The sequence below is a fragment of the Schistocerca serialis genome, chromosome 9, assembly GCF_023864345.2.
Source record: "Schistocerca serialis cubense isolate TAMUIC-IGC-003099 chromosome 9, iqSchSeri2.2, whole genome shotgun sequence".
Classification (NCBI taxonomy): domain Eukaryota; kingdom Metazoa; phylum Arthropoda; class Insecta; order Orthoptera; family Acrididae; genus Schistocerca; species Schistocerca serialis.
The window spans coordinates 208,623,022-208,683,969 of record NC_064646.1 but is presented as its reverse complement, the minus strand read 5'-3'; the positions used below and the strand labels follow the sequence as shown (position 1 = coordinate 208,683,969).

The window sequence follows — 60,948 nt, the reverse complement described above, 5'->3', positions numbered from 1 at the left end:
AAATTTGGCTGATAATTGTGATGGCACTTGCAAACTGGCTACTTGTAATTAAAATTCAATATACATAACATTTTTGCAGTTATACAGCACCAACACAAAATGAGTAATAATACCAATCTAATGTAGCAACTAGCAATTTTTTTCTGAGGACTGTTACATATCACGTATAAATGTCCTTCTGAAATGTTAACATCAAACAATCGATGATTTAGAATACCCATGTTCCTTCAGCTTGTGTTTCCAACGTTGATTTGAATTCTAGCGTTTGTTTGTTTGACTCAGAAGCGCATAGTATGAATATGATGCATTTACAAGCTGGAAAAGAGATGCAAATTGATTAGAGTCCATTAATAATGGTGTGAAGGACTGTAGCCAGTGTCATCAAAAATGACACAGAACAAATATTACTACTCTGTTCCATTATGGTCTGAAGTTATGTTACTAGAGAACTATATTTATTTTCAGTAATATGTTGTTACATAAAACCACTTTAATTAATACTGAGAGATATCTTTAAGAACATGGAGATATATAGATTGATAAATATGCTATTTGGCAAATAATTTGTACTCTATCATCTAAATTTTCATTGGACATATATATCTATGATAAGTTGAATTACCATAACATACCATATCATATATATGAAAATTTTCAAAATATCACAATGTTCAACAACAAAAAACATAAATGAAAATAACATTGAAGAAAATAATGAAATATCTCCATCTCAACTTCATCAGTCTAAAGTAAATTAAGAAGTAATAGTAAGAACTGTGCCAAGTGCCACCATAATTTATCGGTAGGAATTACAACATAATTGGTCTGGAACAAACTGATAAAATAATCTTAGTCCATGACTCAATGGCTGGATCAGATAAGAAATAGTAGCTCATTAGGACATGGACACGTTTTCCCTTCTTTTTGATTCATTCTAGCATATTTACTCACGACATGTATAGTACACTTAGTGGTGAACGCTAAGTCCTACGTTTTCAATTCATTTTTGTGTTTCACAATGAGAACAATATGAGTAATCATATCTTAATGTGTTGATGCATGACAGTATATTCATATTTTATACTCATTTTTGTGAATTACTATTTACATAACTAAAATGTTTGTGTAAGAAATAATCTACGTTTACAACGAATATGAAAATCATGTACCTCATTACCAATAAATAGGTATCCAATTTAGTGAGACCAATATTGAAAGATAATTTTAAAAATTTGGTTTTGTTTAGTAATGACATTTTGTATTGAGAAAAAAAAGTGAAAGATCGGCAGAAGAGCCAATTTACAAAGTGAGATATATATGTGACCATTTTCTAAATGAGAGACCATTTGTGTGAGTTGGAAAAGCAGCAACTCCCTCTAACATAAGACGGCAAGTTTTTGGTATTGTACAATAATTTCATACATTGGAAAGTTATCGATTGAAAATTCAAACAATTTCACATTAAAAAAGGACCAGTATTTGTAGTTTATTATTCTGGAATATGAACACTGTCTTTAACTTCAGAGTGTTAATTTCTTACGAGAAGACTTGCAGTGTATTTATCACGCAATAATGTATTTATTGGAATTTCAGATCATAGAGCACAGCAATCAGTTGTCCTTCTCTTACAGGTTTTATCTGGCAAATCTAGATTTCGGCTAGTGCCCAACCATTATCGGTGCTCTATTTCATCGTCTCTAAGCATGTCCCAGCATGTTAGTCTCCTGTTGTTCGACCTTCTCTCACAGTTCTTTCAAAAATGCTGCATAATGAAGGTAGGCTTGTCGCAAAGTCTACCTTCATTATACAATAGTCTAGAAACAACTGTGAGAGAAGCTCAAACCACATGTGACTAATGCACTAGAACATGCTTTGATATGATGAAATGGTGCATTAATAATTGCTAGGCATTAGCCATAATCTTAACACCTGCAAGAAAAGGATGACTGATTACTGTGGACTATCATTTGGAAGTCATATCACAGTCGTTGAATGCACTCGCACTCCTAATGGAAAGTAACCTGATTATAATTATTGGAATCTGAGCAGAGAAACCCATCTTTGCTTCTCACTGCATACTATCGAAATTACGCACTTACCTTGCAAAACTAAATATTTCAAGAACATGTCTTTGATGATCAGAAAGACTGCTGTAATCTCTCACTTCTGTGACCACAAATCAAAATGCGCCATAAGATTTTGATTTGCTTGTTACACTTAGTTTCTAATGTAATCTAAATTATGCAAATTAGTTCTGTTCATGAATTATTATATACTTTTTACTTTCTTCCTTCAAGCCTCTGTCATAGAATTAATATATCCTACACCCATGTTATATTTGTGAATTTATGTGCACATGTCATCTGTATGATATTAAATTATGTAAATAAACTGAACATGGAAGTAAATAACTTTTACAAAAATATATTTAGAAAGCGGGTCATGGAACACATCGGACAGATACAAAATTACATGGGAAAAACAATCGTACTCTCATTTCAGCTTATCTGTATCCATTCTCAAGTCAAGTCAAGACATTCCTTGCAGATAACTGACGTGAAAGCCGGCTGTGTTAACTCTAGGAAAACGTATTAATATCACCCTGATATGAGGAGCGAAGAACACCCCTGTTGTCACAGAGGTTTGCATCCAGAGCCACCCAGACAGACCACCAGTAACTCACTATGGAGCAAGCTAATCAGGAAACTCCGCAAAACTAGCTTTGTCGAAAACTGGAAGCTGTGTGCGTAATTCTACAAACCTGGGCAACGTCAAATGCTGTACTGCCATCGTTTAGTATGAAACTAGACTGCGATACTCGCTGTATCTCGCAGGAAACCGGCGTCAACCGGGGTTGTTAGTGAGCATTTTGGCACACGTAATTTACATCCTACAAAACGCATATGATGTGATACCTCACGAAGGACGATCCACATCGTCATGATCAGATTCCAAAATGAATGGGACGTAAGCCTTCGTTGCCCTTATGATGTACCTTTTATGTGTGTAGCTAATTTGTACTCGTATGTGAATGGAGAGGTAAATAAGCAAAACACCAGATATAGGCAGATGTCAACCATCACTGGATAACTCTATCGAAGTTCGTTGTCGCATTTAACAATAATGGTTTCATGTTGGAGATAGGGTTCTGGTACTGTTGTCCCCTTTTACATTATGGGAACACTAACAGCAGCCAGTTATAAACATATGTTATGTGTTGTCGTCGCTGCTGTCGTGTCATTTTCTTCTTTCAACCTGATGGCCTACAACCTCATTATGGCCCAGCTGATCCGGCAAACGTCAGTATCCAGTTTCGTCTGAGATAGCCATGCCTTTGAGGCACTCCACAGCAATGACAGCCACATTCCCAGGATTAAAATCATTTAGACTGTGTATGCGGTGAAGATTAGAAACCTCCAGCAACTCAGAGACCAGACTGTGGATATTTCTGCTCACATTTAAGTACATGTGTCGGTTAAAGTCCGTGAGAAATGAACGAGGTGGAGGACAACGAGCCTACAGCGTGTTGAACATCACATCAAGCACACTATAGACTTCCTCACTACAAAATGGTATGCTGAAATGAAACGTTTCAAGTTCTTCTTGTGTATCTCTGCCAATCTGGTGAGCGCTTAAGGTTGGCTGTTACAGCAATTCTACATTCTATTAGTTTTGTAATCTGTTATTCAGTCTGTTGCACCACCAACTAATGTGTATGGTACACCCTCCTCAGCAATGCAGAAAGCACAGGAAAGCAGGTGAAGCCGTGACAGCAGAGCAGCATTTCAACGTAGGTAGTCTGTTGGTATTGCGGTGTGTCTCACAGTGTCACAAATATGGGCAGCATGGACGCCAAATTGTGGACGCAACACAAAGGTGGAAAAACAACGACTCGGATGACCCACTTTCTCCATGCCCAGGTTACAGTGTGTTCCTACTTGGGACGTTGAAAGCAGTGCGATAACGTAATAAGCTTGGGCCATTTCTCTGTGGAGATATCTTAACCTATAACTGACCAGTATCGATTAGGGACCTATGACAATCCACCGTACGGAGCATCTAGCTTCATACGAATTCTTAAAGGACAGAAATCTCCTCCTGGGAGGCTGCAGCGCCCCATCGATACCGAGACCGACGGCAAACGTTTTGGTGCCTGCGACTGGTGAGACACTTGGTGGCTGACCTTACAGAGCCAGACATGCAGCCGGTCTCCCGTCGCTGAAAGGGTGTATAGCCTTTGATGCCCACGTCTGCTCCAGTGGGTAGACTCCACTGCTGTGGGGCTCTCCTGTCTGCAAGCCACAGCGTGACTGAGGACTCCTTCTTCACACAGGGCTACCGCATGCCACTAGCATCATGGCTGATGCATTGAGTCATCTGACACACCTCAGCAGCCTTGTGCCATACCTGGCGTCATTGCAGCGTCCACACAGCGCACGTGCTGGCATCAGACGGTACTGGCAGGGTGTACGCTGCGTACGCTGTGCTGCCACGGATAGCACAGTATATCATTGCAACATTTGTGTATTGTTGAATAACTGTTAATACTGTTTCACTATAGCCTGTGGGTCTCAGAAAGGCATCCACTCATGAAACTGCGACATCTTGACCTCGATCGGCTCTCAGTAGCCACACTGAGTAAAGTCTGAATTACAGGTGTTACAGACCCGAAGCTTTTAAGTAAATGCATAAAAACAGATTAACATGTTGTTTTCACACGTATCAGTTTTCAAATCTCTGAGAAAAGTAGTGAACTGTAAAATAGTAAGAGTTTCAAAAACTGCATGTCTTTCGAGAAACTATAAACTGTATTCAGCACAGGATACTTTTCATTTGCTTGGTTGAGGGCATGACCACGTGGGTGCACTAGTGGTCTGACTGCCCGCAGAGTATATTACAGCCTGGAAAAGATGCAAAGTCACAGTCTGATTGTATGTGCTGAAACTCTGATAACTCCGGTTGTATCTAAGTGGGAAACCAATAAACTTGAAGCTAGCTCCACCTAAATGGATGCATGATACAGGGTTACGGCTCAAACCAACCGAAACCCAAGCGGTACTGCTTGGTCTTTCCGGTCTCCTTAACCCCACATATCGGGAATCCTATCTTAAACAATAAATGGGACAAATACCAACTTCTCTTCCTCAGCAAACAATGTAGAAGTAATAATAGATCAAAATCACATTTGGACCGAGCAAATAACTGTAGCACGGAAGAAAGCATTAGCATGTCTCCATTCATTAAAAATATATAGAAAGCTTCTCCCTCTGTATCTGAAAAAGAAGTACAGACACTTCCGTTTCTAATTATTGATTTCATTGAGGCATTTTTCAGGAATGCTTAAGGCACCTGGAAGTAGTCATGATGGCCTATGTTCGTTATGTCACATTCGACTCTTTGATCATATTTCACCATAATATGCACAGCTATACTGGTTGCACGCAGATAAGCGCAGAGATTTCCATACAATTTGGCTTCACTAATGTGTTATCAACCTACACTGTCAATTTCTTCTCACCTAGATATTAACACTCTTCTCTGAAAAACGTAGCAGGACCATCAGTTCCCAACAGAATGCTTTCTTTCCTACTCCATCATTCATCCTTTTTCTCGAAGTCCGTCTCAGGGGACCCGACTCTACTGTAACCTCCCGCATTATATTAAGGAACTGAAGAACATCTTCAGCTTCAGAAGACGATTAGTGACATATCATTTAAAGCAAGAATGACTATTACCATTGTCCCTCGACGCACCCGTTACACTTTACATCCTTTTTTCCAACCACATATTCCTCATTTTCCAGTATTCCTCGGTGTTCAGTCTCCTTCAATCTTTGTTTCCTCCAAACTCGCCCTATTTCAGAACATCTATGTCCTAAACCTATAATTCTTTTATATCTGCCTCTGTTATTATTGTCATTATTATTATTGTCATTATTAGTGACACCAACAGCAGTAGCAGAAGTACTGCCAGAGTTATTACTTCATATCTGTATTGCTTAACGATACTGACACTATAGACACTTAAATCGCTTTATTATTTGTCAGATTAAAATTGCTATTTCTTATGTATATTAGAAAACTAAGTACGTGTGAAACACTGGTCCGAAGTGTGAGAGTGCCTGGTGGCTTAATAAGATCAGTTTAAATAAAGAAACAAAAATAATAGTCTACAGACCTGTGTACTCAATCACACTGTGAAGTAAAGTACTGATAATGATGAGCGCAAACTTAGATCTTGTACTGAACAAAATTTGATAGTTTGTTGTTGTATTTGTTACATCAGTTTCATTACACATGTAGTTCTTGAGTTTTAGGATGTATGCTCTGCAAAGTATGTATTTATCATAATTGTAATTTGTTAGAACTTATGCTAAAGCAATGAAACAAATTATAGATACTGTTATTACTACTACTACTGTACTACTACTATTATTATTATTATTGTTATTATTATATTAAAATTGTGTCCGACCTCCTGTTGGTCGGGGTATGTGAAAACTCGACGTGGCACGAACTCAACAAGTAGTTGGGAATCACCTGAAGAAACACTGAGCCATGCTGCCTCTATAGTCGTCCATAATTGCTCAGATGTTTCCAGCGCTGGATTATGTGCACTAACTGATCTCTCAATTGTGCCCATTGTCGAGCGATTTGGGTGGCCAAAACATTCGCTGGAACTGTCCAGATATTCTTCAAGCAGGTCGCCAACAACTGTGGCCAAGGGACATGGCGTATCGTCGTCCATAAGAATTCCGACGTTGCTCGTGAACATGAAGACCATCAATGGCTGACAGTGGTTTCCAAGTACCCCAACACAATCATTTCCGGTCAATCATCGTTTCATTTGTTCCAGAGGACCCGGTACATGCCATGTAAAAGCAGCCCACACCATTATGAAGGCACCACCAGCTTGCAGAGAGCCTTGTTAATAGCTTTGGTCCATGGGTTCACGAGATCTGCGCCACATTCAAACCCTATCATAACCTCTTACCAAATGAAATCCGGACTCATCTGACCAGGCCACTGTTTTCCAGTCGTCTAGGGCACAGTCAATATGGTTACGAGCCCAGGAGAGGCGCTGCAGGTGAAGTCGTCCTGTTGGCAAAGGCACTCACGATGCTAATCTGCCGCCATAAGCCATTGACACCAAAATTTTTCTGCACAGTCCTGCGAACCACTTTGATTTCTGTGCTGTTACACACCGTGTTGTGTTGTCTGTTAGCACTGACTACTCTACGGAAACGCCGTTGCTCTCGGTCGATAACTGAAGGCCATTGGTCACTACGTTGTCTGAGGTACGACATAATGTCTTAAAATTGGTGTTGTCAGCACACTCCTCACACTGTGGATCTCGGAATTCTGAAATATCTAACGATATCTGAAATGGATGTCCCATGTGATCTAGCTCTAACGACGAGTCTGCGTTCAAACTCTCTTAGTTCCCACAGCGTGGGCATAATCACGTCGGACACAGTTCCCATTAATCACCTGAGTACAAACGACAGCTCCGTCAATGCACTGCGCTTTTACATCACATGTACTGGATTCTACCGCCATCTGTATACATGCATATGGCTATCCCGTGACTAATGTAACCTTTTTTTTTTTTTTTTTTTTTTCAACACTCTTCGAGTCTTCTCTATTCCAGTTTCCCTCAGTCCATGTTTTACCGTACAATGCTGTGTTCGAAATGTACAGTACATTCTTAGAAATTTCTTCCTCAGATATAAAGCCTGAGTTGGATTCTAGTGGACTTCTCTTGGCCAGAGATTCCCTTTTTATCAGGACTAGTCTGCCTTTTGTGTCCTCGTTGTTCCGTCCGCCATGGGATATTTTGATGTCTGACTTTAAGTTTCTCGTTTTTACCATTTCTGCTGCTTCTCATTACTTTCGTCTCTCTCTGATTTAGTCTCAGTCCACATTCCGTCCACATTGGACTCTTAATTTAATTCAGGAGATCCTGCAATTCGTCAGTTTCAATCAAGATAGCAATGTCATCTACGAGTCTTATCACTGACATGCTTTCACCCTGAACTTTTTACTCTTGAACCAACCATTTATTCCCGTCGTCGTATAGATCGAACTATTTGGGATCTTTAATCCGAGCACTTCGTTCTTGATCATTCACTCTTATTGTCCACCCTTGGTTTTTTTACATATTGCTTATTACCCATCTTTACATAAAGTTCTGTAGTCTCAGAATTTCAAACACCTTGCTCCATTTTATATCATCGAATGCTTTTACCAGGTCGACATTGCCTATGAACGTGTCTTGATTTTTCTTTAGTAACGCTTCCATTATGGACTGCAACGTAAGGATTGCCTCTCTGGTGCCTTTACCTTTCCTAAACTCAAACATTGTCATCTGACATATTTTCAGTTTCCTTTCCCATTCTTCTCTACATTATTCTCATCAGAATACTTGATGCATGAGCTGTTAAGCTGATTGTGCGGTAATTCTCGCTCTTGTTGTCTCTTACAGTCTTCGGAATTGTGTGCTTGTTTTTCCGAAAGTCTGATGATATATCACGAGACTCATATGTTGTACACACTAAAGTGAATAGTCGTTTCGTTGCCACTTCCGCTAATACTTTAGAAATTCTGATGGAGTGTTATCTGTCCCTTTCTGCCTTATTCGATCTTAAGTCCTCCAAAGTTCTTTTGAATTGTAACACTGGATCCCCTCTATCTTCAAATGTCGTCTCCTGTTTATTTTTCTATCATCAGACAATTCTTCCCAGTCACAGAGGCCTTGAATGTACTCTTGTCATCTATCCAATCTCTCCCCTGCATTAAAATTGGTAGTCCCAGTGCACCCTTAATGTCACCACCCTTGCTTTCCGTTTCCCCGAAAGTTGTTTTGACTTTTTGATACGCTCAGTCAGTCCTTCCGACATCGCTTCCCTTACATTTCTTTTCCGTTTCTTCACGTTTTTCATATCTTCATTTCACCTTAGCTTTAATAAACTTCCTGTTGATTTCATTCGTCATCGATTTGAATTTCTGCATTCCTGCTTATCCCCGAATATTTTTGTATTTCATTCTTCCATCGATAAAATGATTGTCTTTTAGTTATGTCCACTGATTTATGTCAACTGATGTAATGTCAATTGAGCTGCCTACTGAACCGCTCTTTATGGAAGTGTCTTTAGCCTCAGAAACTTCATGTGAATCTCTTCATTCCTTAGTGTTTCCGTATCCCTCTTCTTTCGGCACTGATTCTTTCTGGCTTGTTTCTGAAACTTCAGTCTAGTCTTCATCACTAATAGACTGTGATTTGGGTCTATATCTGCTACTGGGTACGCCATACAATCTAGAATCTGATTTCGGAATCTCTGCGTGATCATGTTGTAATCTGACTGAAATTTTCTCGTATCTCCCTGCCTCTGCCAAGTACACATCTTTCTCTTGTGATTTTTGAACAGGGTATTCGCTATTACGAGCTGAAATTTACTGCTAAACTCAATTAGTTTCTCCTCTATCATTCATAGTCCCAATGCTACATTCTCCCATAACCGTTTCTTCTACTACTCCTTTACCATTTGATTTTCATCTCCCTTCCAATTCTGAATTACCCGTTCATTATCTTTATATAGTTTCTATATGTTTTCATCTTCGGCTTGCGACGTCGACCTGTATGCCTGAACTATTGCTGTCGGTATTACTTTGCCGTCGATTCTGACGGCAACAAACCGATCGTTAAACATTTCATAGTAACTCACTTTTAGCCCTTTCTTCCAATTCGTAACAAATCCCACGCCGTTATGCCATTTTCTCCTACTGTTGATATTTCTCTATACTCACCTGACCAGACATCCTTGTCTTCTTTGTGTTTCATTTCGCTGACCGACATTACATCTAGACTGAACCGTAGAATTCCCATTTTCAGATTTGCTAGTCTCCCATACCACGTTCAAACTTCTGACATGCCATGCCCCGACTCATAGAGCCTTATCCTTTTGCTGGTTTTCCAATCTTTCTCTCATGGTGACCTTGTCCTTGGCAGTCCCTCCGAGACATCCGAATGGGGGACCTTTTGCCAATGGAGAGGTCATTATTACACTGCTTCAGGTACAGACCACATGCCTTGTGGATACACATAGTGCGTCTATAATGCAGCGGTATTCATTCCCTTCTGCATCCTCATGCTGTTGATCATTGCTGATTCTTCCGCCTTTGTGTGTACTTTCCCAGCCCAAGGGCAAGGGAGTGCCCTGACCGTCTGTCCGCTCTTGTACTCTCTTTTGGCTGGCTGTTGGCAGCTTGAGGGTGACTTTTTATACCGGAATTCTTCGGACACCATATCTAATTATTTTGATTCAAAATTTAAGCAGTGCAGGGTTTGATCCCAAGACCGAAGACGTTTTGATTAGTAACCAATGATTCTACAATTAGACTCGTAAATCATAGTCAACTCTAGAACACTAAAATCTTAATTAGAATGTTAAAAACAAGGCTGATGGGAAGTTATATTTAGGTATGGGCCAGTAGTTAGCAACAAACTGTGATCCCCCACCCCTCCACCACTCCACAATATCGAACCCTGAATTCGTTTTTGGAAGCTAGGTATAACTACAAACAGTCAGGCAAATGAACTTACTGAGACAAATGCCTTCTTATCGATGGGGTAGAGATGTCCAGCGGTGAGTATCAGCGGCTTCTGTGCGCGGCTGATGAGGATCCTCATAGCACGCTTGAAACGCTCACTCGCCTCCATCCATGAGCAGCTGTATGCAGCTGCTGACAAAGCCTCCGCCTGCGGACAACGATACAAGATAAGGTCGTACGTTACCTGATTATAGGAAGCTGACAGTTGATGTCACAGTCTCATCGAATAAAGCGTGCTGGGGGAAAAAAGTGTTTCCTATTTCCATGCATATTTATTTGAGTCAGTTGTTCCACATGTTGTTCTACGTGATTCACATACGGTCTCTGAATAAGATCCTTAAGACCATAGTTGACCATCTCAGCAGCTAAACGGTAGGCGGAGCTGTAAATATTTTATGAATTTTATGGAGACTTTTATTTTTATGGTTACCTGTTTCAGTCAGTTACTGACCATCTTTAGACATTATACCATGTTACCAGGCGGTGGCTGTGAATGTAGCATGCTTTACGAACTCCACGAATGTCTCCTCTACTCTCTCTCTCCCTCTCTCTCTCTATCCCCCCTTTCTCTCTCTCTCTCTATATATATATATATTCTTCTCCCTATTGTCTACCTCCTCCCCCTCTCCTTGTCTGTCCACCTTACCCTCTCCCTCTCTCGGTCCAAATTTTTGCCATTCTCACCGCAATCGGAGCTAGGTGGTCTTACAGTAGTACTTCTTTCAGGACAACTAGCTGTATGTCTAATAATACTCTAGTGTTGCCACTAGTTTTGAGCGTATCGCAGAAACTAGCAATTCATCCACAGTGGTAAAAAGTAGCTGGTGGACGCTACGATGTCAATATGTTATCGCGAGTATTGGCTACGAGTTTATATGGGGTGTTAATCATGTGCAAAGGAGTATATAGAGGGTCTATACACGGGCGATGTACTTGAGGACAATATTATGGAAATGGAAGAGGACGCAGATGAAGATGAATTGGGAGATACGATATCGCGTGAAGAGTTTGACAGAGCACTGAAAGACCTGAGTCGAAACAAAGTCCCGGGAGTAGACAACATTCCATTCGAACTACTGACGGTCTAGGGAGAGCCAGTTCTGACAAAACTCTACCATCTGGTGAGCACGATGTATGAGACAGGGGAAATACCCTCAGACTTCAAGAAGAATATAATAATTCCAATCCCAAAGAAAGCAGGTGTTGACAGATATGAAAAATACCGAACTATCAGTTTAATAAGCCACAGCTGCAAAATACTAACGCGAATTATTTACAGACGAATGGAAAAACTGGTAGAAGCCGACCTCGGGGAAGATCAGTTTGGATTCCGTAGAAATGTTGGAACACGTGAAGCAATACTGACCTTACGACTTATCTTAGAAGAAAGATTAAGAAAAGGCATTTGTAGACTTAGAGAAAGCTTTTGACAATGTTGACTGGAACACTCTATCAAATTCTAAAGGTGGCAGGGGTAAAATACAGGGAGCTGAAGACCACAACAACAACAGTCATGTGCAGTGATCCTGGAGGTGAAACTCAGTGGTTGTCGAGGAGTATGAAATGTTTTTTCAGAATACAAAATAAATTAAGGGAAGCCATCCAGGCACAGTAAGAAGAACTGTAATTGTGCTACGGTAAAGAGTCCTCCTCATAATATCATTTTATTTCGCTGCTCTGTTGCATATGTTGAAAAGTATTGTCACGAAGGCAGAGAGTTATAATTGCTTGGAATATATCTTTGTTTGCGCCGTTTAATATGGGCATTCGTGTTGAGCAAGGAATGCGGCTCGTGTGAAAGCATAAGAGGCAGTAACAAATGCTGATAGTGTAGAACGTTTGATTATTTGTTTACTTAATAAAGGGTAATCATGTCGCAGACATTATAACAAGGTGCCGGTGTTCCGGCAGCACACGAGGCTACAAACTACTCGGTATTGAAAGTTGTAAGTGACGAGATAAGAAAGGTGAGAGACTGGAAGCAATTCAGGCTAGGGAGAAGGAAATAATCTCTGGGGTACAAGGAGAAATTGGGAATGAGATTCGAGGCTGAAGATGCGTCTGGACACACCCCGGACAGCGGGAGTGTACCAATCTGTCACCAGCGATACAGCAACCGCAGTGATGATCATGTACCATTCCATATCATAACAGGAGCCCTTTTATCGTCATCCGCGGCACCCTTAAAGCACAGCTGTACGCCGACGATATTCTGTGACCTATTTTGTGGTCCTTCACGGAGAGCTGTCCTGGGCTTACATTTGTGCTGGCACACAGCAAGATGCTCTACTGTTTGTCTTCGTGCTTCCCAAACCCTATCTTGCCCAGCCAGACCGCCGGATCTCTCGCTCATTAATAGTATTTGGAGTACTATGGCCAGGGTCCGCAAACCAGCTAGTGCTATTAGGATATATGGTGCCAATTAGACATAATTTGCTACGATGTGCCCCAGGATTACGTTCAAAAACACACAAAGTCCTATCTCTTGTGGGAATCGGAATTGGCGAGTGTGGGATCCATCGGTAAATGATGCTACTCTAAAGTGCACGTCATTTATGACGGCGGCCGAGTTTAAGTTCGTTCTCCGCATCTGACGTCACAAAACACACTCAGCCAATCAACATAGAACGACGCTGGCAGAGCTCGACTGCAGTGCACAGCACGGACGAGTATCTTCAGTTTTAGAAACGTTCAGTCATAAAGAAAGTAATTGAACAAAAGCAATGTCTTGATAGCAGACTTTCTATGAAAGAAAGTTTGGAAAAAGCTATCTTTATACTAATTGCTTCACATTCTATTAATAAATTAAAGCAAACAAGCAGTATGCCTCCTAATTCAGGCGATAGGAAGGATAGATGTTCATATCATTCTCACTAACCGCTTTTTCTCAATAAAGAATAGCGTTATTTGTTTATTTCCTGTTGTACTTCGACGAAACGTGAGTAATTCACAGTCATACCAACAGTATTTGTCGGCATTTTGCGTGATAGTTCAAAGTCCTTCGGGAGATGTATTGTATGACAAGCTGCGTTAGTGTAATGGTTTAAGTGTTTGAATGATAAGCAAAACATTCTAATTTCAAATCTTGTTTGGCGCTTAATATTTTCTTTATTTAAAAACAACATCGAAGTGTCTTACTTCATGAATTTTATTCGTTTGAATGTAATTTTTCGAAATTTCTAGTGTCAACTAAAATCGACCATATGGAAAGTATACGCTTTTGACTTTTACCTGTGCAAACTCTTCAAAATTTCGTGCAATGCTTCACTACATCTAATGCTGCACGATAACTGCGTTGAACATCGAAACAAAATTAAGTAAGTTATGGGGGGAAGGTATCCGTCAAAGAAGATGTGTAAAAATCAAATTTTGGGGGCAAATAGTTTTTGTGAAATGATGGTAAAACGAATGATAAAGTGTGTCAAAGCAGTCGAAAAACCATGTGTCTGCACAGGCGAGCAGTGCAATGATGACAAAATCGCGCACATCGCGGGATGCGGGGAGCACGTCTCTGTAGCAGCGAAAGGGTTAATGCGGCCGTGGTGGCTTTACTTCATAAACTGCGCGCTCACCCCTAAACGTAAGTTTGCGAACTATACTATGGCGCTGCTTCTCTTGGCGCGTACAACTGGCAACGCAGCAATCTACCGCGTCTGGGCGGGCATGCGCGAACCGCCAAGATAAAAGAATTGAACTATAGTTATCTAGAACTGCCTGGGAACTTCGGTCAGCTGGGAAGCGTTCTCGCATGGTTGAGGCTCTTAACGCAACCGCTGGCGTTAAGCGGAGAAGCGGGTTCGAGTCCCGATCTCGCACAAATTTTCACCTGCTCCTATTGATTCGTTTCAATGCCTAGATGTTGCTGATGTCACTGAAAACCTCAAACCAAAAGTGTCTACAATTATAATTTTTTTGAGAAGTTGCAGTTCATACCGACAGCTAAATCGTCGCAGATGTAATCGTTACACAAGTAGCCACATAAGAGAAAATATCATGTTATATTGCAGACGTCTTTCATCGATTGGGAATTTAATTTTTTGACATGAGATATTTCATAACAATTGCTGTAGCACCATTCGTGTGATAAATTTTAGATAATGTTTGTTTTACTAAGTTCATTATTCCCTAGTCGTTACAAAGCGTGATGTGTCTATAGATTGGCGAAATCTAAGAATTTACTAAGAATAAGCACACAAGTAAAAACCTAAATTAATGCATTCGACAGTAACTACTATTCTACAGAATGAAATTTTCACTCTGCAGCGGAATATGCGATGATATGAAACTTCCTGGCAGTTTAGAACTGTGAGCCATATCGAGTCTCGAACACGGGACCTTCGCTTTCGCGGGCCAGTGCTCTATCCTCTCAGCTACCAAAGCACGATCCGTCCTCACAGATGTGATTCCGCCAGTAACTAGTCTCCTACCTTCCAAACTTCACAGAAGCCCTCCTGCGAACCTTCCAGGAGTGCCTGCTCTGCAAGGTTCGCAGGAGAGTTTCTGTGAAGTTTAGGAGGTAGGAGACTACGTACTGGCGGAATTAAAGTTGTGAGAATGGATCGTGAGTCGTGCTCGGGTAGCTCAGATGGAGAGCAATTGCCATCGAAAGCAAAGGTCCCAAATTCGAGTCTCGGCTCTGGACACAGTTTTAATCTGATAGGAAGTTTCAATTACTAGTTCTGTTTGAAGACAATTTGGATAGGGTAAGAAATAGTCGTGGTCGTTGATCTGCGAATTGTGTTGCGTACCAGTTGTACTTGATCATATTCGTTGAAACGTGGTGATGAAAGCTGGCAATTCACAAATAGTTTAAGTTTAACAGTACTACTCCGCCGATAAACATGAAATGACAAACTGCTATCGTAAATCATACTGTCCCACAATTTTCTGAAAAATGCTCCAGAGTGGTGAAACGTTTGTTTGTCGGAAGGCTGACTCACACTACTAATTCCGAACGGTATCCTCATTACGTTCAGTCTTTTCGTCATCCCTATAAAGCTAGAAGTGTCGTTTCCTCCAAGCCAAGAGTCCAAAAAAAGCAATTGATGGTTTTCTGAAGACAGTAAGAAGACTTCTTGGATGTAGTATTGAAACATATTCTGCCGCATTTTGCCAGATTTTGCTACTTCGATTACAAAGGTTTTGCAGCTAAACAGTCTTCCTTTAAATTTGTGATCCTAATATCTTGAAGATATGTGTAAAGCTCCTTTGTGCTTCAATCTTGAGCTACAAACTTCATTCATTCGGTCTGCATGCAGTTCTTGTCCGAAACTGACTGACTGGATTTATATACAGCATTGTAGAGGATAACACGAAGCTTCATTCTCAAGTCACCTATAAATTTCTCTACAGTATTCCCCATTAGAGATATATCCTCTACACGTTTACTTGAAGTAAACTTCGTAATTTAGCGACTTCTTTTTCCGTGTAATTTCCTGAATCCCTTTAATCAGTTCGAGGAAGCAAGGAAATTAGCAACGTTCATTTCATTTACAATTCACACGCCTCGTCATCGTCGACCTCCTCAGCGACGGCACATTGACTCTCCAGGGCATGTCTAAATCTTTTGAATGTTTTTTTCTTTCATAATTTGGCTTGTTTCATTTTGGCACACATTTCGTGCTTTCTGTATATCTCTTTTTCACTTATACAATTCACGTTGATATTATGAAATGAAACTGGCTTTGCACACCGCTTGTGTTTTCTCTCCCTTTCGTTTACCAAAATATTTACAGCCTTTCCTTTGTCGCTGAAAGCTAACAGCATACATGTTTTCTTTGTGCTGTAAGGCTACTTTATTTTTGTTCTTGACTTTAATTAACACAACAATCATTGTTCTTTTTCCACAGTTTTTAACGATATATCAACATTATTCGAATGAATGTCAAGGAAATTAACTAATAAATAAAACATTTGTAGGTTTCCAAGAGAAATGGTTGATTTTAGTTGTATAGCACGTTCTTCACATTTCATCTTTGCAAGATTGAGCATTAGCATGATTCGACATTACTGTCCAACTCTGGAACCTGCACATAGACAGTTGCCTTTAGAAAGCATATACGAATGAGACCCACAGAAAATTGATTGAGTTTTATCCTCAAGGTTAACACTTAGTGATACAACACTGGGAACTGCAAATTATTATGGATTTTAAATGAGTTGCGTATTCGGCTGTGTGGCAACTGTGAATAATTTTGTCAGACGAACTATCAGTTGAGACTGAAATTAGCTTTCGAAACTACGATCGCGTTGTCCCGATGAGGCGTCAACGAAAGCCAGGCGCCTACCGTGTTGCACGTGGGCTGCCTATACAGCTACGGTGCTTGTGTACATTTTTTTAACGGCCTGGCGAACTGTGAATTTGGCAGTTTTCGAAACTTTTGGCAGTTAAAATTTTGACAGTGCTTCTCTTATGGTATAATCATCAAGGGTGAAAAATTTCTGTTAGGTTTCGAAATGTTGTAGCCTACCGTTCCATTGTAAGATTTAATCTTTTGGGTTAAGTTTAAAAAGAGAAAAAAGTTAAAAGAATCTGGTATTGGAAATCATTAAAAAGTAATATTTTTTAAATCTTAAATGATAAAGTACGTGACTAAATTAAGCTGGACATAAAGTACCTGCCCCCCAACCACCATGGTACAGCGGAGGTTAACTTAAAAAGTGGATTGTTTCGGGCATTAAATCCGAGGCTATAGTTTCTAAAACTATATATTTTACCTGCATACTCTGCTGTTGTATTTACGCAGTCAATGCAAGGTATGAATTATATCAACTTTTATGAAATGCAAAAGTTTCTCAGCGAAGAACTCTCATCATATATATCCAAAAATTCATTTCCTAACGTCATCTGAGGCACAAAAAGTGAGGCTTAATTCTTTCTCTACCAGTTCCCTCACAGGATGGAAGACGTTAATAAATAGTCATTTAATTAATGCCATAGTCAGAAGCAACAACAACAAAAATGATATTTCATGTCGTTTCGCTTTCCAACATGGAGAGAGGTGGGACATACAAGAATATGCATAAACATCTCAAGGATTTCAAACGACATCTGCACAAAAACGACATAACATACAGAAAACAGGCACACATCCGTGTTTAGAGTATCTTTCCGCGTTTTTAAACCGCATTATACATTATCAGCAAGAACGTCATGACCAACGGCCTTCTATCCCTAATAAGCCCGTCCGGGCGAAAGCAGCGTCACCTGGCGAGAAATGACATCTAGTCAGATACATGCACGGTGCACGTAGTATCAGTGAGCACGCTGTCCGTGTGTAGAGTGGGTAGTTGAGCGATCTATCTGAGTTTGACCAAGGACAGTTTGTGATGGCGCGGAGACTCCGCACGAGCATTTCGGAAGCTGCACGACTTGTCGGGTATTCTAGCAGCGCTGTGGCGAGTGTATTCAACGCTTGGCGAAACCAAGGTGAAAGCACGTCATGACGTCGTGGGTTTGGGTGGGCACCCCTTATTACAATCGTCGCCTGGGCAGCCTACGAAACAGAACAGGAGGTGAATTTTGACGGAACTAACATCAGACTTTAAAGCTGAGCAGAGAACGAGTGTGTCTAAACACACAGTGAACCGAAAATTCCTAACGATTGGCCTCGGCAGCCGACGACCCATGCATGTTTTTTTTTTTTTTTTTTTTTTTTTTTTTTACTTTCATTCCAATTGATCCGTAGTGAGGAGGTCCTCCAGGATGTGGAACATGTCAGAAAAACAACAATACATGACAAATATTTAAACTAAAACAAATAAGCTAATGTACCATTCCACAGGTCCCAAGTGGAATGATCGTCATTTTTTAATGAACACTAAGAGTCATTTTACAAATACTATTGCACTGAATTAAAAATAAAAAAGTTTTTTATTTATTTATAAGGTAAGAAACATGTAATACAACTACTGTAATACTTATTTACAATGAACACATTACTGCACTGAAATGGTGCAGAAGTTAGATTATACTTACACACACACACACACACACACACACACACACACACACACACAAATTTTCAGTGAACACATTACTGCACTGAAATTGTGCAGAAGATATGTTGTACTTATATACAAATCAGTTGGTTTTCCTCAGAAATTCATCAATGGAGTAGAAGGAGTTGGCCACCAATAAATCCTTTAGGCTTCTCTTAAACTGAATTTCATTGGTTGTTAAGCTTTTTATGGCTGCTGGCAAGTTATTGAAAATCTGTGTTCCTGAATAATGCACACCTTTTTGTACAAGACTAAGTGACTTTAAATCCTTGTGAAGATTATTCTTATTTCTAGTATTGATTCCATGAATTGAGCTATTGGTTTAAAAAAGTGATATATTTTTAATGACAAATTTCATTAAGGAATAAATATATTGGGAAGCTGTAGTTAGTATCCCTAGTTCCCTAAACAGGCTTCTGCAGGATGTTCTTGAGTTCACACCACATATAATTCTTACTGCACGTTTTTGTGCCCGGAAAACTTTAGCTTGGCTTGATGAATTACCCCAGAAAATAATCCCATATGACATTATGGAATGAAAGTAAGCATAGTATGCCAGCTTTTTCATTTTTATATCCCCTATGTCTGACAAAATTCGCATTGCAAACAGAGATTTGTTAAGACGCTTCAGCAGTTCTGTGGTGTGCTCCTCCCAGTTGAATTTATTATCAAGCTGTAATCCCAAGAATTTAACACCGTCCACTTCTTCTATCTTCTTGTCATCATATGTTAGACATATACTCTTGGGACACCCCTTACAAGTTCTGAACTGCATGTAGTGTGTTTTTTCAAAGTTTAGTGACAAAGAATTGGCTAGGAACCAGTGATTAATGTCTACAAATATTTTATTGGCTGATCTTTCTAAGACTACACTTGATTTGCTATTTATTGCAATGTTTGTATCATCAGCAAACAAAACAAACTTGACATCTGGTAATGTTACTGATGAAAGGTCATTGATATACACAAGAAAAAGTAAGGGCCCCAAAATGGAGCCTTGTGGGACCCCACATGTAATTAGTTCCCAGTTGGATGATGCCTGATAGCTTGATACATGCTGATGTTATTACCATGGCATCGGCAGCTACGACTGAAATAGTCACGTGACCATCGACACTGCATTTTGGCGCAGTGGTATAGCATTGCATAGTATGATGAATCCCGATATCTTCTTCAAGATGCCGATGGGAGGGCGCGAATCCGTCATATTCCAGGGGAACAGCTCCCTGACACCCATATTGCGGGACGGAGACAAGCTGGCGGATGCTCTGTTATGCTCTGGGGCCAGTTCACATAGGCATCCATGAGTCTAGGGTGTTAATGTGTGGCACCATGACGGCCAAGGAGTATCGTGCACTGCTTGCAGATCACATACACCCCTACATGACGAACGTGTGTCCCGACGGCAGTGACATTTTTCGGCAAATAATACTCCAAGCCACAAAGCCAGTAGTGTGAGGGAGTGGTTCGGGGAACACAGTGGTACGTTCCAATTGACGTGGCGCCCCCCCCCCCCCCACCCCCAAGTCGGTAGATATTAACCCGATCGAACACATCTGTGATGTGATTGAACATGGCGTCACAGCTCACCGCCCCCCTCCCCAGAATTTATGGTATTAGGTGACTTGTGTTAGTGGGGATGTGATTGCGGCTCCCTCCAGCGACTTACAAAGGCCTCATTTCCTCCATGTCACTATGAGTCGCCGCTGTTATCCGTACCAAAGGTGGACATACCGACTATTAGGTAGGTGGTTTTAGTATTCTGGCTGATCACAGTAGGTTCTCAATACGTGTCAAACGTCAAATCAAAACGTACGCGCAATTTATTGAAGACACTGACGCGAATTGGTTGCGTGGACGCCACTGTAGCTTGCTTACAAGATTTTCAAACCGATTCATTCCGTTCCCTATTCACAAACGCGGTTGCGTCGATGTGACAGTATGTGGCATAGCTGAGCAGAGGGTTAACAGTGAACCAGGCACACAGCCCAAGTTACAGTTGCAAGCTGAATTTAAAACAATTCTGCAAATGTTAAGCAGTCGTCCCTTCAGAAGGGGGCATTCATTCATAGTAATAATGTGCAGAAAATTCCCACAGGTTCTCTGATAATCTGCCGTGTCACACTTACACCCAAATGGTAGTAAAGGGTTAAGTAGTAATCGTTGTAGAATAACAATGAGTCTATATTTCTTGCATATTGCTCACTTTGTTTTGATTGAATTAACTAGAAAATTGGTTAAGGTGACCGCTTGCAACAAGCGGAAAATCCGGGTTCGATTCCCAGTCTGGAACAAAATTTCATTTGTGCTGAAGTATCCTGCAGCTGATGCGGAACCACAGTCGCAGTTTGTGAGTTCATTCTAAACTGAATGCGGCTGTTGATCGTCTACACAGTGTGTCAGACACTGCACTGTAGATCATTTGTTTGTTTGACAGAAGTTCAGACATCGAGAATTCTGGTTCTGTTCTGAAAAAGTAGGTGCAAGTCATGGCAGGTAAAACACTCATAAAACATCACAGAACCAACTCCGGCCTGAACTACACTCTTCACGCACTATGGCGTAAACGCATCGATCCAGTGAAACAACTGAAAGGAGACAAAAAGGCGATTCGTCAGACTACACCACGTCTCTCAAACCAGTTGCTGTCTGGTTTCTGTGTCGTCTGGCACTCTGAAAAAGTGCAGCGGTATGTGTCACTGTGACCAATGGCCGTCTGCCAGATAGCCGTTTCCTAATAGTCATGAATGATGTTCCGTGTGGAACGTTTGCTCAGAAACTGGATGAGACGAAACGGCATTCCTCTCGGCAGCAATCCCTCTCTGGTTTGAAACCATTTTTCACTGACTTGAGCATATTCAAACACGGCAGCTCCTTCCCGCTGCTCTGTAAATTATATGCTGCTCTGATTCCATGAAACCAGTAGGGATAGATATGTATTTTCCGCTCAAACGAAGCTGGACACTTATTGGTAGATATTAATGTGTGTCGTAGCCACCCTTCATCATTATAATAGGTTTAACCGTACTGGGGACACTGTCAGTTAAACGTCTGAACATCTGCGCAGAAATTCTTGCCAAAGAGCAGAAACCAGAGAAGGTAGGCATGTTGGTTGCTGGGCTCTGGAATGAACATAACGTTCTAACCACTAATTCCCGAAGGTTTATCACTGGGTCCAGTCCGCGAGTGTGCTAGGCTTATGTTTAAGGAATGCTATTGTCCACAATGGACGCAAGACGGAAGGAAATTCAAAACACGTTCATAGGATTTGTCGACTTGGTAAAAGCGTTCAGCAACGTAAAAAGCTGAAAAATATTTGGGATTCTGAGAAAAATAGGGATAATCTATAGGGAAAGACTGGTAATAGACAATAAATACAAGCGGAATGAGCGCACAATAAGAATGGCCAACCAAGAACGAAGTACTCCGATAAAAACAATGTGTAAGAGAGGGATGTGGTCTTTTGGCCCTACTGTTCAGTCTATACATTTTAGAAGCATTGACGAAAATGAGAGAAAGTTTCAAGAGCGAGACCAAAATTCAGTCTGAATGGATACCAATGATAAGACTCGTTGCTCACATTGTTATCCTGAGTGAAAGTGTAGAATAATTACAGAAGCCGTTGAATGTAATGAACAGTCTAATGAGTAAAGAATTGGGACTGGGAGTAAATGGAAGAAAGACGAATGTAATGAGAAGTGGCAAAAATGAGGACCGCGAGAAACAAAAGATCAGGATCAATAATCACAAAGTATATGACGCCAAAAAATTTTGCTACCCAGCCGGCAAAATAACCCATGATGGACAGAGCAGGGAGTACATCAAAAGCAGACAATCTCTGGCAAAAATAGCATTTCTGGCCACGAGAAGTCTACTAGTATCGAACATGGAAGTAATTCCTGAGAATGTACATTTGGAGCACAGCACTGTATGGTAGTGAACCATGGACTATATAAAAATCGGAACAGAAGAGAATCGAAGCATTTCGGTTGTGCTGTTACAGAAGAATATTGAAAATAAGGTGGAAAGATAGGGCAAAGAATGAAGAGTTCTCAGCAGAATCGGCGAGGAAAGGAATATATGGAAAACACTGGTAAGAAGAAGGGACAGGATGATAGGACATTTGTTAAGACTTCAGGGAATAGCTTCTATGCTACTAGAGGGAATTATAGAGGGTAAAAATTGTAGAGGAGGACATTTGTGGGAATACTTCCAGTAAATAACTGAGGACCTATGTTTGTAGAGTCTACTCTGAGATGGAAAGGTTGGCGTAGAAAAGTACACTACTGGTCATTAAAATTGCTACACCAAGAAGAAATGCAGATGAGAAACGGGTATTCATTGGACAAATATATTATACTACAACTGACATGTGATTACATTTTCACGCAATTTGGGTGCATAGATCCTGAGGAATCAGTACCCAGAACAACCACCTCTGGCCGTAATAACGTCCTTGATACGCCTGGGCATTGAGTCAAACAGAGTTTGGATGGCGTGTACAGGTACAGCTGCCCATGCAGCTTCAACACGATACCACAGTTCATCAAGAGTAGTGACTGGCGTATTGTGACAAGAAAGTTGCTCGGCCACCGTTGACCAGACGTTTTCAGTTGGTGAGAGATCTGGAGAATGTGCTGGCCAGGGCAAAAGTCGAACATTTTCTGTATCCAGAAAAGCCCGTACAGGACCTGCAACATGAGGTCGTGCAATTATCCTGCTGAAATGTTTGGTTTCGCAGGGATCGAATGAAGGGTAGAGCCTCGGGTCGTAACACATCTGAAATGTAACGTCCACTGTTCAAAGTGCCGTCAATGCGAACAAGAGGTGACCGAGACGTATAACCAATGGCACCCCACACCATCGCGCCGTGTCATACGCCAGTATGGCGATGACGAATACACGCTTCCAATGTGCGTTAACCGCGATGTCGCCAAACACGGATGCGACCATCATGATGCTGTAAACAGAACCTGGATTCATCCGAAAAAATGACGTTTTGCCATTCGTGCACCCAGGTTCGTCGATGAGTACACCATCGCAGGCGCTCCTGTCTGTTATGCAGCGCCAGGGGTAACCCCATCCATGGTCTCCGAGCTGATAGTCCATGCTACTGCAAACGTCGTCGAACTGTTCGTGCAGATGGTTGTTGTCTTGCAAACGTCCCCGTCTGTTGACTCAGGGATCGAGACGTGGCTGCACCATCCGTTACAACCATGCGGATAAAATGCCTGTCATGTCGACTGCTAGTGATACGAGGCCGTTGGGACCCAGCATGGCGTTCCGTATTACCCTCCTGAACCCATCGATTCCATATTCTGCTAACAGTCATTGGATCTCGACCAACGCGAGCAGCAATGTCGTGATACGATAAACTGCAATCGCGATAGGCTACAATCCGACCTTTATCAAAGTCGGAAACGTGATGGCACGCATTTCTCCTCCTTACACTAGGCCCCATAACAACGTTTCACCAGCTAACGGCGGTTAATTGCTGTTTGTGTATGAGACATGGGTTGGAAACTTTCCTCGTGTCAGCACGTTTTAGTTGTCGTCACCTCAGCCAACCTTGTGTGAGTCTCTGAAAAGCTGATCATTTGCAAATCGCAGTATCTTCTTCCTGTCGGTTGAATTTCGCGTCTGTAGCACGTCATCTTCGTACTGTAGCAATTTAATGGCCAGTAGTGTATTTGCGGCGGGTCTCATCAAAACAGGCAAAGGACAGATGACTAAAAAGTAAAGTGCTAAACCATTGCTTCATGGATACTGCTAGTTGATAAGGTCAATAGTCTTGCTGATACAAACAACAGCCGTTAGTGAACTCCCCTTCTACTGTACACAGTACAAAAAGTGTTGTGACTATCCTGAGAACGCAAGACGTCGGGTGGCAGTTGAGAGCCAGTCACGACTTGATGACTGGATGCCTATCTGATGCCCGAGGGCGTCAGTAAAACTTAACTGTAGAACAAAACATGTTGCTAAACAATTCGCAAACGTTTCCGTGAGGTGCCATGCTGCTTGGGGCCCCAGGTCTGCAGCAGAGTGCGCGTTATCAAGGATGCACCGACGCCAGCGCGCAGTCTGTGTCGACGCTGGAGTGACAACGGAGACCGATGTGGTGAGACTGATGTGGTGAGACCATTCCGATTTGGTGAGACTGGTGTGGTGAGACCATTCCGAATGTCAGCTATGCTGCCAGCGGCACTATTCTTGAATGGAGGCTAATGTGTATGAACAAACCGCATAGTTTATATGGTTTTTCCAAATGTGCTTGGTTAACAAGGTGTAGTGTATAGTTGTGTGCATGACACCGCCTTCAGGGGCTTAAACCAGACAAAGTACTGTCTCTTTTCTTAAGTCTGATTGTTTTGGTGTACGCTCTCAGTGTCTGGAATTCCAGGAGGAAAATGGAGAAAGTTGATCAAAGAAAGTGTTCATCTAAAACGAATAAAGCTATTTCTACAATGAACAGAAGTTTGGGTTGGAAGAAAACCAGTAAACGCTTTGATGTTCGAAAAACAATACTTACGAAGCTGTGTATCATGAACTACGGTACATCTGAGGAAGCACGAGAAATAGTTAAGATGTAGATTTGCAGTTTAGGATAACCATCTTGAAGAAGAGCGTTCAGTATTGTTTTGTTGTCGAAGTTTCTTTCTTTGATCTTACTGTAAATGTCTATTGAAGATTGGTGTGCAACTGGTAGAGAGAAGTGAAACTGAACACCATTTCAGATACTGAATTTCTGGGAGAGAGTGAGTCAGCATTTCTTCTTAAATGCCACAAAACGTAACTGTAAGAAAGGAAACCTACATGGGCGTCGTATAGCTGGGCTCTTCAGCCCACCTCAGAAAGTATTAAGAAATTTCACGGTACAGTCACATTAATGTGAGCACCACCTATGCTCGACGCCAACCACTCACAAACAGGCAGTGAAGGGTAGATTAAGCATGTCGGGGGGGGGGGGGGGGCAAGTAAAGTAATACAGTCGCTATCGTAATAGGGAAACGGGGTGATCTATCAGACGTCCAAAAGGGTACGTTCATTAGCTTTCGGGATAGAGGTGGAAGAATTTGCGAAACGGTTAAGTCTGAAAATTTGGAAATTGTTCGCGTGCCGTCGTGATTAAGGTAGGCCGTGCATTACCGAACGGAGCTTTCGAAAACCGGTTCCAAGACAACCATAATACAACACGAGCCGTAGATTACACGGGTGAACAACAGCTGGGGAGACCTGTTGGGGCGACTAGACGTGCAACTGTGGAGCAACTGACCATCCAGATGAACCAAGAGGCTACCAACAGTGTCTCCTTAACCACTGTTCAAAGAACGCTGCTGCGTACTGGCATCCGCAGAAGGTGCCTTGTTCATGTAACCATGCTAACTTCAGTTCATCGCCGACGAAGGCTGCATACGCACGCCAGTACCGCAAATGAAGTTCTACAAGTCGCGACAGTTGGCCACTTTGGATGAATGACGTTTTACGCTCCATCGGAAAGAGGGCCATTGATGTGTACGGGCTGAAATGTCTGAAAGCAAACATCCTGCGACAAGGAAGGGAGCATTATTGTCTGTAGACTGTTTTAGTGGTATTCCCTATGTGATCTGCTCATTCTGGAGGGGATATTGGATCAACACAAGTATGCAACTGTCCTTGAGAACCACGTCCACCCCAAGATACTGTTTGGTCTTACTCGTCACGATAGTAACTACCAGCTGGACAATGCAACTTGTGACACAGCTCTCAGCGTACAGGCGTCTGCTACCATACTAAATCGCAACTAAGACCGTAACTAAAGGTGTAAGTTCAGCGTGTCTAGCACTGAAACAGGTCGTTTACAAGTGGCCTGCTTCTAAACAACACACTGCCATCACTGTCACCGAAGCAGAAAAATCTTTCTCCGGAAGACACACAAATCTCGACACTGCTCTCCAATGAGCTTGACACCGCTGAAGTCGCAAAAGGCGCTGGCTTGCGGTCAGAGGAATGGATGTTAAACGGCGTCTCGCCCAGAGTTGTCTTCAAGTAAACGATTTCTGACGGGTGGTTGTGTCACTGTGATGTCAACTGTTTCTCAAATTGCGGCTGCAGGTGCAGTACGATGCACCAGAGCCACACGCCGAACACAATGGTCTCTCAGTAGTGCCACATTGCCGTACGGAGACCTCCTTGCGACCTTACGATCTCGTGAACACGGCTGCTTAAAATCATGTGCAGAGGCTACATTCATGCCAAGTCTCTCTGCAATATAGCGGTAGGAACAACCAGCTTCTCGGGTCCCTATTATACGTCATCGTTCGAACTCAATGAGGTGCTGATGATAGCGGCGTCATTGTTAACATCAACTCACCTTGCACAATCTCAAAGGTAACTAATGCTCATGACCGTTATAGTGTGTATGTAAAGTAAATCTGACACGCATTCTCATAGTGCTCATAATACATAATTTTTAAGTATTTGGTAATTTGTAAAAATGAAAAAAAAAGACTTGTGTCGTTTTGTGATCGACCCTAGTGCGTCCCGGCTTTGTTCTTCATAGACTTTCCAGAAACACTCTGAAGTCAGTGAATTAGTTACGACAAAGCGGCTATTTAAGTGCTTTCATAGCGACTTTCTGTCATTAATCTGACGGCTTCATTGGAGCTGCTAAGTCGAGTCGTGTCAGATTAACTGCGAGTACTGTTCAAAATGACTATCTCATTTAACTTAAGTCAGCCGGTGATGTTGTATTTGAGGCCTTTTGTACTATAGTACCCTGAGCGGACGAGTTCTTTAATTCCAAAGTCGTCTCTTCCCTGTATATATAGTTTCTAAATATGCCGGCCGCGGTGGCCGTGCGGTTCTGGCGCTGCAGTCCGGAACCGCGAGGCTGCTACGATCGCAGGTTCGAATCCTGCCTCGGGCATGGGTGTGTGTGATGTCCTTAGGTTAGTTAGGTTTAATTAGTTCTAAGTTCTAGGGGACTTATGACCTAAGATGTTGAGTCCCATAGTGCTCAGAGCCATTTGAGCCATTTTTCTAAATATGTTATTATCGGTTCAAAAATGGTTCAAATGGCTCTGAGCACTATGGGACTTAATATCTGAGGTCATCAGTCCCCTAGAATTTAGAACTACTTAAACCCAGCTAACCTAAGGACATCACACACATCCATGCCCGAGGCAGGATTTGAACCTGCGACCGTAGCGGTCGCGCGGTTCCAGACTGAAGCGCCTAGAACCGCTCGGCCACACCGGCCGGCTGTTTTTATCGGTGTCTCACATGTTACAGGAAGGAGATATCGTAATTCCGTCTGTTCGTTTTGTCTATTTATGGATCCCCGAAACGACGCGTATACAGAAATAGATGGATCACTTGCTGCTAAAGCCTTTATTATCCGTAAGCAACGACGAGTGAGCTGAATTAAGGACCTAGTTAGGCTGCCCAACCATTTAGTCAAGAGATCCTAAGTGATTCTTGTCTGATTCTTGTGTTCTGGCTTAGGTTCCGTGACCTCCTGACTGTCGGAATCCTACAGACGGAATTAAGTGTTCTCCGATTGAAGGTGTGTACTGTTTCGTTCTTAATTACGTAAAGAAGGCCGTGCTGATTCGGTACTAGAAAACGTATTTGCTCCAATACTTTGGTGAACTGTAAACAGTAAGATTTACCTTTCAGTTTAATATTTTGTGTTATGCTAAATTACATTTTCACCAAAGTTTCGTCTTTTTAAGTAATTGTCTGCCTGGCAGCCCTTTTTTTTAAATTCAGTAGGTTACTGCCGTGTTTTGCTTTCTGTGAAAGATAATACTAAATATGGCGGGCAGTTGCTCTTTTGCTTTTTACATTGACTGTTATTTTAAATTCTACAATCAGTGGTTTTCTGTAAATGATAATACTCAATTTCGTTGCCATTTGCTCTTTCACTGATTGAATTTGTTATTATTTAAAATTCTACAACCAGTTGGTTTCTATAAATGACAGTGCTGAATATGGTGAGGAGTTGGTCCTTTGCGGATTGGATTGATTAATCCTTTACATCCTGCCGCCATTTGCTTTCTGCAAGTGATGATACTAAATCTGGTGGGCAGTTGCTCCTGTATTTATTGCACTGATTATTCGTTTCAATTCTGCCACCATTTGTTTGCTCTGAAGTATTATTCTGGCGGTCAGTTGATGCTTGATTCATTTGGTTATTCTATTAAATTCTGCAACCAGTTGCTTCCCGTAAGTCGTAACAGTACTCTTGTTAGCGGCTGCTGTTTAATGTTTTGTTATTTAAATGCTGTCAGCAGTTGTTTTCCTTATATTGAAATTGATCTGGCTGGCAGTTTTATTAAATATGGAAGACTTTAAAGTATATTTTAGCTTTTGGTGAATTTTGCCCTCGTATCTCTTGGTAAAGTATTACTATAAATGTTGGAGGTAAGTGTTACGCTTGTGAGATTTTTTGTGTGAATAAAGTAGTTTGTTTAACTATGAATAAACTTTTTTGATTCAGAGCCTTGCCACTCAACACCAACTCCCTACCGCTTTCAGAATTTGCTACTCGCGTCTTACCGAGACACTGACCGCAGCATGCGAAACACGAAACTTATAAAAGGAAAGCACAACAGTTCATAGAGATACGTGTTCTCACAGTCTAAGCCAGTGGTCGTCAACCAGCGACCCACGGGCCGCGTGAGTTTCAAATTTTAGTGCGGCCCAGGGTTCTCATCATGTATTTTTTAGTAATATGCGTTTACCAACTAACAGCCTAACCCAAAAACGTCAACCAACTTCGAAAATAGTTAATAGTGCACTTTTCCTGCTTAGTAATAAAAATACTTACAGAGACAGTAATATTTTGAGGTGCGCATAGTTTTAATTGACATAGGTGAATTCGGTTGTGAGCTAAGTAAAACTAGCCGCTTACGACAGGGGAAAGGGATAAATTGCTTAGCAGTTTAAGACTCTTATTTCCTTTTGGAGCAAGTGCCCAATAATTTTATTCGACGAAGAAATCAGGAACAGCCAACAGTTGTGAATGGTACTTATTTATTCATTAGCTGTTTCGAATTTCCATTTCCATTTGTAACAGCTACTAACGTTTAATAGCTACTGATGAAGGATAACGGAAATGTATCCAAAACTACATCTGTATCTACATGATATTCCGCAAGCCACCTAAAGGTGTGTGGCGGAGAGTACTTTCGGTACCACTATATGATTCTTCCAACCCTGTTCCACTCGCAAATAGTGCGTGGGAAGAATGATTGTCGGTAAGCCTTTGTATTGGCTCTAATTTCTCGAGTTTTCTCCTCGTAGTCAATACGCGAGATGTACGTGGGTGGAAACAATATGTTGTCTGACTCCTGAAAAGTGCTGTCCCGAAATTTCAATACTAAATCTCTCCGTGATGCACAACGCCTCTCTTGTAATGTCTGCCAGTGGAGGTTGTTTAGCATCTCCGTAATGCTCTCTCCCCAGCTAAACGCGCCGCTCTTCGTTGGATCTTTTCTATCTCCACTATCTGTCCTATCTGATAGGGATCCCAGATAGGTGAACAATACTAAAGAATCAGCCGAACAAGCGCCTTATAAGCCACTTCTTTCGTGGATGAGTTATATTTCCGTAAGATTCTTCCTACGCATCTGAGTCTGGTGTCTGCTTTTCCCATTATCTGTTTTATATGTTTATTCCCCTTCAGGTTACTCTGGACAGTTACACCTGGATATTTCATTGCAGACACTGTCTCCAGCTGTTTGTCATCAATAGTGTAGCTATACAGTAGGGTGTTTCTTTTCCTATGTATGCGCAACACGTTACATTTAATTACGTTCAAGGTCAAGTGCCAGAGTCTGCACCATTCATCAATTCTCTGCAGGTCATTCTGCAATTTGTTACTACTTTTTGGCTTTGCTTCTTTGGTATAGACAACTGCGTGATCTGTGAACAGCCTTAAAGAGCATCCGACGCTTTCTACTAGATCATTTATATACATATCGTAAACAGCAACGGTCCTATCACACTTCTCTGTGGTACGCCGGATATTACCCTTAAATCTGTCGATTTTTTTCCATAAACATTTGGAACTGTTGGCTAAGCCTGTCTCCGTCACTGAATAAAAATATGCTGGAGGAACAATAGTAGGCGAGTTAAAGGTGATCGCCTCAGGGGCAAACCTTACTGCAGGGTGAGTTAGATTTATCGTTGCAGGGTGAGGGGAAGTGGCAGGGGGAATGTTTGCTTGTTCGTCTTCCAGCACTGACAACTCATGGATGCGTGTATCTCGTAACGATCAATTGCTATGGTATAAATTTAAAACACAATAACATTGACTGGTCAATGCACTTTATGTATTATTAGTAAAAATTTGTAGCTAGGAATATGAAATCATATTAAGTCTGTTGTAATACAGTGCGCTCAGCAGGAGAAAAATAACATTCAAAATATTTATAATAGTAAACATTTGTGATCATGTATCATATAGCGTTGTGCATTAAAATAAAAGTACAGTTATTCTTGTTAAAAAAAAATTAATCGTCCGCTGACACATAACAACACTTCTTCAGGCAGTTGCAGTGTCAGAATTTTTGGGGTCGCTGAGGGTGGCAGCAATCAAACAGAGAACAGTCAACATGATGCAATCTGAAAGAAGCGACTTTTAATGATCAGAATTTGGGGGCAGCGGCAGAGTTACCCCACCATTAATATAGCTAGTCAGTTAAGGGTGGGGGAGGTGAGGCAGGGTCACAACATACTAATTAATAATAAGACCTGTATATGTACAGCATTAGGTCTGCCTATCTGTTTAGTAGCCTTTGTCCCGCATCAGCGAGGTGTCGACCTTGTTGCTATTGATTTGGCAGTGTTAGTTCCAGAGGGTGGCCGGATACCCTTCCTGCCATCACCCCGAACTCCCTGGGATAGAATTAGTGCACCCCAGCTGTCTGCGTCTGGTGTAAGCCATGTAATAGTGCGAACGTTTTCAATTGTCTGCAAGACGTGTAACTGAGGCGGAACGCGGGGACCAGCACGGTATTCACCTAGCACGATGTGGAAAACATCCAGGCGGAGCGGTATACCGGCCTTCGTGGTTAAACCGCCAGGCGGATTCGACCCCGGGCCGGCGCGCCTACCCGAGTCCAGGAAGCAGCCTATTAGTGCTCTCGGCTACGCTTGCTGGTGTACGTGCGGCGCTAGGTGCTGCCCGGAAATGTCAGTATTGGCTATTGTGCTAAAATGTTTGACGACTACTGATCTAAACAGTTTAACGGTTCATTAATTGGTATATTGTGAAGAGACCCATACCGAAAATTATCTGTGTCTGGTCTTGCTTGACCCTGGTACTTACCTGAACAGTCACACTGTTGGCTGCCCAGCAGTAGAGAAAGACGTGAGCGCACGGAATTGGCAGGAAGGATGCACACTCAAATACGGCTCCGAAGTCCTCGTTCTGTAAAGTGAATGCCAGGAGAAATAAATCTTCTTCGTCACTATTGTTTAAATTCTATTGTGCCATACGAAATTATGACGCACAATTGAGGAGGAGGAGGAGGTGATTAGTGTTTAACGTCCCGTCGACAACGAGGTCATTAGAGACGGCGCACAATTGAAGAGTGGAAATGGAATAAGTTGTAAGAGCCAAATGAAAAAGAAAAAAACAATGTATCCTTGTTTCTGTATAACTGATTTACATTCAGAAAGTAAATTCTGAAGGTGGCAGGGGTAAAATACAGGGAGCGAAAGGCTATTTACAATTTGTACAGAAAGCAGATGGCAGTTATAAGAGTCGAGGGACATGAAAGGGAAGCAGTGGTTGGGAAGGGAGGGAGACAGGGTTATAGCCTCTCCCCGATGCAATTCAATATGCATATTGGGCAAGCAGTAAGGGAAACGAAAGAAAAGTTCGGAGTGGGTATTAAAAACCATGCAGAAGAAATAAAAACTTTGAGGTTCGCCGATGACTTTGTAATTCTGTCAGAGACAGCAAAGGAACTGGAAGAGCAGTTGAACGGAATGGACAGTGTCTTCAAAGTAGGGTGTAAGATGAACATCAACAAAAGCAAAACGAGGATAATGGAATGTAGTCGAATTAAGTCGGGTGATGCTGAGGGATTTAGATTAGGAAATAAGCCACTCAAAGTAGTAAAGGAGTTTTGCTATTTGGGGAGCAAAATAACTGATGATGGTCGAAGTAGAGAGGATATAAAATGCAGACTGGCAAAAGCAAGAAATGCTTTTCTGAAGAAGAGAAATTTGTTAACATCGAGTATTGATTTAAGGGTCAGGAAGTCGTTTCTGAAAGTATTCGTATGGAGTAGCAATGTATGGAAGTGAAACATGGACGATAAATAGTTTGGACAAGAAGAGCATAGAAGCTTTGGAAATGTGGTGCTACAGAAGAATGGTGAAGATTAGATGGGTAGATCACATAACTAATGAGGAGGTATTGAATAGAATTAGGGAGGAGTTTGTGGCACAACTTGACTAGAAGAAGGGATCGGTTGGTAGGACGTGTTTTGAGGCATCAAAGGATCACCAATTTAGTACTGGAGGGCAGCGTGGAGGGTAAAAATCGTAGAGGGAGACCAAGAGATGAATACACTAAGCAGATTCAGAAGGATGTAGGCTGCAGTAGGTACTGGGAGATGAAGAAGCTTGCACAGGATAGAGTAGCATGGAGAGCTGCATCAAACCAGTCTCAGGACTGAAGACCACAACAACAACAACAACATTCAGAAAGTTGCCAATATACACTGATAAGCCAAAAAGTTATCACAGCTGTCCATCACGACGTTGGATGCCAACTAGTGGCGTTGTGGGTACGTGACGCGGTGGTGAAAGTATGTAAGCGAAGCAGACACGGAAGGGAGATAAGCCTAGCGAATATATGGGCTGCAAATGGGAAATCTACTGAGATCGACTTTGACAGAGGGCCGATTATTATTACGCAGAGGCTGTGAACGAGTATTTAAAAAATGGCGAAGCTGCTCAAATGTCCACCTGCTACTATCTTGAGCATCTACGGAAAAGGTACTAGGATACTGAAACTACTACTAAGCGCTAAATGGTTGGACGTCCACGACTCTTCACAGAAGGTGGAATTTGGAGGCTAGTCTGCTCTGTAAAGTAGGACAGATGGTGTTCTGTACCACTTCTGCTGAAATCGCAAATTGATAAAGCACGCACAGGTGTTCATCGTACACTGTTGAACACGGAGCTCCGCAGCAGACCAGCCCTATGTGTTAACACGTTGACCCAACGACACCGTCAATTACGACTGCAGAAGGAAGAGGCCATCTGTATTCGACCGCCTGTCAATAGAAACGTGTCGGTTCTTCGAGTGCATCACATTTTAGCTACACTAGGTCGCTGGTCGTGAACGGAGGCTTGAAATGTACAGTGCCCCACGGATGCAGGGTGGTGGGAGCATTAAGAGCAGTAATACGCTGTGGGAGATATTTTATTGTGCTTGCATGGCACTTGTGATAGTACTCTAAGACTCGCTGACAGCTGCGAACCATCTGCGTCCCTTAATGCTCGATGTCTTCTTCGACGGCGATGTCATTTATTCAGCAGTATAATTGTACGTGTCTACGAGACAGAACCGAGCTACAGTGATGTGAGCAGCATTACAACGAACCCATATTGGTGTCTCGGCAATCAAATTCGCTTGACGTAAATCCTATGGAAACTGTCCGGTTGCTATCCAGCGCCATCACCACCTATGCAAATCGGTGCCTCGTTATTTTTGTAAATTACATGACCTGAGCGTGGGCATTGAATGCACATCCCTCCACAAATTAATAACCCACTGTCGGGTCCCTGATACGCAGAATCAGCAATATATTTCGTTCCGATGGTGGGAAAAGAAGCTATTAAGCCGGTTCTCATGATATTTTGGTCCATCTGTGTATTCTAAGGCCACAGCACTATGTTGCACGCCACGATACCACAAAAACTAATGAGACAAATTAGAAAATAAATACTTGTTCAAGAACGCTCTAATTACCATACTACAACTAACTTCGTTCTCTATCCCAGTAAGATTGTTTATATGATATGACTATTGAGAAAAAGAAAACGACATCCAGCCCCTGCTAATGATGCTATTCATTTAAATATATAGTGCCTTTAATCGGTTCGAACCGACAGGTCCGTCTTTAGATGGCTGTTAACGTTTTTATTACATTTGCAGTTCTTTAAATTAGTTGCAGTACTCTGTTTCAGCAACAAATTTAAACAACAGTAAATGTAATACAAAAGTGAACAGTTGTCTGAAGATAATGAACCTGTCGGTTCGAAATCGGCAACTGCACTATTTGAGTAAATAAATAGTATTTTTAACTGTGGCTGCTTGCTGGTTTCTTCTTTGTAAGGATGAACTTGTGTTACAGTCTCCAAATGTCCGTTTTCGACCAAATAACAGAAAGAGTATTTTGTTCTATTTTCCTATTGACACTGAGACACTACGTTTTATTTCTGATGATATAAGTACAGAAATACAGCATTCGGTTTTTACCTCATAGAAATGTAAAAAACCAAAACTAAACAAAAAAAACAAACACTTCACGTGTTTTGTAAAGCCTCGAACGCCAGAGGTAAGCACAGCTTGGCACTAGCAATGTATTCCATCACTGAGTGCATGTTCGACAGACGTTCTGCATCTACATATATACTCCGCAAGTTATCGTACGGTGCATGGCGTAGGGTACCCTGTACCACGACTATTAATTTCCTTTCCTTTTCCACTCGAAAACAGAGTGAGGGAGCAACGACTGACTAATGCCTTCTTAGGAACTTAAATTTCTCGAATTTATCTTCGTGGTCCTTCCGCGAAACGTATGTTGGCGTTAGTGAGATCGTTCTGCAGTCAGCTACAAATGCTGGTCCTCTACATTTTCTCAATAGTGCTCGTCGATTAGAACATCGCCTGCCCTCCATTGACTTCTATTTGAATTTCCGAAGCATTTTCATAACAATTGCATGTTCTTCGAACCACACGGTTATGCATCTACTTCCCGCCTCTGAAATGCTTCGATGTCTTCCTTTTATTCGACCTGGTACGGCTCCCTAAAACTCCAGCAGCACTCAAGAATAAGTGGCACTAATGTCCTTTATGCCGTCCCTTTTAGACATGAACCAAACTTTCCCAAAATTCTTCCAATAAATAGAAACGACCGTTCGCATTCACTACCACAATCCTTAAATGGTCGTTCCATTCCTTATCGCTTTGTAACGTTACACCTTGATATTTAGACGACGTGACTGTCACGCAGGACATTACTGATGCTGTATCCAAACATTACAGGATTGTTTAGCCTATTCATACGCATTAACTTACATTTTTCTACATTTAGAACTACTTGCCATTCATAAAATCAGTAACAAATTTTGTCTATATCATCTTGTATCCCCCTACAGGCACTCAGGTTCGACGTCTTCTCGTGAACTACGTCATCATCAGCGGAAACCACTGACTGTTGCTCGCACTGTCCGCCAGATGATTTATGTATATAGAAAATAATAGCGGTCCTGTCACACTTCCCTGGTGACTCACACAAATACCTTTGTCCCCGGTGAAAACTCGTCGTCTGTTAGTTAAGAATTCATCGAGCCACTCATATCTGGGAACTTAAGCCATATGCTAGTATCCTCGTTAAGAATCTGCAGGTGGAAGTGGTGTCAAGTGCCTTCTGAAAGTTTAGATACATGGAAATCTGTCTGTTTCCATTTATCGGTGGTGGAGTCAAAACTAGGGACAAAATTAAGGACATGCAACATAATACCGAGAATACATAGTCATTTAAAATTTGTTTTGTAATAAAAACCATCCTTAGAGCGGTTTCCATTTCCTCTTTTCAGTGCAGTACTTATAGTCGAAAAGAAAACTTTACTGCTGATGGAAAACAGGGGAAATCAAATGCTGAACAAAGATTAAACTGTAACGTACAGTCGACGCTGTTCTCCTTAGAATCTCAAGATAAAACCAGACCAGGTCAACTGAATGACATAAATAACGACATTGTATAAGGAAATGTTCCCGTATACGTTGTTGAATCCATGTCTGTGCCCAGTAATGAAAATTTCTTCAGTCCTTGGCTCGGTCTCACAAGGAGACGGCACGACCGTGGGGTCGGGGATTTGTCCGAAGTTTTGTGTGGTGAAAGAGGACCCCTAATACCTCATGTGGATGATATATTAGGACGCACTACCCGGAAAATCCCCGGAAAAATCGATCCAAAGTTTCTTAGGTGTCGTATGAGTATAAAATGATCCATTGCCGAGCCGCCGTCTGGCCTAGATGCCAACGGCACGATAAAAAAAAAACAACAAAAAAAAAAAATGCTTAGGGCTCGGATTCTTACGCCAGAGGTCTCGAGTTCGATTCCTCTTCCAGCACTTTTTTCCTTCTGTTTCATTTTCTTTTGTTATTCCACCAACTATTCAGAATGTTTCCCAAACCTACATTATCTATAACAAATTAGTTACATTATCGAATAAGAATTATTTTCCTTTTGTCCAACAGCACAATTCACGGCGGTGGGTTTTCCATTTTTCATTGTAAAGTGTATGAGGAGAAACATTGGGTTTTTAATCAGATTAACAAAGTCGATTGGGAAACATTCAATGTTTATACATATAACAATTATAAACGAGAACCGCAGTGGTAATTATCGTAAAAACAAACAAAGCAATAATTTTTCCGATATCTTACGCAACATATAAAAGCGGATTCACAGGGCGTTCGCAATAAACCTGTACAAAAACACGCCCCATTAACATTTACGAAAATGTTTCTAGTTCCTGATAATTTTGAGGCAAACCAGACATATTGAATCATGTCTCGGAATATTGGTGACGATAATTGATGGTGAATTATGTAATGAATTTTTATACAGTCTTCCCGGGTATTAATTTCACGATTCTCCTGTAACAATGCGCTGCAATTTTGCAAGCGCTTTATGAAATTTGTAACTTGCCTGTAAAAGTAAACATCACAAGGTTGCACCAAAGAAGTGCATTTAGGAGGTATGACTTTTACAGACCAAGTTTGCATATTTTCGTCATCTTGAAAAATTGCATCATATATCTCCGGATTCGTTTGACCTCCCCAAGACTCAATGAGAAGTAAAAATTTATTCTTCCAGACGTAAGATGTTAAACATTTCCGGAGAAAATCCATGTATAAAACTGTTGTTAATTTTCCGGAATTCGATGATGTTACGATGACGATCGTATAAGTATTGGCCTAGCCATGTATTAATTTGTGAATGCTAGGTCCGAAATGACCGGTCGCTTCTTGTAAGCATATGAAGACATGTGGGAGCAGTTTTTCCAATTATGTTATTGAATATCGTGTGGTGTACGAATGCGTCACTTTATTCAAATCCGACTTTTTCACGAAAACTGCTTTACTCCCATTTCAGTGAGAGACCTGTTGAAAACAGATTGATATTGGCGTCCTGAAACAATAGTATTTTTAATATTAAACAATATTCGAATGTGTATGTAAATATCTTTTTCTATAATTAAATCTGAATTCATATATTTTAAATCGGTAAAAACATTTTGTACGCAGAAAACACGTATTTACCTGTTTGGTCATTATTTACCACATAATCCTTATGGTTTTGAGGGATTCAACGGCACGTCTGCTGACGAAAGGTCTCCGCAGACGCCTGGATGTCCTCCATTGACGCCGCTTCCTTTTTCGGAACCAGTTTCGTGATCTTGCGTAGTGAAATTCTGTGCTTCTGTTTAAATGCCGTGACCCATCGATCAGACGCATTGAATTTGAAATCGACGAATTGTGCAGCCGCAGCCAATGCCCATTGCTGTAAATTTCTTGTCGTGACTTGCTGATATTGCTGTCTTACTTCCACAAAACGGTCGTAGGTCCACGAATCTATCGCCTCAAATTTATCCATTCTCGTACCACCACTTTTAATATCTTTCCCTCATTGTGAAAGATATTCTTTTCTCTTCAATTGGCGGCATCCTATTTTTTTGCAATGTCGCGCCCGCATCTCGTGGTGGTGTGGTAGCGTTCTCGCTTCCCACACCCGGGTTCCCGGGTTCGATTCCCGGCGGGGTCAGCGATTTTCTCTGCCTCGTGATGGCTGGGTGTTGTGTGCTGTCCTTAGGTTAGTTAGGTTTAAGTAGTTCTAAGTTCTAGGGGACTGATGACCATATATGTTAAGTCCCATAATGCTCAGAGCCATTTGAACCATTTTTTTGCAATGTCGCCATGGACCATGTGGGGTGCGCTTTAGCAATATTCACGACTTTGACTTTGTAGGCAATGGGAAACATGTCACTTTTAAATCTTTTCGGTGACGGTTTATATTCGTCTGGAGAGGAATCACTTTGTGACACTTCGAACTGTTCGTCGTTCTCCTCACATTCTTCGCAATCCTCATGAGCGTGAATTAACTCCTCTTCAGTTACGAATATTTTTTCACTCAAAAGTTCCAGTATATAATTATAAAGTTCGGTGGCCAATAACATAGCATCGCGAGAGATTTCTTCCGAAGATCTCGATGCAATTAAATTATTTTCCGGCAACAGCTTTTCATAATACACCACTGCGTCCTTCAATGGTAATTTTGATAGGTCACTATGAATGGATTCTTCAGGAATTTCTTCTCCTATTCCAAATGAGCCGGCAACTTCTTCAGTCGACATGTTTAACCTCGGATCGGAATAACACGTTGACATTTGAAACAGGCACGTCTGTTTACGACGAAATCGAAAAGCAAACTGCCGTTCACGGCTCGCGCACAGTCCTATGCGCAGATGACCGTTATAATCCCAAGGGGACCCTTACAAAGCCCCTTTAAACCTTAAACCCCATAAAACGAAACAGAACAACGAGCACGAATATTTTTCAGTGAATGAAAAACTTTACGTCCTTGAGCTAAAATAATGTTTTAAAACTAATGTAGGTTTGTGAAAATATCTGAAAAATTATTGGAATAACAAAAGAAAATGAAACAGAAGGAAAAAAAAGTGCTGGAGGAGGAATCGAACTCGAGACCTCTTATGTAAGAATCCGAGCCCTAAACATCTAGGCCAGACGGCGGCTCTGCAATGGATCAACATTTTATACTCATACGACACCTAAGAAACTTTGGATCGATTTTTTCCGGGATTTTCCGGGTAGTGCGTCCTAATATTTCAATCACGTGAGGTGTTAGGGATCCTCTTTCACCACACAAAATTTCGGACAAATCCCCGACCCCACGGTCGTGCCGTCTCCTTGTCAGCCATTTATTAAATCTGAATACAGATCATGAGTAATTGCGACCGAAGACTTTCGGTATAAACAGTCATTCTCGTTGCGCCAAAGGCCTTGTCAAACAGGTCAAGGGTGCGCACAGAGGTCCGGAACGCGCCCTGGTCCATGGAGTGAGACACTGCCATTAAAGGCGGATGAACAACTCTAACCGCAGCTTAACAAACGACGATGAATTGTTCTCAGAGAAAAGTATCCAGATACAACAACAAAAAGACAGGTAAATTCTTAGTTCCTGCGTCTATTCCCCTGAGAACGACTAACACCAGAGGAAAAACGCATCTCTAACTTGTATACGTCAGTGACCGGAAGCTAATCAAGATAAACTTTGATCTTTAACTACACAACTCCTCAGAATGAAAAAAATATATAAATTTAAGGGGGATGGGGAAGGAAGCAAAGGAAGTGGAAGTAACTAATGATATCAGCTGTATCACTTTGTGTAGTATCAGCGAGGACGAGTAAAAATGTGTGCTGGATTGGGATTCGAACTTGGACTATTTTGCTAACACAGTGTTAGCTGAAAATGGGTGGACATCTCGGCAAGCTGCCCACCCGACTCACACTCCCACAGACGCCTCCTGTTTGTAGTTCTCATCCATGCCATCTGAGCTCGATTCTTTCAGATTACTGTTGGAGATCGAGCGTTAATGAGCATCTCTGCTGAACGTTGTGGTTTCATTGCCCATCATGGGGAATCAATTTTATGATTACGTGGTATCTGTTCTTGTAAAGAAGGAACAGACACCACCGATTCATGTAAAACAAAAAACCCCTTGCAGTATCTCTTAACATGTCGATGGCCCATCACACACTCTACCTTGAAGGCTCTGTCCGACTCACTAGACACTGGCGGGACACCACCGGCACTCCATTCGCCAACGCCAGATAGCATTACCCGATTACCCGGCACGCAAGTTTAAATTACACGTAGGCCACCATTACCAAAGGTGAAAGAAAAACTCGCGGGGAGAGCCATATGGCTCAAAGTCCCCCTCTCTATTTACGATGCCACAATAGTCAAGGACTCTCGAATTTACTGATTCACATACCCCGACCAGCAGCACCCATTTTCAGTTGTAACTTATGGGCCCTAATAATTACATCACCTTGCTTTACTCTAACCAACGGAAGCGTGACAGGTGTCGAGAAACTGGTTAGACGAAACGGTCTCTTCAACCACTGTAGCAGCTTCTTCGTGACCTTGTGGACAGCTCTACTCGTAGCTTGAGAATTCTCGATGAACACCACGACTCTTACACGATTTGGATTTACCTGAGCCCCGCACTGTATTTCTTAGCTAGCTGTCGATGCGCTCTACGGAAGCTAGCCCTAGCTGCCTTCCACTATTGTGCAGTTTTTCAGTTCTAATCCGATACGGCACCAAATCCTCTGTGTCACAAAGATTACTGATGGTCAATTGACTATAAAAATAAAACAAACTGAGCAGGATTTATGCGTGGCTGTGTTAAAAGGTAAACAAGAGCCAGTGCTACGGCTGATGCCAATTACGTTAACTATCCTGCTGATAAGTGATCAACGTGGGGTGAGTTTTCTGGTTAACTGACATGGGTTTGACCAGCAGGAAGTGGTTGTAACGTGGTTAATGGCCAAAATTATTAAAAACTTCCTGACAGAATGCGAACAACAGGATGTTGCATTATCACTGACGATAGTCTTACTAGCCCCAATCATAGATAAAATATTTGTTGGAAACATCGCATAGTTGCTTGTGCGGTGGCACCCCTAGTGAGGAACAGTGAAGTCGATCTGGAAAACGGGTCGACAAAGATCAAAATGTATTTGTTAAAACTGTGAGTTCTACGCAACGGTACTATAAAGTACACGTGGCTTCCAACGATACCAGGAAACTGATCTTTGTGTTTTGCACTGGCTTCGCACAGCACAAACTTCACAATTCCTCGCTCTGTCCTTGACGTTTCTTGAAAAAATAAAATTCCTACAAATTATTTACGGGTTTCTTAAATGACCAAGATACCGAAACACCAGACATTCATGAGAAATTGTATATAATTACGAAATTAGCACGACTTTTGACTTTCCATCAACTTCTGCATTGCAGCAAAACACTCATTCCTTAAGTTAACAGCGTCCGTCATTCAAATTTGGGTTTCCTGTGATTTCCCTAAATCGCTTCACGCAAATGCCGGGTCGGTTCCTTTTAAAGGGTACGGCCGATTTCCTTCTTCGTCCTTCCCAAACCAGAGCTTGTGCTCTAATGACCTCGTTGTCGACGGGACGTTAAACACTAATCTCCTTTCCTTAAGTTAATATGGGGTTACAAACTCTCCTCTATTTAGTAGATCCTTAAAGGCCGTAATGAGTAAATCTTGGTTTTGACGCTGCCTAAAATCTTTATACAATGGTGGACAACTTTAACTTCCTACACTATGTGATCAAAAGTATCCGGACACCCCCAAGAAAGGTACGTTTTTCATATTAGGTGTATTGTGCTACCATCTGCTGACAGGTACTCCATATAAGCGACCTCAGTAGTCATTAGACATTGTGAGAGAGCAGAATGGGGCGCTCCTCGGAACTCACGGTCTTCGAACGTGGCCAGGTGATTGGGCGTCACTTGTGTCATACGTTTGTACGCGAGATTTCCACACTCCTAAACATCCATAGGTCCACTATTTCCGATGTGATAGTGAAGCGGAAACGTGAAGGGACACGTACACCACAAAAGCGTAAAGGCCAACCTCGTCTGTTGACTGAGAGAGACCGCCGACTCTTGAAGAGGGTCGTAATGTGTAATATGCAGATATCAATCAAGACCATCACACAGGAATTCCAATCTGCACCAGGATCCACTGCAAGTACTATGACAGTTAGGCGGGAGGAGAAGAAACTTTGATATCATGGTCGAGCGGCTGTTAGTAAGCCACACATCAAGCCCTTAATTGTGTGTGGTATGAGGAGCGTAAACATTGGACAACTGAACAGTGGAAAAACGTTGTGTGGAGTGACGAATCACGGTAGCGAATGTGGCGATCCGATAGGAGGGTCTAGGTATGACGAATTCCCGGTGAACGTCATCTGCCAGAGAGTCTAGTGCGAACAGTAAAACTCGGAACCAGTGGTTCTATAGTGTGGTCGAATTTTTCAAGAACATCTTATTGTTTTGCATGATACTATCACAGTGCAGGCCCACATTGATGTTTTAAGCACCTCCTCGCTTCCCATTGTTGAAAAGCAATTCGGGAATGGCGACTGAATCTATCAACACGATAGGGCATCTATTCATAATGTACGGCCTGTGGCGGAGTGGTTACATGACAACAACATCCCTGTAATGGACTGGCCTGCCCAAAGTCCTGACCTGTATTCTGTAGAGCACCGATGGCATGTTTGGGAACGCCGACTTCGTGTCAGGCCTCATCGACCGACATCGGTGCCTCTTCTCAGTGCAGAACTCCGTGAAGAATGGGCTGCCATTCCCCAAGAAACCTTCCAGCATGTGCCCGAACGTATGCCTACGAGAGTGGAAGCTGTCATCAAGGCTTAGGGTGGACTAACAGCTTATTGAATTCCAGTAATACCGATGGAAGGCGACACGAACTTGTAAGTCATTTTCAGCCAGGTGAGAGGATATTTTGACCACATAGTGTAAGATTGAGATGGTTTGCTTGGTAGCATTTCATTTTTTGCAGCATTTTGCTAGTTAACCAGCGTACTAAGACCATCGGCAACTCGATTTTCGGTGCCCTTAAAGTGCACAGCCTCAAACATTGTCAGTATTCTGGTAGCCCACAGAGTTATTCGCCTGATCTTACTAGCCTGTATAGCACTATGCTCAATGCCTAGTAATCAGTCTCGAACTGAAAGGTTTATTGTGTTAGCCGATTTACCACAGACATGTCAGCATCAGCAACTGTTTTCGTGAACTGAGATCAACAATTATGCAGAAAGGAACAATACGGTGTAAGGCGCAGCCTCACGAACTTGACACTTGTCACACCAACAGAACATTTTGCACCCTTGAAATCGACAAGGATACAGGACAGTGGTAAATTTCATAGACTGAAACTGTCAACGGTACGGCTATAGTCATTTAAAACGTATCATTACATCAAAAACAAAGTAACTGAGTACACCCAAAACATTCCGAGAAGATCAGAAGGTGTGGACAATGAAGCAATTGTCTGGTTGTTAGAAATCTGTCATTTGTAATATTGTGTAAAGATCTTTCACCTTTATCGTATTACGTTTCTCAAGAAAAATACATTTTCATCGTACTCTGCCTTCCATCTGAGTTTATGTTCGGTCTGTGGGGCACTTAGCTGTGGGGTCATTAGCACCCGGAGAAAGTCTCAGTTTTACACAGTCCAATGTTTGTACACAGTCCGGTCTAACAACTGTCACGAATTATTGTGATGATGATGACAACGCATAAACCAAGCTTCCGGGCAAAGAAAATCCTCAACCCCGTAGGGAATGGAACCCGGGCCCCCTGATCTACAGACAGCAACGCTAGCCCCTAGACCACGGACTGCAGACGTTACCTTCTTTCTGACAGACGAGACTTGTATTTGTGTCACCTTCTGTATTATCTTTCTGTATGAATAGGCAAAATGTTAGGAAACATGCTGACAGCATAACAGTACATCTACATCTACATGACTACAATTTATATTTAAGTGCTTGGCAGACGGTTCATCGAACCACAATCATACTATCTCTCTACCATTCCACTCCCGAACATCGCGCCGGAAAAACGAACACCTAAACCTTTCTGTTCGAGCTCTGATTTCTCTCATTTTATTTTGATGATCATTCCTACCTATGTAGGTTGGACTCAACAAAATATTTTCGCATTCGGAAGAGATAGTTGGTGATTGAAATTTCGTAAATAGATCTCGCCGCGATGAAAAACGTCTTTGCTTTAGTGACTTCCATCCCAATTCGCGTATCATATCTGCCACACTCTCTCACCTATTACGTGATAATACAAAACGAGCTGCCCTTTTTTGCACCCTTTCGATGCCCTCCGTCAATCCCACCTGGTAAGGATCCCACACCGCGCAGCAATATCCTAACAGAGGACGAACGAGTGTAGTGTAAGCTGTCTCTTTCGTGGACTAGTTGCATCTTCTAAGTGTCCTGCCAATGAAACGCAACCTTTGGCTCGCGTTCCCCACAATATTATCTATGTGGTCTTTCCAACTGAAGTTGTTCGTAATTTTAACACCCAAGTACTTAGTTGAATCGACAGCCTTGAGAATTGTACTATTTATCGAGTAATCGAATTCCAAAGGATTTCTTTTGGAACTCATGTGGATCACCTCACACTTTTCGTTATTTTGCGTCAACTGCCAGCTGCCACACCATACAGCAATCTTTCCTAAATCGCTTTGCAACTGATACTGATCTTCGGATGACCTTACTAGACGCTAAATTACAGCACCATCTGCGAACAACCTAAGAGAACTGCTGAGATTGTCACCCAGGTCATTTATATAGATCAGGAACGGCAGAGGACCCAGGATGCCTCCCTGGGGAACACCTGATATCACTTCAGTTTTACTCGATGATTTGCCGTCTATTACTACGAACTGCGACCTTCCTGACGGGAAATCACGAATCCAGTCGCACAACTGAGACGATACACCATAGGCCCGCAGCTTGATTAGAAGTCGCGTGCGAGGAACGGTGTCAAAAGCTTTCCGCAAATCTAGAAATACGGAATCAACTTGAGATCCCCTGTCGACAGCGGCCATTACTTCGTGCGAATAAAGAGCTAGCTGCGTTGCACAAGAACGATGTTTTCTGAAACCATGCTGATTACGTATCAATAGATCGTTCCCTTCGAGGTGATTCATAATGTTTGAATTCAGTATATGTTCCAAAACCCTACTGCGAACCGACGTCAATGATATAGGTCTGTAGTTCGATGGATTACTCCTACTACCCTTCTCAAGCACTGGTGCGACCTGCGCAATTTTCCAATCTGTAGGTACAGATCTATCGGTGAGCGAGCGGTTGTATATTATTGCTAAGTAGGGAGCTATTGTATCAGCGTAATCTGAAAGGAAGCTAATCGGTATACAATCTGGACCTGAAGACTTGCCCGTATCAAGCGATTTGAGTTGCTTCGCAACCCCTAAGGTATCTACTTCTAAGAAACTCATGCTAGCAGCTGTTCGTGTTTCAAATTGTGGAATATTCCATTCGTCTTCCCTGGTGAAGGAATTTCGGAAAACTACGTTCAATAACTCCGCTTTAGCGGCATAGTCGTCGGTAACAGTACCATCGCCACTGCGCAGCGAAGGTATTGACTGTGTCTTGCCGCTTGTGTACTTTATATTCGGATTTTCTACCAAATTTCGAGACAATGTTTCGTTGTGGAACCTATTAAAGGCATCTCGCATTGAAGTCCGTGCCAAATTTCACACGTCTGTAAATTTTAGCGAATCTTCGGCATTTCGCGTTCTTCTGAACTTCTCATGCTTTTGCCATTGCCTCTGCAACAGCGTTCGGACTTGTTTTGTGTACCGCGGGGGATCAGTTCCACCTCTTACCAATTTATGAGGTACGAATCTCTCAATTGCTGTTGCTACTATATCCTTGAATTTGAGCCACATCTCGTCTACATTTGCATAGGCAGTTCGGAAGGAATGGAGATTGTCTCTTAGGAAGGCTTCTAGTGACACTTTATCCACTTTTTTAAATAAAATTATTTTTCGTTTGTTTCTGGTGGATTTGGAAGAAACGGTATTGAGCCTAGCTGCAACGACCTTGTGATCACTAATTCCTGTATCAGTCGTGATGCTCTCGATCAGCTCTGGATTGTTTGTGGCTAAGAGGTCAAGTGTGTTTTCGAAACCATTTACAATTCGCGCGAGTTCGTTGACTAACTGCTCGAAATAATTTTTGGAGAAAGCATTATGACAATCTCGGAAGATATTTTCTGCCTACCACCGGTTTTGAACAAGTATTTTTGCCAACATATCGAGGGAAGGTTGAAGTCCCCACCAACTATAAACGTATGAGGGGGTATTTATTTGTTAAGAGACTCAAATTTTCTCTTAACTGTTCAGCAACTATATCATTGGAGTCTGGGGGTCGATAGAAGGAGCCAATTATTAACTTAGTTCGGCTGTTAAGTTTAACCTCCACTCATACCAATTCGCACGGAGTATCTACTTCGACTTCACTAAACGATAAACCACTACTGACAGACACAAACACTCCACCACCAATTCTGCCTAATCTGTCTTTCCTGAACACCGCCTGAGACTTCGTAAAAATTTCTGTAGAACTTATTTCAGGCTTTTGCCAGCTTTCTGTAGCTATAACGATTTCAGCCTCTGTGCTTTCTATTAGCGCTTGAATCTCAGGGACTTTCCCAGCACAACTACAACAATTTACAACTACAGTTCCGACTGTTCCTTGATCCAAGCACGTCCTGTATTTGCCATGCACCCTTTGAGATTGCAGCCCACCCCGTACTTTCCCGAGGCTTTCTAACCTATAAAACCGCCCAGTCCACGACACACAGCCTCCCCTACCCGTGTAGCCGTCAGCTGAGTGTGGACCGAGGCTGTTGTGATTAGGTGGGACTGATAACGCTTGCCTCAATCAGTAACCTTAACATAATACAGTCACACAGCACCTGCACCACAATAATTATCGTAACCGAGTCATTTCCTGGTGATGAAATCATTTTTGAAGGTTTCTGAAATACAATCCAAAACTGCCTATCTTGTCCCATAACTCCTGGCTCTTGAGCTGATCTGATCACTTTTTGCAAAGTTCTGCTCGTGTCTTCCGTTCGTGCCACAGTATCGTTCTATGCAAACACCTAATATTTAGTCAGGGGTGAAAAATTTGACTAAGAGGTGTCTGTAATCAACAAGTATTTCCCACATTTATCTGAAACACCGAATTCGGTTTGTGTTCATATTATAACACCTATGCTGCAATAACAAAATAAAAGTTCCGAAAAAAACATCTGGTGTTTCTTTGACAAGCTTTTCTACTATCGATTCTTTCTTGCTATTAAGTAACGTCACACAAAAGATATATCTAATATCATCATCATTCAGCACCTTATGTTGTGGGCTAACTAAATCAATTAGTAAATACCTCTGAATTCATTAGCTTTTAATGTATATCACTAATACTTTAAGGACGTATTTTAATTAACTTACGAATGTTGCTTGAAATAGTCCTAAACATATGACAAGAACGCTGAAAAAGAACTCCGACATGGCGATAGGGCTCATTGTGTCCTGCAGTTGATTGACGAAACTGTAACAGAAGAAAAGAAAGCTGTTGTTGCGCTGCAAGCAGAATGCTACTCTTATTCTTATTCACTAATCAGCGAACTATCAAGTATCTTTTTGTTGGAATGTAGCTTATCTATGAAAACAGATCGCCAAAAATGTAGTAGAATAAATGCAACATTTTGGAGTACAGTGTGTTATTGTTATGGCGTAATCTGTTATTTCCGCACATGGTGGCCCAAATAGGCAAGTGATGACTTATTAGCTCATCTATTGCTGTGTTAGTACCGGAAAGATAAGATGTTCAATTCAGTAGCTGTTTCTTTCAACCATTATCCAATGGGAAATCTTGACATGATCGACTGAATCAGCTGCATTCGAGGTCGATGAAAAAAAATGACCTACCTTCTCCATAACGATCATGAACTCATTGTCATTCCGAGCGAGTTGTTAACTACTTAACATCCTTTAAAAAATACGAGCAAAAGAGTGACCGCTGTCGCTCCAAACGAAGTCGTAAACGCACTGGCAACAGCGGAAATATTCGAAGATTATAACTTAATTTCCCAATGGCAACTAGCTCATTAGCAACGGATATAATCCCAGCGAGAAAGAGGTGGGCGGCAAATGCAGCAATAGATTCGGTTTAAGAATCATGGCAGAATTTATCAACAGCTGAAATGTAAACGGACTGACATATGTTCTCTAGTGAACTGATAAATATGGTCACTAACACAGAAAAGCAAATTTTGAATGAGAAAATATCATAAATTGTGGTAAAAGTATTTAACAGGGTATGAAGATTCACACGGGTGTTACCGAAAGATATTCCCACTGCTTCTCTGTAGACAATGACCAACACAAAACACAACTTTGTGTCCTGCAGCTTGGTCAATAAACTTGTCTTCATGTCATAACATTTGAGACAGGGACTGGGTCATAGAAATAAATAACGGTTTCAACTACAAATGTTTGTTATGGAACAGAACACTCGAGGCTACAAATAGTGTCTAGCTGTAATGGAATTGAATCAGCTGTAAAATAAAAGGCGCCACGAATTGTGCTCAACATCTGTCGTACAGGTCGATATTTTTATCTCCGTGTACACACTTTAGGAATTAATCGATGAGAGGATACGGGACAAAAAATGTCTAACGAACTTACGTCCGGAAATGCATGGTTTCCATGCTAGAGGACATTTATTCAATCATGTTTTATTACAGAGAGTGTGGTCTAATATACATCGTAGCACGCAACCAGAGTTACAGTACGCATGGTTTAGGATGGTACTGTTCCTCATACGGCAAATCCCTAGCGCGCTCTCCTGCCATAGTAACTGGTAATGTTGTGTGCGATTCCCTTCTCTTTCTAACTCATCTTGTAGTGGAAGTGATTCAGTGTTGTGCACAATGGTCCCGTAATCGAATCGAGAGCTTGCCAACACGGAGTTTACTTACAGAAAGGCCAATGGCAATGGGCGGCGGACAGCAAGAATGTATCAGGAAACTTATCCCCGCCGACAACCATCATAACATTCAATGTTTGCATTAGTGTTTCGCCTTTTGTAAGAGAGTGTCTTTTCAGGAAATCATGAAGAACGTACCCGAAAGGTTGTGACACCAGGCGGAGGAAAATGTGATTAACAGACCAGGCAGTTGGCCCGCCAGTACAGCGTAAGCCAGACGACCGTGTTGAATATTCTTCATGGCAAATGTTGTCACCCTTATCACTTATAGAATGTGCAGGACTTACTAGCAACAGATTTCCCACATCGGGAGCAGTTGTGTCGTTGGTTTCTTCACGAGGCAAACATGATTCTAGGATTTGTCATCCATCCTATTTACAGATGGGGCCACTTTTACGCCGAGTGGTATCTTCAATGGTATCTTCAACTGTATTTTCAACTTTCATAACAGTCATCTGTGGGATAGTATGCAGAACCCGCATGGTATGGTGACAGCGAATAATCAGCATCGGTGCAGCCGAAATGTATGGGCCTGGATAATGGCGATCGTATTTTGGGACCAGTCTTCGTTCCGTTTCCTAACAGGCCGGAACTATCGGCGTTTCTTGCGAGTAATTTTGCCTCCTCTGCTGGAAGAAGTTCCAGTGATGATTCGTAGGCTTATGTGGCTGCTACATGATGGTGCTGCAGCCTACTAAGCCATTAACGTTGGACGCATCTCAGTAATGTCTTCCCTGGTTGATGGATCGGACGAGGAGGTCCAGTTGCATGGCCTACTCGTTCACCGGACCTCAACCTGTGTGATTTCTGGTTATGGGGCCATCTCACAAGTACCTTTTATGTACAGCCCGTTTCATATGTGGAGACACTGGAACAACGTATTTATGCTGTCTTTAACATTGTTCGGATACAGCTTGGCCGATGTAAGCTTTAGGGACACAACACGCTAAGGCGCGTACACTCATCCTTTGAGCCACATAGAAACCATTTTCAACACATACTGTAACTCTGGCTGCGTGGTATAGCGCATATTAGACCGCAGTCTGTGTAACAATGAATGATTGAATAAATGGTCTCTGACGTGAAACCATGTCTTTCCGGACATAGGAAGTTCTTTAGACTTTTTTTGTTTCGTATCCTCTCATGGATCAATCCCTAGAGTTACACGGTGAAAAAAATCACCCTACATAATACGGACAAAATGTTTACAGTATCTAAACAACATTTTACACGAATGGAGTTTTTTTCCTGTACCTGGTTTACTTCCTAAGTGATGTGTATATTAAATCTAGTTAAGTTTCGTTAAATAGAACGATTATTTTCTTTTCGTTAAACGTCATTACAGAGGTCATCGTGAGAGACATAGACGTGACATTTTATTTTATACGTTCGTAATGGTTAACGAACAAAATACATCCAATATCACAAATTAAAAAAGCGGGGAAATGAGGTAAATGAGAGGTTCAAAACCTAGCTTTGTGTTCACGTTTATGCAAACACGATGTATTGGCAGCCTAAGAAATCTGCCTTTATTATTAGTTAAACAATTATTCATCTACTTCAGCGAAGACTTCTGTGCAACTGTTGAAAAGAAAAACTTCAAAGAAGTTTAGAAAATGTCCGTTAAAATGTAATAATGGTATTAGTATCCCGGATGATAAAAATGTACCTGTTCCTAACAAACAGGGAAATATCCATCCGTTGACATACTGTTATTAGTATAAGACTCCACTATAACGTATCGTACAGTTCGTCGTATAGTACGTGTCTCCACATTACAAATCTGAAGCAAGAAAGTGTTGCATTACGTACCTAAGAATTTTTTGATGACTTTCGACACAAAGGCACAAATCATTGTACATTTTATCACCGAATTTCGCCATTGGCCTCTTCTCAGAATGTTCGACTTTCTCCTTGTAGGTATCATACTTCAGGGCCAGAATACGCCCTGCGAGAATATCCAGTTGTGCAGTCACCAGGATCATGGCCGACGCGAAGAGACAGTCCAAGCCGAAGCTTATCTGCGTCGTCCACAATCCCGCCGCGCACTGGGCGAAGTACGAGAGGCCGTACAGGTTGGAGTTATTGTCCCAGGCGTGCTGAGCGAAGGGCAGGCGCCTCGTCTCTGGGTGTGTGTACAGCGGCATGGGGAACCACACGAAGCACTGGGCGAACATGAAGAGCAACAGCGACAGCGTGAGGCGGAAGGCGTGCCTCTGAGAGCTGTCCACGATGGCCGCCATTGGAGACTCCCTGCCGCAGACGTCGCTCTGGACCGAGAGCAGAGAGGCCACTCGGCGAGTCAGCGCATTATAGCGCCGTCTGTCGTAGTGGAAGAACATCATCTTGATCAGGCCGTTCAAGTGGGAGGCGGTTGACATGATCACCAGGGTCACTTCGTCCATGTATCCCCATGCGAAGTAAACGGTCAGCAAGCACTCTGTGACGTTCCACAGGGCTAGAATGTAAACATAGACTGTGTACAGTTGGAATGCGCTGGACTCGTACAGTGGCCAGAGGCCGAACAGCCACAGGTGGCGGATGTTCAGCTTGAGGACGGACTGACCGCTTTCAGTCCAGGTCAGAGCCTTCTCCAGATCTTCTTCCCACCCGTCGGCCATCTCAGTGGTAACTGGCTTTTAGATTTCCAAGCAGCTCTTAACTACTCGCGCCTGTGTTTTGTTTCCGATATGAGTGAAAAGACCTTCTGAACGATTCTGCAGCTCCCTCGTTCTTCGGGAAGCTTATGAACGTAGCTGGTAGAAAGTACCGCAGTTCTGTTAAATTTTTAATAATCGGATAATGCTTCGCTATTACAGTGTAATTTATTCACGTTGTTTGCCACCTAGTTATGTCCAAGTTATATAATATAAACAAACGTAGGCCATCATTTGAAGTAAATAATGGAAACCTCTCACTTCCTTCATGAAACAATTAATAAACCCGTGAATCGGGAAATGTAAATTTATGTCCCACTGCACTGCGTGACTGCCCGTGTGTTACTTAGCAGAATCTATTTGACATGCACGGAGGAGGTTAGCTCGATCGTTATTTAACGTGCTTGCTGCACTTCTGCACTGGAATATTCTAATGTTTGTAGGACATGAAACACACGTGGAAATAGCATTAAGCTTAAAGAGGTAAGTAACGTGATACAAAAACCCCTGCATCGTGTTTTTGGGCCATTACTTTAGACATGTGCCGGGATTTCAACTGAATTGCAACTTTCGGTTGATTGTTTCGTATCTGATAAAATGATGTTATTCGCCAATACGACTGAACTGCAAATCTGGCGTGTTTGTTAAATATCGTACCGATTAAACGTTTAAGTTGGAGACACAGCACGTATAAGAGAAAACAAATATTATTTCACGCTCTCCTTAAGAGATTTTCTAAATAACGTTTTGGTTCTTATGAGTTGCACTGGATGATTTTCCTACGAATCTGCGAATGTTTAGAGAGGACACCTTTCAGTTATTTCCTGAAAATGAGTAGAGTGCTAGATAATAATTGCCTTAGTTAGAGTATTGTCATTTGACGAATTTATTAATATCCTCTCTCCTCAAACATATCAACGAAGATGTTTGAAACTTTTTGTTCTGCCAGTCTACTTGTGTAAGGAGTACATAAGAATTTCCATGGAATTTTACGTTGATCTCAATTGGAGTTTAAAGTAATTCACAGGTTTTTCTCTATGCGATCGGCATTCAGGTTGAGGATTTGTTGATAGTTTATTTTATTTGTAGCAAACACCAAATTAAGCTGTCGTATTTTCAACACACAATGGACCGATTCATGTACGAACATCTCTGCCGCTGGTTTTTTGAAATATATTAGCCTCATATGAAGTCCAGTGGATGGATCCCATTGTTTAAGTTGTCGAAGAAAAATGTGCGCCTAATTGTGTTTACTGTTGTCTAACAGCAATATTGTGATATAATACAGTTTTTGTGCTATTTTTCTTTGCGTTCTTGTTTTCACTTTACTTACGTTATCGGCTTCTGTTTTAATTATTCCAACGCTGGCGCAGGTAGAGTTCTTCCTGGCGATGAAATTCGTGAATTAGTCGAAATAGCTTGAGGTTGGAGTGAAAGTGATGTTATTGCCGATGTACTGAAGGAAAGAGAATACGATATTCAACATGCACAGTACACCGAAGTGATGGCACTTGGAACGCAACAGCTTCCACCACATTCACTCAATGAGCGGCCTGGACCAAAGCATATGCCGCCAATGGGATCTTCTGCAACTGAATATTTGAATTAACTTCTCACTTCAGCGTTACTTCACCGAAAAAAATCGCTCAGCTAAGCAGTATGTGTCTAAAAGTGCTACTACTTTGATAAGCCCATATTAAAAATGGACGAATCTCACAATAGCTTAGGTAAGACGTTTTACAGCATGCCTACAGAATATACGACTCAACAGAAGACGTACAATACTTAAATAATAGAGTACAAAACATCTCAAGCATATATTTTATTTGCCAAAATGTATTTTGCTCATCGATTCGGACACCTTGTGGAAAGCATCATCTTGTTAATTATGAGAAGCACAAGGTCATGCTAATTACAACCCACGTATCAGATATTTATTTATTTATTTATTTATTTATTTATTGTTCCGTGGGACCACATTTAGGAGAAGTCTCCATGGTCATGGAACGAGTCAATACATGAAATTATAACACGATTGTAGAAACAGATAAAATGAAATATAAGAAACATATTCAGGCGACAAGTCGTTAGTTTAAATAAAGAAAATCAAAAATGTACACTGGAATTTGCTTAATTTTGTATCTCTTCCAGGAGCTCCTCGACAGAATAGAAGGAGTGAACCATGAGGAAACTCTTCAGTTTAGACTTAAAAGTGTTTGGGCTACTGCTAAGATTTTTGAGTTCTTGTGGTAGCTTATTGAAAATGGATGCAGCAGAATACTGCACTCCTTTCTGCACAAGAGTCAAGGAAGTGCATTCCACATGCAGATTTGATTTCTGCCGAGTATTAACTGAGTGAAAGCTGCTAACTCTTGGGAATAAGCTAATATTGCTAACAACAAACGACATTAAAGAAAATACATACTGTGAGGGCAATGTCAAAATTCCCAGACTATTGAATAGGGGTCGACAAGAGGTTTTCGAACTTACACCATACATAGCTCGAACAGCCCGTTTTTGAGCCAAAAATACCCTTTTTGAATCAGAAGAATTACCCCAAAAAATAATACCATATGACATAAGCGTATGAAAATATGCGAAGTATACTACTTTTCGTGTTGAAATCGATATGGGTATGTGCCCAATAATACATTCAAACATCATTGCACACCACATTAACATATTAGCATTGACGAAGCCCTAGTTGGTACTAAGTGTCACACTTTCTTGTAACAGTATTTGTCAATCACCAACGCCGCTGGAGAGCTAAATTCTGGACTCTTTGTGACTCAATTGTCTTGGGATGCTAAAGTGCTAAAAGTCGAGAAGATAAGAATGAAATGGCCAGACGAGGCTTAGGATACTGTGCTTCTCAGCTATTACTGTGCCTAGGTAATTATTTGAAGAAAGTTAATCACATTTTTGCAGACAACTTATTCATGTGGGTAGCACTCGCAAAAAGATTCCTCTGTTTAGTTCCCTACATTACTGCACTGAGAGGAAAAACAGAACTTTTTAACTAGACCAATTTAAAAAGCAATATGAAGGTCAGTCATGTATACACTGCGTACTATGTTGTGCATTCCGAGACAAATAAGTTCAACAAATCCATCCCCTCTTATTATTTAGTAAATCTGGTACTGGTGATCAAACACAGAAACGAAATAGGCAGGTAGCCAGAAATAATACACGGATACAACAAGTAAATGGGTTGTAATAGATGCTTGGGGCATGATGTTGCATGCCTTTTTGAATTATAGGAGAACTTTTCATTATTGGAAGAAACTAGCTATCAACATTGTGTCAAGAATTATGGCGTACTTAATAAAAGAAAGAAATTGACTCCATTTATTTATTAATTACTTTATTGGAAAATGAAGCTTTGTTTGTAGAATGGTTACAAGAAAAAATGCAAACAATAATCCAAGTGTACGAATGCATGGTTCCGATATACGCGATACACGCTGATAAAGGTCTCTCGAGCTTCCAGCCGCGTCAAGTGATTTAAAATCGAAGAGCCTTCGGCCGAGTAATTTTCGGCTTTAGTCACGTGGCGACTACTTTTACCGTTCTGATACAGGCGCGCTGCGTTCTGTGGCGTCAGTGACATTCGCTCTAATGCCATATGAGATAGTGTTTTTGTTGAGGCCTATGAAAGACGGTCAACGCCTCAAAACGCCAGGAGCATATAAAATACCGCGTGCGTGCCGACAGTTTTATGTCAGATAGACTATGCGTGCTATGGAAGAGCACCGTGTAGAAAACGAGATACGCTTTAGCCTTCGGTGCCCAGAGAAATGGGCGGTAACAGCGCATGTTCTATAAAACGTACAACCTAGTGCATTCGAAGAAACAAGTGTTAATACCCGTACTAATACGTGGAGTAATAGTGTCTCGATAGCGTAATAAAAGAAGGAATTGATGTAAATTGAGGCTGTTTTTATAGCCTTAATAAAGATAGCGGCCTGCAGCAAAGCATGGCTTAGAAACCTCCCCTCGGAAGGAGGGTGGGCGTGCAACGAAGTATTACCTTATATGGCACTGGAAGGAGCACCAGTGATGTCACAGATGGAAGCGCGGCTGTGAAAGGACGATAGCAACAACCAAAACACAGTTACCTTTTGACAATGGGCGACGAGCACTCGGCCGAAAGCTAGTGGATTTTAAACCACTCGACGCAGATAGAAGCTTGATAGGTTAGGTTAGGTTAATTAAGGTGAGGTAGAAATTTGTCAAAGATTTGATGACATTCCCAGACAGGAGGGAGTCAAGATATTGTGCGTGTACTAGCGAAGGAAGGCGTAACAAGGAAGTTACACGTGAATGCTTTCCTAACACAAATATTAGTTGGTGTTGTTGTTGTTGTTGTGGTCTTCAGTCCTGAGACTGGTTTGATGCAGCTCTCCATGCTACTCTATCCTGTGCAAGCTTCTTCACCACCCAGTACCTACTGCAACCTACATCCTTCTGAATCTGCTTAGTATATTCATCCCTTGGTCCCTTTTTACCCTCCACGGTGCCCTCCAATACTAAATTGGTGATCCCTTGATGCCTCAGAACATGTCCTACCAACCAATCCCTTCTTCTGGACAAGCTGTGCCACAAACTTCTCTTCTCCCCAATCCTATTCAATACTACCTCATTAGTTATGTGATTTACCCATCTAATCTTCAGCATTCTTCTGTAGCACCACATTTCCAAAGCTTCTATTCTCTTCTTGTCCAAATTATTTATCGTCCATGTTTCACTTCCATAAATGGCTACACTCCATACAAATACTTTCAGAAATGACATCCTGACACTTAAATCTATACTCTATGTTAACAAATTTCTCTTCTTCAGAAACGCTTTCCTTGCCATGGCCAGTCTACATTTTATATCCTCTCTACTTCGACCATCATCAGTTATTTTGCTCCCCAAATAGCAAAACTCCTTTACTACTTTAAGTGTCTCATTTCCTAATCTAATTCCCTCAGCATCACTCGACTTAATTCGACTACATTCCATTATCCTCGTTTTGCTTTTGTTGATGTTCATCTTATACACTCCTTTCAAGACACTATCCATTCCGTTCAACTGCTCTTCCAAGTCCTTTGCTGTCTCTGACAGAATTACAATGTCATCGGCGAACCTCAATGTTTTTATTTCTTCTCCATGGTTTTTAATACCTACTCCGAATTTTTCTTTCGTTTCCTTCACTGCTTGATCAATATACAGATTGAATATCATTAGGGACAGGCTACAAACCTGCCTCACTCCCTTCCCAACCACTGCTTCCCTTTCATGTCCCTCGACTCTTATAACTGCCATCTGGTTTCTGTACAAATTGTAAATAGCTTTTCGCTCCCTGTATTTTACTCCTGCCACCTTCAGAATTTGAAAGAGAGTATTCCAGTCAACATTGTCAAAAGCTTCCTCTGAGTATATAAATGCTAGAAACGTAGGTTTGCCTTTCCTTAATCTAGCTTCTAAGATAAGTCGTAGGGTCAGTATTGCCTCATGTGTTCCAACATTTCTACGGAATTCAAACTGATCTTCCCCGAGGTCGGCTTCTACTATTTTTCCCATTCACCTGTAAAGAATTCGCGCTAGTATTTTGTAGCTGTGACTTATTAAACTGATAGTTCGGTAATTTTCACATCTGTCAACACCTGCTTTCTTTGGGAATGGAATTATTATATTCCTCTTGAAGTCTAAGGGTATTTCGCCTGTTTGATACAACTTGCTCACCAGATGGTAGAGTTTTGTCAGGAATGGCTCTCCCAAGGCCGTCAGTAGTTCCAATGGAATGTTGTCTACTCCGGGAGCCTTGTTTCGACTCAGGTCTTTCAGTGCTCTGTCAATCTCTTAGCGCAGTATCGTATCTCCCATTTCATCTTCATCTACATCCTCTTCCATTTCCATAATATTGTCCTCAAGCACATCGCTCTTGTATAGATCCTCTATCTACTCCTTCCACCTTTCTGCTTTCCCTTCTTTGCTTAGAACTGGGTTTCCATCTGAGCTCTTGATGTTCATACGAGTGGTTCTCTTTTCTCCAAAGGTCTCTTTAATTTTCCTGTTGGCAGTATCTATCTTACCTCTAGTGAGATAAGCCTCTACATCCTTACATTTGTCCTTTAGCCATCCCTGCTTAGCCATTTTTCACTTCCTGTCGATCTCATTTTTGAGACGATTGTATTCCTTTTTGCCTGCTTCATTTATTCCATTTTTATATTTTCTCCTTTCATCTTCTGTTACTCAAGGATTTCTACTAGCCCTCGTCTTTTTACCTACTTGATCCTCTGCTGGCTTCACTACTTCATACCTCAAAGCTACCCATTCATCTTCTACTGTGTTTCTTTCCCCCATTCCTGTCAATTGTTCCCTTATGCTCCCCCTGAAACTCTGTACAACCTCTGGTTCTTTCAGTTTATCCAGCTCCCATTTCCCCAAATTCCCACCTTTTTGCAGTTTCTTCATTTTTAATCTACAGGTCATAACCAATAGATTGTGGCCAGAGTCCACATCTGCCCCTGGAAATGTCTTACAATTTATAACCTGATTCCTAAATCTCTGTCTTACCATTATATATTCTATCTGATACCTTTTAGTATCTCCAGGCTTGTTCCATGTATACAACCTTCTTTTATGATTCTTGAACCAAGTGTTAGCTATGATTAAGTTGTGCTCTGTGCAAAATTCTACCAGCCGGCTTCCGCTTTCATTTCTTAGCCCCAATCCATATTAACCTACTTCGTTTCCTTCTCTCCCTTTTCCTACTACCGAATTCCAGTTACCCATGACTGTTAAATTTTCGTCATCCTTCACTATCTGAATAATTTCTTTTATTTCATCATACATTTCTTCAGTTTCTTCGTCATCTGCAGAGGTAGTTGGGATATAAACTTGTACTACTGTAGTAGGTGTGGGCTTCGTATCTATCTTGGCCACAATAATGCGTTCACTATGCTGTTTGTAGTAGCTTACTCGCATTCCTATTTTCCTATTCATTATTAAACCTACTCCTGCATTACCCCTATTTGATTTTGTATTTATAACCCTGTAGTCACCTGACCAGAAGTCTTGTTCCTCCTGCCATCGAACTTCACTAATTCCCACTATATCTATCTTTAACCTATTCATTTCCCTTTTTAAATTTTCTAACCTACCTGCCCGATTAAGGGATCTGACATTCCACGCTCCGATCCGTAGAATGGCAGTTTTCTTTCTCCTGATAACGACGTCCTCCTGAGTAGTCCCCGCTCGGAGATCCGAATGGGGGACTATTTTACCTCCGGAATATTTTACCCAAGAGGACGCCATCATTATTTAATCATACAGTAAAGCTGCATGCCCTCGGGAAAAATTACGGCCGTAGTTTCCCCTTGCTTTCAGCCGTTCGCAGTATCAGCACAGCAAGGCCGTTTTGGTTATTGTTACAAGGCCAGATCAGTCAATCATCCACACTGTTGCCCTTACAACTACTGATAAGGCTGCTGCCCCTGTTCAGGAACCACACGTTTGTCTGGCCTCTGCACAGATACCCCTCCGTTGTGGTTGCACCTACGGTACGGCTATCTGTATCGCTAAGGCACGCAAGCCTCCCCACCAACGGCAAGGTCCATGGTTCATGGGGGGAGGATTAGTTGATACAGAAATCAATTTTTTCTGTCATTTCACTCGGAAATTTATGTAGCTGTTATGCCCGTTCACGAGTTTTCTATTAAGTGTAGTGTTAATTACAACTGTTCTTGTGATCGTCAATCCGAATATTGTTTGGTGCGTATCTCCACGCTACTCTATACCGAAGAAGCCTCTTCATCTCCGAATGCCTATTGCAGCCTACAACGTTTTGAATCTCCTTACTATTCTATTCTCTTGATTTTCCTCTGCAATCCCCATCCCTCCTTTCCCCTCAACTTCTCATCAACACTGAATCGACGAGTCCTTCATGTCTCACAATGTGTTCTAATAACCGATCCCATTTTTTATTCAAGTTATACTACGAATTTAAAGTCTCTCCAGTACCTCCTCATTGGCATGCACTCATCTAATCTTCAGAATCAAACTCTAGCATCACAATTGAAAACTTTCTCTTCTTTTCTTGTCTGAACTGCTTATTGACATTGCCTCTCATCTTAAATCCTCCCTACTTTCGCTATTGTGCATTAGTTTAACACTCAAATAGCAAAACTCATCTGCATATTTCAGTGTCTCATTTCGTAACTAAACTCCCTCACAATCGTCTAATTTACTATGACTACATTCCATTATATTTCTTTGGGTTTTGTTGATGTCCATCCTATATTCTCCCCTCAAGGTACGGTCCATTCCGTTCAACTGCACCTTCAAGGTCATTTTACCCCAGTTGGCTGAAACACACCCTCTAATTTTCTTTTGCTTTCAGAAATTTAGAGGGTGTATTCCAGTCAAAACGGTATAAAGCATTCTCCAAAACTACAAATGCCAAAATGTTTAGCACTCACCACACAAAAGATCTGACTGCAGAAAGGATAATGTAATATATCTGTCCCCACCTTCGTTATACTGATGACACTGTATTTACTTAAGATAAATTTCGAAGAATGGAAGTATTTATTATAATAAATTGTGTTTGGTACAGGAAGTAAATAAAATAAAACTAAAACTGCAGACAATGGACGCACTGAAAATAAATTGATGTAAGTAAGCTTCACAATTTTAGACGGCTATGAAGAATTTT

General features: G+C 41.6%; 1 protein-coding gene across 1 annotated transcript; it reads right to left on the bottom strand.

Annotated features, from left to right (window-relative positions):
- Positions 1–258: 258 nt before the first annotated feature.
- LOC126419483 (odorant receptor Or2-like) lies at positions 259–52,208 on the bottom strand. Its single transcript, XM_050086672.1, has 5 exons — positions 51,400–52,208; positions 48,048–48,147; positions 31,927–32,028; positions 10,603–10,758; positions 259–315 (listed from the first exon to the last, which is right to left on the bottom strand). The coding sequence occupies exons 1-5, from the start codon at positions 52,206–52,208 to the stop codon at positions 259–261; spliced, it is 1,224 nt and encodes a 407-aa protein (XP_049942629.1).
- Between the last annotated feature and the right edge of the window lie 8,740 nt (positions 52,209–60,948).

Coding starts and splice junctions, on each gene's coding strand:
- LOC126419483 (XM_050086672.1), bottom strand. CDS start 52,208: ATGGCCGACGGGTGGGAAGAAGATCTGGAGAAGGCTCTGACCTGGACT. Junction 48,148..51,399: donor AGTCATCAAAAAATTCTTAG/GTACGTAATGCA, acceptor CTTCTGTTACAG/TTTCGTCAATCAACTGCAGG. Junction 32,029..48,047: donor GACTATTTCAAGCAACATTC/GTAAGTTAATTA, acceptor TTCACTTTACAG/AACGAGGACTTCGGAGCCGT.